Here is a 71832-nt window from a genome sequence, read left to right as displayed (position 1 = left end):
ACTGTGATTTTGTGATGGTGTTACTTTGATTCAATCCATCAAGGATTGAAAAACCTGTACATGACTTTTTTTTTTGAAATGTCTGCACAAGAGGGGGAAGGGGAATTCGAACTAGTGATCTCCACTTTATTAAGTGTGATCCTAGCCGATTGAGCTACCTCTTGGGGACCTGTACATGACATGTTAGCTATGTCATCCTGACCATTAAAACTGGAGATTGAATTAGGAAAACATATAAATAAATTATAATAATTTGTTTTTCAGCAAATATGTAATGATAAGCTTTGAATATGGAACCTGTGAGAGTGTGTTGGTTTTTTTTTTTTTTTTTGGTTGTATTTTTGTTGTTTTTGAATAAGGTGGTCTTTTCTCTAGAATTGCTTTCAGCAGCGATTTATGGGGTGAAGTTTAGGCATTTTCTTAGATTTTGTTTTCACGAATCCTTAAGAATAACGGAATTGGTTTTCGGTGGATCTTTTATTTTCTTCTGGTTCCGTTCTGAGAATAAACCATAGACCGATGACGGAGAAGTTATAAGGCATATATAAGAATTGTCACTGTGGTAGAGACAACGAAGGGGATTGCGTTTGGTAAAGCACTAGTAGCGGAGATGAAAAATGCAAGAAATCATTGACCTATCAGTGGATAGGGACGTGATTCGCTGAAATTTGCTATAAATCTGAAAATTGATTGAGACGGTGACATGTTATAGATATTGTCTTGTAACAGCCCGAAAGACTATTGTGTGTATCATAAACAGTATTTGAGCTATGAAAATTCCAATTTAAATCGTTGACATTATACGGAGCATTTCGCCCCCATCTAATTGTTATATCAACGAAGAGATAACCCGTTAAAAATAAAATAAAAACTGTTTTTTGTTTGTAATCATTGAAAAGAAGTGTGAGAATTATAATACCATTTTGAATGGTTTAGGGTGGCTAAACTTGTTAAAGAGGCCAAAACTTTCCAACAGTTTTATATATACATGGGTGCATATTATTTTTGACATGTCCACACAAGGGAAGAGGGAGAAGAAATTCGAACTAGTGACCTCCATTTCATGAAGCATGATTCACAGTTGACTAAGCTACCCATTGGGAACACTTGGGTGCATATATGTTCAGTAGTTGTGCAAAAAGTTTACTAACCATGGTTAATAAAAAGTAGGTTAAAAAATAACCAGAATTTAATATATAGAACGGTTTGTGGGTGGATAAATCTGTTACAAGTTGTATTTTATGACTGGTTTTTGTTGTTTAATGCATTAATCCACCCAATTCTCACCATATGACCGAAATTAACAGTTATTTAAATTTAATAAATTAAACTTAAAATTGAATTATAATTAAAAATATAAAGAAAAAAGAAATACCAGTAAAGCTTATATATAAAATCATGTGATATAATCTAGCTAGCTAGCTAGCTACAATATTATGTACAATTAAAAATGGTGAACTTGGCACAAGAGTTAAAAATATTGATGGACCGTAGTATGATAGGTTAACAAAAGCAGTCACTTGTAAAGTTTTCAAGGGACACGTCCCCAGAGCTCGAGTATAATTGAAAAAAATGTTCAATTGAGTGGCCAAATAGCCTTTAAGGCTATTGTAAATTTGGATGAAACCCTTTGTCTAGTTGCCCAAGTGGGAGATGTTGGACCCAGTGGCCAAATATATATCCCTCAACGTTTAAAATATTTTGCAAACTATTTCAACTTTATAATACATCAATCAATCACTTCGTATTTTCTCTTATGATCAAAACTCTTTTTCTCTTTTTTTTTTTTTTTTTTTTTTAAATGACGGGAATTATAACTGTCAATTTTTGATACGATCCGGGAACTTGACAGAAGTTCAACACAAAATTATAGTTTTTTTTTTTTTTGAGAAAACAAAATTATAGTATTATAATTGAGGAGTTTGGCCAATTTAATTAAATGGGTGAGGTTAGGATTTGACATATATAGTCCTATATGTATTTATGACTCGACACAACCCACCGAACCCAACATGTGACATAATGGGTAGCAATTTTTTAGGTAGGGTTATTTCGTGTACGTACTTACCCCTGTCAAACAAACTCATGGATTGAGTAGGATTGTGGCTTTGCTGGCTAGCGTAGCCCCAAAAAATTATTTGCACTCAAGAGAATTCAAACCTTAAATGTGACAGAATTGTTTTCATACCTTAAAATCAAGACCATTACCGCGTAAGCCAACTTAAACAAAACTCTTTGTCAATCACACGTACACAATTTTAGAGATATGGTCACATCATAACAACTTTTCAAAAAAAAAAAAAAAAAACATGTTCAAATTCATTAACAAACGATGCTAATATTCTTTCCAACGAATTAAAGACAAATCTCTCTTCTGCAAATTGGCGTAGCTAGATCGATGTTAATTGAAGATTAATCGCCAGCTTCGTAGCAATTCCGATCTAGAAGACGGTCATGGCACGTTTGGAGTCTTTCACTAGATTACAGAAAGTTGACTTGACTAAGAATTTGACAAACTATTACACAAGATAATTAACACGTACAGATTACGGTTTCTAGAGAAAATCCTCATTCACATTGTTAATTAATTGCATTGACGTACGGCGTATTCTGGTGAAAGAAATGTCTCCATGTCAAGAACAATGAACAATTAATTGGTCTATGCCGACACGGAAGTACATTTCATGTAAACCATTCTAAGTGCTCTTATGTCCTGTTGAGGTGACATGTTTTAATTTGACTGAGTTTTGGGATCTTAATTGTCCATTTGCCAAAGACTTTTCTTCTAAAATCTTATGCCTCTTTCCCTGGCTTTTCCCTTCTACGCGTTCACACGACTAAGATATTGGTCTTCCTAAGAGAGGTTTTTTAGTCAATAATAATGACCCCCCATCTCCATCTATTCAAGCCTTAATCACGGTGAGTTTTGTGAATTGACAAAAAGGTGCCTTGATTAACCTAATTAGCACTTGGGACGTGTCAACCACCTATTGCCGTTTTCATGACGTGTACAATAAAAAGAGCTCTCACACACGGATCCGATTGACCGCAATACCGACCATTAGACGCCGGGCCGACCTTTTAACTTGCATGCAATCTGAACAGACAATTGCACTGTGCTAACATCAATTACCATGATAACAAGAGTAGAGTGCTACTACTATTCAACATGTAAGACTTTAATTGTTGAAAAATGGTGTCTTAGGCAACAGTAACAATTATTGCATGTAGAATGAAGTTGTAGAGCCTCACTCGTCAGGCGAAAATAGAGTCAGAAAAGACAGCAGCCTACTAATTAATATGAATCATAGAACCCTCGAGGAGGAGCAAGTTTTGAAAAGGTGATAATTGAACAGGACCCACACGTGGGGGATAAGGAATATGAATCCCCCCTTGCACAATGCAACAACCTCCAAACTGTTTAACGTACGGCAGTTGGTTTTTTGTACTTTAAGAAATTCCACGTTACCGGAGTATTGAGGAGATGAGCCACAATCCCTCTCCGTTTTTTATCTTGTTTTTGAGCTTTCTTCCTTCTTCTTTGCATTCTTTTGTTACTATAAAAACATATAATAAAATAAATATAAAAGTGGAATAATAATAATGAAATGAAATAGAATAAACACAGAAATTAAGGTGGTTCAGCATATAGGCTACATCCATACATCAAAGCCTTAATTCTTAATAGGCTACATATTTCTTTGATTATATGATCTTAGTACACAATCTCTTAAATCAGGATTAAGAAATATTATCTAAATCTCTTGATTTAGGAAATACAAAATCAACATTTATTCTAAATGATTTATATCCTTAACATGCCCCCGCAAGATGAACAGTTCGTTAACGACTATTGATCTTGAACATATTGAGTGGTTGGAGTTGATAGTGCCTAATTTAAAATGTCGATTGCTCTTGAACTCGAACTTCTGTGACTATGGTCAGGATTTGGACATTGGCAACTTTTTGGCCAGCATCGGTTATTTTGACCAAAATTTTGAATTAGCAAGTAATTTTTACATCGGTTACTGTGGTCAGAATGAGCCAACTATGAGCTTGAAAAAATGGGTCACAAGGGTCAAAACATCTGCCTCTTTGTGCTTTTTTTGTTTTTTGTTTTTTTTTTTTCAACTCACGGATTTCTTTCTTCTTCTTTTTTCTTTTTTTTGATTTTTTCACTAAGAGAAGCTTCTTTCTTTCTTTTTCGCTTGCTAAACCAAACAAAGAATATGAGATGCCATTTTTATCTCTTCTCCATGAACCAAAACACATCCTTTTTTTTTTCTTTTTTTTTTTGTAGGCAAGCAATGGATCTCATAGATCGTTTTCTTCTCTGATACATGTTAAAATCATAAAGAAAATAATTAGAGGAAAAAAATGAAGTACAGAAAAAAATAAAATTGCAATCCAAGATCTAAAAATTGGCGTTAACCTGTTAGCTCTGATACTATATAAAAAGATATAATAAGATAAATATAAAAACGGAATAATAATAATGAAATAAAATAGAATAAACACAAAAATTAAGGTGATTCAGAATATAGCCCATATCCACCCATCAAAGCCTTAATACTTAATAGGCTACATATTTCCTTGATTATATGATCTAAGTACACAATCCCTTAAATTAGGATTAACAAATATTATATAAATCCCTTGATTTAGGGAATACAAAATCTACATTTATTCTAAAGGATTTATATCCTTAACAGTTACGAATTGCAAAGCTTGTCATACTATTAGAGCCTAGCCCAATTGGCTGTGGCCCACCGTCACTCATTATCGCACGTATAGGCTTAAATGTCCTCTCGAGTCTCGCCACACGAGAAGCGTATTGGAAGTCTCATATTGTCTGGGTATTAAGAAGATGGGTCATTTATAAATATGAAGAAAAAAAAAACCTCAACTCTAGAATTAACTTTTGAGTTAAGTTAAATTCAAAACCCATTTTTAACATGCATCTTGTTGATTGCATGTACTTAATCCTCATACTTATCTTTGAATTTTTTGGTGTTGGCATCCGCATGTTGTCTGATATTTGAGCACAAGACAGACAACGGTGCGGACAAAGAAGAGTCGTATCCGAAGGGCGAGCGGCCTGCGCGCGCGCGGCAAACTTTTACCACCGCCCAAGGTATATATATAGACAGTCTAGCTAGGCAAATAGGCTTTTTCTTTTTGGAGTTTCAAGCCGCAGAATCATGGAGCCATAGCTAGCCGACCAGCACCAAGACAAAATCTTTTGGGGTTAACCCTAGCCCCTCATATTGATAACATTTTAAATGTAATCCACTCGCCCATTACCTATTCATAGTCAATACAAAGTCGACCATGGATAGACCTTTGAGTGCTGTTCCTTTTTGTCCTTTGCTTCTTTAGTTAATGCCTTAAAAAAAATGTATTCGTTATCCCTCCCTTTTATCAGCAAAGTTACCTATGTTTATGAATGGGCGTTAGAAAAAAGCACGCGAGAGTCATATATTTTAAGGGCGTGTATTATTTGAGTGTGTTTTCAAATAGACTAATTTCCAGTCTGTTTAAGATTGTGTTTTCAAATAAATTAATATACAGTCTGTTTGAAATAGATTGTGTTTTCAAATAGACTACATACAGTCTGTTTTGAATTGTGTTTTCAAATAGACTAACATACAGTCTGTTTGCGATTGTGTTTTCAAATAGACTAGCATACAGTCTGTTTTTAATTGTGTTTTCAAATATACTAACATACAGTCTGTTTGAGATTGTGTTAATGAGCTTAAAAGTTACTTATAGTATATAAAAAAACTATCTCAAACAAAAAGGTTATCCGTTTGGTAAAAAATTTAAAAGTACTATTTCAATTTTTTTACTTTAAAAAATGTCAAAAACAAACTTTGAAAGAAGCTATATTTCTCAACGCAATCTTTTAAAACAGGCTTTAAGAGTTTGCAAGCTAAAAGTACGATTTTGAACAAAATCGCAGAAAATATATGGTATGACAATACAACTTTTAAAAAGTTAGGGTTTAAAAAGGGTGAAGAATCTGAGTCGTTTCAAAACCGCAAATATAATTGGGCTCTAAGTTAAACCCAATTTCAAAGAAAGAAAAGAAACTTTGTCCTTCATTAATTAGGTGTCAGAATTTTACAACATTGTGAAAATAATAAAAGATTGGAACCCCTTTCTCTCATGCCGACAACAAACATGACCTAAATGGCTACATGTTATTCACACATCTAATCAATTACCTTGCAAAAAGGACCCAAAAAAAAAATCAAAATAAAAAATCTCTTTCTCTTAACATTATCCTAATCCTATATTATATATGAACATCAAAATTGAACATTCTTTTGACTCATCAATGCAAAACTAGGGTAACCTAAAACAATTCAAATGGGATTTGAATTTATAAGTGGATTAATGAAAACCCCATAATTGAAACCGACAATGAATTAAATATTTTGTTGGTGCAGTAATAAACAGTAGACCTTAACAGCAACTCAAGCTTTCCTTTTCAAGATGGGTCCTCATAAAACCGTCCAACCCCTTTATTTTGCCTCCGTTGACAAAACACCAACCAAAAAAACGTTCTTCTTCATATATATATATATATACCTCCGAAAGTGCCTCAAATAGAAAATTTAAGGATAACACAGGCCATAAACTAATGACTATAATTTAATTAGGAAATTTAAATTAAGGTTATAAACTTACCATCTATATGAGCCCACCAACTCTTATTGAGATCTCATGATACCCATATGCTTATACGCTTTCAAATTGTCTGAACACCTATTTAGATTGAGAATACGTGTTCATACTGGTAAATCCTCATCAGAATTGAGTTACACAAATATCTGTTCTGGTAAGTTCTGGTTAAATACTTTTTATGATTACAATTAGTCAGACAAGCTGCAATCCACAAACCGGAATTACGACCAATCCCGATCCCTCTCTTGTGGCCAATTTATTGGTCAAGACAAGAATCAACACACTTTCCTTTTTGTCGCTGTCTCTCTCCGTGTAATTTGGCTTGCAGGCCCCCAACAGTAACACACGAACACGGTCGGTCATAAAAGGACGCTTGAAACTTGAAAGTGAATCTGCTTCCTACTTCATTTTCTCTGACCAAATCCCTCTCTCCCTCTCTCTCTCTCTCTCTCTCTTTTTCTCCTAAAGAGGCCGTCCCACCGACTTAAATTTCCATCCAAACATTCCTTTAGCCACACGGGTAATTTCCCCCCTCCCCGGCCACCTTATAAATATTCCCCACTGCAGACCATCACAAACCCCAAATCTCCCTCTCGCTTTTCTCTCTTAAAAAGTCCAAAAACAAAATGTGCAAGTTACCATCTTCCTCTCCAACATCCTGTGAATGCATTTCAGACCAACCAAACATTACCACAACAAAACTACAGGAGGAGGAGCCCGACATGTTCGCCCCTTTGATACCCAAAAACCCAACACATGAACATCAAAGCCAACAACAACCCCAGAAATCCCAGAAATCCCAGAAAAATACCCATCTCTCTCTTGCCTTGAAAGAAGCCTTATGCATAGCCAACATAGCTTTTCCAATGGTGCTAACGGGACTATTACTCTACCTTCGCTCCATGATCTCCATGCTCTTCCTCGGCCACCTGGACGAGCTCGCTTTGGCCGGCGGCTCGCTCGCAATCGGCTTCGCTAACATCACCGGCTACTCCGTTCTCTCCGGCCTCGCCATGGGAATGGAGCCGATCTGTGGCCAAGCCTTCGGAGCCAAAAGATTCAAACTTCTTGGCCTCACCATGCAAAGAACAGTGATTCTGCTTCTATTAACTTCAATTCCCATATCATTTCTGTGGCTCAACATGAAGAAAATTCTTCTCTTTTTCGGTCAGAAAGATGAAATTGCAACCGAAGCTCAATCCTACATTTTCTATTCTCTCCCGGACCTCGTTGCGCAATCTGTTCTTCACCCTCTACGAATTTATCTACGATCACAATCAATTACTCTGCCTCTGACATTGTGCGCAGCTTTTTCAATTATTCTCCACATTCCCATCAATTACTTTCTTGTTTATGTGCTCAAGCTCGGAATCAAAGGGGTTGCAATAAGCGGCGTCTGGACTAATTTCAATCTCGTGGGATCATTGATCGTGTATATTGTAATCTCCGGCGTGTATGAGAAAACATGGGGGGGGATTTTAAATTCCTTCGATTCGTTCTTCAATGGGTGGAAAGATCTCCTGAAATTGGCAATTCCAAGCTGCGTCTCAGTCTGTTTAGAATGGTGGTGGTACGAAATCATGATTTTGCTATGTGGGTTGTTGCTTAATCCACAAGCAACCGTCGCTTCAATGGGGATTTTGATTCAAACGACAGCGTTGATCTACATTTTCCCGTCTTCTCTGAGTTTCGGTGTATCGACAAGAGTTGGAAACGAACTAGGTGCGAATAAGCCGAAGGCGGCAAAACTTGCAGCGACGGTGGGAATCTCTTTCAGCTTTGTCCTAGGATTTTCAGCATTGCTTTTCGCTTTAATGGTGAGGAAGATATGGGCGACCATGTTCACCCAAGACGCCGAGATTATAGCCTTAACGGCGGCGGTTTTGCCCATTATCGGCCTCTGTGAGCTCGGAAACTGCCCGCAAACAACCGGCTGCGGTGTTTTGAGAGGAACGGCTCTTCCGAAATTGGGAGCCAACATCAACCTCAGTTGCTTTTACCTCGTAGGAATGCCGGTCGCCGTGTGGCTGAGCTTTTACGCAGGGTTCGATTTCAGAGGTCTTTGGCTCGGCCTTTTGGCCGCCCAAGGCTCATGCGTTGTGACCATGTTGCTCGTTTTGGCTCGAACCGACTGGGATCGACAAGCCCAGAGGGCTAAGGAGCTTACTGGAACTACTTCTACCGCCATTGATGACAATGAAGATGAGAGATTAGATCATAAAATTCAGGATTTTTCTACTTCATTAGATAATTCACTAGTTTGAGTTTTTCTTTAAAAATTTTAGAGTCATGACTTGTACAAATTTTGCTCCAAAATCACTAGGGATCTCAGATGGACCCACAATTTTTTCATATCTACATTCAACAGAGTACATTAATTTAATTCTATGTGAAATTTCATTTTCTCTGTAGTTTTTTTTCATTTCAATTTTCATTGTTCTAAATTCATTGAATAACATTTAAAAATCCCACATCATGATTTAAATTGTAATACAGAAGAATAGTGGCGGACAGATTAAGCTTGGGTGCTGTAAAAAAAAAATATACAGTAATTTTTTCACCTGTTAAATTTATTATTATTTTTTTTTTTGGGTGGCTTATATTATTTAATTTGTTTCTTCTTTTGGGGATATAGATGCTTTGTGGAAAAATTATACCCACAGACCATAAAGCAATGAAAAAGAATATAATATTGTCCACGTTATGATTCCAGCATGATTCCTAGCAAAAACAATAAATAATATTAATAAAAACAAAAAGATTAGAGCTTGACACCACCCGCTGCTGCTGACTCACGTTGCGTCAGGGAAATGGGCGTTTAGTCGGTTGATTAGACTCGGTCACCCAGCAAAAAACCGCCCACTCCCTTAACTGCTACGCGTTCAAAAACCTTTTTGGGGATAAGATATTTTAAAGTCAGGATTTTAATGTGGCATTTAAGAGTATAAACGGTGTTATATTATTTTAAATTATATTTGAATGACGGATAATTTATTTATTATGCGTCATTATTTATATCGTTAAATACAAAAATATTAAAGAGATACTTGGAATGAAAACGATCTCTTGAACCCATTTTGCATGCCAAAAGAGGCCTAAACTATGACCATAAAATTAGTCTTAAAATGGAAAAAATCATATTCCACAAGAGACCCGTTAACACTTTTGAGATTCATATAAAAAGACCAATCAAATTTGGTTTGAATATTAATTCGAGGGAGGGAGGATTTGTATTGGCCAATGGCCATGGCCCCCCTCCAATTCCTAACAATAAAAAAATTTTAAGGTAAAAAATAAAAATAAAATAAATTATAGCCAAACGGCCTCTAACAGTAAATTTTTGACCCTTGGTCCCTACCCATAATAGTTGATGGCTCCGTCCCTAGTTCAAACTCTAATTCTATAGTTTAGTCCCTCATTTTTGTTAAATATTTGAAGTGTTTAAACGTTTTGGATAAGTGATGATTTAGCAAGTAGGGAATTCAAATGTGGATCATTGTTTTGTATAGTTGTAAAATATAGTGTCAAGCAAGCCTATGATTTGGAATATTGAAAACCCTATCACTATTAAGGTTGAGCATGAGTCATGACCCTTTGGTTGATGTTGGTTGAATTCTAACCTTCAAACCAATGGGTTTGACAAATGAAAACCAAGTAATTAATAATCCCAAACTTATCATTTTTGAAGCAGAATGAAGCTGAATCCATATGGGTTTTGTTAAATTCGATTCGATTAGCTGGTTGGACCAACACAACCAAGCAATCAAACCACCGGGCCGTTTAAGATTACCTTAATTGCCTTGTTGTTTTTGCTAATAGGGATTGTTTGTTGATCATTAATTGATTGACGATGTTGCTTGAATTCTGACCTTTAAACCAATAGTTTTTACATATGAAATCCAATCAATAATCCCAAACTTGTCATGCGATTGAATCAACACACCAAGCAATCAAATGACTTGGCCGTTCAATATTAATTATGTCGTCTTGTTTTTGAGGGATTGTATGTGGATTTTTTTCTTTTTGTAAGTTTCTTGTCATAATTTAATTATTTAATCAATTATATTCTAATGTATATATACCACCCAATTGATCTCTACCAATACCAAAAACATGCCACTCTTGTCATGTATGACTTCTGAGCTAGCTTGTTGAAATTTAATCACTTAATTATAAGTGTAAAAATATTGGACGATCATAAAATCTATTTATATATCTCTCTCAAGGGTTTAACTTCGATAAAACCATTACTTCTTGATGGTGACCCATTAACTCTTTAAAATCAAATCTCACAATTCCATTAATTTGTCTTTCGCTTTGATTGATGCTGAAGTATTCGTATAACCAGATTCTTATCATGTTATCAGAAAAATATAATTAAATTAACCGAAAATGATAGCAAGTGAGATTGATATATATATATATATGAATTATGATGTGGTCTCATGATTCATGTATATTATTCTGTTAATATGAATGGAATCAAAGAGTGGGAAAGTTTATGTCGCTATATGAATGATTTTTTTCCTTCACATTTTCTTACCTTTTTAGGGTTTGAGCTGTAGCTAGCATTAATATTAGTGTATCTTGAAGACCTAGACAACTAACGGATGGGGGGAGTGGGATATATACTTAAATATCAAAGTAACTAAAAAGCATGGGGAGTGTATAGCTTGCATACCTGCATTTGGCGTCTCTGTGTGGGATCATCACTAGAATTATAACACGGGAGATGCTTCTAGAGCTAGCTTTTGTCACCCAATTCAACATCTAGCTCCACTTGCAAACCATATTCAATTATCAACCACCCATATGTATCTTGCATGATCATCTTTCTCTCTCTTTTCTGTATTTTTTTCTTCTTCTTCTTTTTTGTTTTTTTGTTAATTTTATGAAAAATTATGGCAAGTAGGGTCGACGACAGATCTAGCTAGCTAGGGACATATGGCGATCGAATAAAGTTTTCTAGCTTTCAAACTGAGTTGAAGAAATTTCTTCCAACCCAATTTAGTGAACTGAAATGTGTTCAAAATACACGTGATTCTCTACCATGCATTAATTTGAACACATGTTTATTTAATAAATTGGGTTGGAGGAACCTCCAACCAAGTTTGAAGAAAAGTCGTCCCGCCATGGCCTCCAATTCCCCCCCTTCCCAACAATAATTCAATAAAAAAACATTTTGGGGGTACGTTCGGTACATTAGAACGCTGATTCTTTAAGCATAAGAAAGAAAAATAGTTATTCCATTTTTGGGTCGATCATATATATTAATATATGTACGTATCAAACTTAAGTCCGTCCTTAATGGGAGGACCGTATCAAATAAATAAATATAAAATTCCAATTTGATAAATACTTTGTGTTTATTTATTACGTGGAATGTACATTAAGCCAGCTAGCTATAATATGATACATCGATCTATGCCCATAATGTTGAAATATTATTGAATGGCCATAACCCATCAGGTTCTGAATTTGACTTTTCTTTATTTATTTATTTACAGTAATGCCTAGAAGCCCCCCATTTTGATGGTTGACTATATTCTAACTTTGTGTGGAAAAATTTATAAATACTATTTGTGAAGCTTGCTGAAAAATGGCTGGGCACATGCACCTGGAGAAGGGGGGACGCCGGCTTTTGAATGCCGCCGGAAATTGTTTACTCCTTTGATTTTTTTCTCAGGACACCAGTCGTCGCTGCCGGCTTACCAAAATTCTACATTATCTTGTAATTGAAGATAATCATTCTATTTTCGAAAACCCTTTTCTTACTCAAAAAAAAAAAAGAAATGAGAAAGACGTGAATTGTGTGGAACAGGTTGACCGCAGTTATCTTTTATGATATCTATTTTTTTATTATTATTTTGTTAAAATATAATCTATATTCATATATACTAGAAATAGTTCAGAAAGTACTTACTGCAACCATAGTTGCTTAAAAGGTTTGTTTGGTACTGCAATTTTTGCTAGCAAAAAACATGAGATTTTGAACAAAAAAATTCGAGAAAATAGTCTTGTTTGAGAGTGTATATATCAGTGTTTTCAAATCACAAATAAGGAGATGCGTTTTTAAAAATGCATGATTTAAAAGGCTAAATTGTGATTTTAAAAGTTACTTGCGATTTATAATTATGTTTTAAAAAATCGTATTTTTAAATTGTATGTTTTAAAACCGCAAATCCAAACGAAACATGTGTCTTTAGATTGAAGAACCAAGATTTTGATGTTGAAAATGGCACAATCCTTGCCATTTAATTCTCTTTTGGAGTGTACTAAATAGGTTTTCAGTCTATTCAATTTATTTTTCCATAAAGGAATATGATTTGATTGAGAATCGCATGAGAATATGTATATAGATAGGCCAAAACTCTTATTCACAATTATTGTTTTAAGGTGAACTTCCTTCCATCAAGAATTTTGATAAATAGTTATATAACTCTTTAATTACATTTTTTTTTCACAATATTAACGCCATAATTCTAACCAACCTTTAGATCAGCATTTGTTAAAAAAAATAAAAAAATGTAATTTTTAACATGGTTTATAATTAAATTAGTCCCAATATAACATAATATATATTTAATAACAGATGTGGCATGTGGGTCATCTTAGGTCTCCTATAAAGAAACGTGTTCTAACATTATATGCATGCAAAAGCACTCTTCAAATTAGATACTTCTCTTTAAAAAGCCAGAAAAAAACAAAGAAAATGACAATTCGAATGCTCGCTCAAAACAATATGTGACAATTATATTGCTGAGAGGGTATGGAACATGATTAATGCTGTTCTCTAATCTGTTTTGGCTTGTTTGCCTTTTGCTATGAAATGACAAGCAATTTTCTATATAATTAATTCAGATGCTCATAATTTTCTGACAAGAAATTAACTAGGATCATATATGCTCATACTTATCCAGGTTTTATATAATGTGATAAAAATAAATAAATAAATATATATATGTTGGTGATATGATAGAAAGCGACGTGGTTTGTTCAGGCATCCATGTTGTCCTTTTGGGGTCGGACAAGAGGCCAGTTGATTGCCACCCACATCATCCCTTGGACAAGGATAATGGGCAAGAACTTCTGAAAAAAAATCAACCCAACTTCATTTGACCTAATTCCCTTTGTTAATAAAAGTTCAATTTCCATTTGTACTTTTATTTTATAGGCCAATATAAAAAACAAAGAACATACAAAGGCACAACGAAAAGAAAAGACAAGGGATAAAGTGTTCCTCAGGAAGGAAATTCTTTTAATAAAAATGTTTGGTTTTCATCTGTTGTCTATCTCTTATATATTCATCTCAGTATAAGAGATAGGCAAATTCGCTATGTAGATCTCACATATTCAATGGTGAATTTATATATAAAAAAATAAAATAAATAAAAAGACAAGATATGGGTAAGAGATTTTAATTAGTAAAAGAGTAATGCTAGAAAGATACCATGATATTAAGTCCCACATTGTTTACTTACAATATAAAACTGAGCTTTATTATAGCTCAGTTATAATATTCTTAGAGTAATAGCTCAGATTGAATAAATTTTCTCTCATTAGCCTAATTTATAGACTAAATTTGGAGCAATATTAGTCATATTAGAAACTTTAATTTGTGTTTTAAGCATGCCCTGAATTGGAACTTTGCTTAGTTTCAATGCACCATGGCCCATGTGGGTTCATATAAAGAAATTAAAGGGAGCAAATGTCATCCACAGTGGGAGACAGGACATAGTTAGCAAAAGATCCAACTCCCATCTCTTTGTCTTGCTCCACCAAAGTCGTCAATTTCTGTTCATCAACTGTCCCTCTTAGACTCGGCAACACACCCAGCAAGCCAGCCATCGTTCACGTGTCAAATTAAATAATTCGTCTAAAGTTTCAAGATAATTATCAGTTTTTCCCGTGAATATCTCTCAAATACCATTTTATTAATCCAGATGGTGTGTTCCTTGCACCGTGACAAAACTAAAGCACCTTCTAGTTCTTCCCTTTCTCTTTCAAATCAACACATATTATTCTACACACCTCACACGCAACTCTACTACAAATTAACCTTACTTACTGCATCATCATCATAATCATCATCATCATCATCAGTTATTAAACAATTAAATTTAACTATAGTCCCCAAGGGATAGCTCAATCGACTGTGAACCCTATCTTATGAAGTGAAAATCACTAGTTCGAATCCCCCCTCCCCCTTCCCTTGTGTGGACATGTCAAAAAAAAAAAAAAAAATTAACTGTAACTGATCTAACAGTGTCATACAAATTATCATGTAATCAGTTTGTAAGATCACGTGAGAGACCAAGGATGGAGGTCAACCTACTGACTGTTAATAACAAAATTTTTTGGCTCCTAAACCTTGTCCATAATAGTTTTTGGCTCTGCCCCTGCATAAGACTTATCATGTTAGTAATTAAGTTTTTAATTAATTATAGACGATGTGACAATTAAATTTGTAAAAAATTATAATAAAAATTGTATTTTTTTTTTTAATGGAGAGGCACATAGACATTTTGTTTTCAAGTTTGATTTTTTTTATTTTTTTCGTAAATAATAAAATTAGGTTCAAGTCATACAAAACGGAAGTACATATATATATTTGCTCAGAAAAAAAATATATATATATATATATCATGACACCATGATTTTCTTTATTTTTTTATTTTTTGAATAAATCATGAAACCATGATTGACGTTTGAAAATGTGTGACTCATCAATTATCTTAAGAGCCAATAGAAAGCTGGATTTCTTATTTTTTAAATTGGAATAGCCATATTTGGTCGGCTGAGTGCTATCCTCAATGCTTTTAATTTCTTTTTCTTTTTTTTTTCTTTTTCTTTGTTGTATTATTATAGCACATTTTCAAACAAAACACCCTGTTCCAACATAAGAAAAACTTGTCCGTCCATTAACGAATGGGTCAATTAACATAATTTTTTTTAGTTAAGAGTCGACTTGGGCTTGGACAAAAATTTCCTCCAAACTCAATTAGAAACTCAATTAGAGTAATTTCCTCCAATTCAATCTATAAATTTGTTATGTGTCCCTTAACATATGAAAAAAAACGAGATGTATTTAAATATTTGGGATAATACAAAGTATTTACTAAAGATGGAACAAGGAAGTTGTGGGACATGAATCCCGCTCTCCGGTTATTGAGATTTGTATATAGTTTGACACGAAATCAGAAAACCCCGAAAAGTATAACCTCGTGGCGCCATGGCCTCCCCCCTAAGGCCTACTAATTCCATCTTTACCTCTATCAATTCATGCAATTTTAGCAATCGGAGGAGATTATAAATCATTATGTTGTAAGATTGACCTTTATTTATTTATTTTTCTTATATGTCCACAAGAGGGGAGATTCGAACTAGTAACCTTTGTTTCATGAGGCTTGGTCTTCAAGGACCTCAACCGATTGAGCTATCATTTGAGGACAAGATTGACCATTGTGAGTGAGCCTTAAAAAGAAATGTATTAGAAGAGAGAGAGAGAGAGAGAAATTTCCAAGTTACTAAATATTAGAATGTTACGATGAATTCAATTGAGCACTGTTAACGGTCCAATTCTAGATGAGAAATCCTAAACAAATGATCACCAAGATACAATATAAACAAATTATCTAATATTGCTCATCGATTGGGCCAAGATTGAACCCAAAAGAATTTAAGAGAAAGTTGGGCTCTTTTGCAAAATCCATTAATAATCTCTTCCCAGCTTCGAGACGCAAGACCAACCCATTTGCCTTGACCTTGCGCCATAGAGTGGCCCAGTGATTAACCTTTTTACATTCATACTATCGGCCACCTTTTTTCTGCTCTTCAAAGGGTATTCTAAAGGCATATTATTAGCAAATCATTTCACTAATCCTCAATCACCTATCTCTTATTATTGATCCCAACATTTCTCCAATAATTTCAAACATCTTCGACACTATTCCCATCTTTTCCTAAATTCTTTTGAGTTCAACTTTTATGCCTACTCTGTAGCAAAATAGACCGCCTCTATACCTTTTTTGGGAAGCATTTTCAGCTCCCTCCAACTATATGATATATGATATATCAATCAAGCTAGAGAGGACTAGTACTCCCCCGGTTGATAAAATAAACAATATGTACAATGCTAGACATACTCTCATTTTACTTCCACATCTCTTACTCATTGCCGTGACACTGTCACATCAATCAAAAAAAAAAAATTACATTCCCTTGGTTGGGATCACCATGCGAGGGCGGTCAAAACCACTCGATCTAGATTCTCAATCGGACGTCGAAAGCAGTCGGTCGCCCATGAGAGAAGCAGGGCAAATTGTTTTGGGCTAACATGGCAGTGACACGTCAAAGAATAAAGGAGTGGGAGTAAAACAGGAGGATATCATTTTCCTAGGCTGAAAAATGGCAATAAAAGTCCTTTTTCTTCAAAAATCTGTCATCTAATTGTTTGGTGAGTAAACAATATTTTTTATACATGTAAAAGTGATGCTCAAGTCTTTTTTGCAGGAAAAAACGGGTGACAGAAGTTGTTTCTTCAAGCATGTCCTCTCTAGTAATTAGTTGATTCATTTCCGTGGGACATGCTCGGCTTAACCACTACCATGTGTTTTGAGGGTAAATAGATAAGTTTTCATGACAAATTCGTGATGGATAGCAAGTCAGTCCAATCCCTCCGTCTGTATTCATGCATTATTGTTATGTCTTTATCTTGCATAAGCCTGATAAAGGGCGTCTGCCTTTTTGGCTAATTGGTCCCAATGATGTGAGAGTTTATTGTAGCATTGCTGTATATGCCTGCTGCCTGTGAAGTCCATTTCATCTGCATGACTCTCTAATAAGAATTTATTTCCACCTTTTGTGCGCGCTGATTTTGTTGCGAATCTAGTGTCCCACATGGCTTAAGAACACCGTATATAAGCTCGCTCTTGGGCACCCTATATTGCGAGCCGGTTTTCAATGGTGAATTCTATATAGACCACGTGCAGTTGGAGATGTAAAGAATGTTACCTTATCTGGCGTGGATTGTCTATACAACATGATTAGTCTTTAAAGAATGATAGTGCAAATGTGGTTAACATTTTTTTTTTTTTTTTTGTCGTTACAATGCAATTAAGTACTAAAGGTTCCCTATAGAACTTAGAAGGACCTTTAAAGGATAAAATTATCACTAACAAGTTGCTAACTTCCTCAGTAATCCTGGGGAGTCAAACCTTCTTAAAGTGGGGTTTTTTTTTTTTTTTTTTTATAACTGCATCTTCTGCTAGTTGGCTTCTGGAAATTCCAAAAATTATCTCCAACGTTGGCTTCCCCTGATGATATAATAGATCATTGTTGGCAAATGTTCTTCTGCAGCACTGACCCCAGGCGTGTAAGGGAACTCTCATGGTACCATTCTTGTTTCTTTACTCCAAAGCTAATCTATGGGAAGCAACTGACATGCTTGAGAACCTTGTGGTTCTTTTAAGTCATCACATCATTTTGTACTTCTTGTAGCAACAGGAAAAGGTAGATTCTGATCAATATTTGTATATTATGGAAACCACATGGCAACAGGAACAATATCAGAAATCTTTGAGGGATTGGGATTTCTTGGACTCCCTCAAATTCCAAAGAATTCGGGCAGAAAATGAGAGAGGGAATGTGGGGTCCGGATTCTCTGGAATTCAGGCAAGAAATTCCAAAGAATCGGACTCCCTCTTTGAGACATATATCCTGCTCACTAAAGCCTAACAACCCAACTGACATGACTAGAATATTTTTCTCAGTGAGGAAAATTCGGAGTGTGATATTGCATGAATTCTCTCCTTTTCCAAAATCTCAATCAAAACTAAGATCCAAAAAAGCTCTCAGTGAATTTTGTTTGATTCTGCATTTTGTAGCAGTACCCCTAAAGCAGAATCTATATGCAAATAAATCCAGAATTTATTAAGAAGAAAGGAAAATGACATGAGTTAACCATTCTACATCATGCTAAGACTCAGCATCAGTCTTAGATTTCACAAAATTTTATGAGGACCATAGCAAATTTGCAGATAAATCTTTTTACTCTTTCCCAAAAGTGATAATTTGTTTGAAGAACAAGCCTGGACTGACAATTGTGAGATGGTTTCTTTTGGAACTTATGTGTCTGGGCAGGTCGTGGGCCTGCCTGAACGCATGTCCGGACATGAGAGCCCTACAAGAACTCTCTCACAATTGCATGCCCATATTGTTTACCTGCATTATGGGCAGGCAATTGTAATGAATTCTAAACATAATATTGAAGGCATTCTATTCTCACACCATCTTCCTTTGTAGCTTCTTTTCACGATTTCTCTTCATGGTATGAAGACTCTCCACTATTATCCTATTATCCCTTCTAAAGTCAGACCGATCTTTCTTTCTATAATTATGGTATGATTAATAAGAATATATGGTTTTATAATTATTTCTTACTATTGCAGCCTCAAAAGAATAAAAGAATTTGCTTCTGCATTAACCACTACTGCATGTACAACAGGACACAAGCTATAAATTATCAAAAAGGTGAATTGATTGGCCAAAATGCCAAATGGTCCCCAGCAAGAGGGATTATTTAAATTAACTTCCATTACTTCTAAATAAAATTAGGGTTATGATTGGCCTTATGGTCCCAACCCCACACACACATACAGAGTCAACACTAACAGCTGTAGCAACCAAATTATGGATTACAACTTGATAATTATAGGTAACCATTTCAAGTATACATAGTCTCCCCTTTCACTTTTTCCTATCCACCATATGCTATATACAGATTGTAAAGAAACGATTATGCCAAAAGGCAAAATAACTAAAATATGCACACTTGCATTATAATTCAGAGATAAAGAGATATTTAAATTCTGAGACAGAAAAGAGTGGAAAAAGAAATGCCTAAACAACCCAATCTGCGTTTGTTTGGCCATTTGAATTGAAGATGACCTCCTTGAAAGAACTCCAAATTATGCTTAGCCCCCAGTTTGTTGTTCTAAGCATATTAATCAAAGGTTTCCCATTGTGTTGTTACCACAACTGGCTCAGAATGCCTCAAAGGTTGCTGCAGCACTGGCATTTGTCCTCTAGACTCCCTCTGCCTCAGCTGCACCTGCTGCTTTTGAATTGGTATAGGCATTTGTTTGGATGAATGTGCTTGCTGCTGCCATGGGATTTTACCTCCATTGTTTCTGGGTTTGGAATTGAGCAACTTCAATGCATCAAGAGTTTCAATGTGCTTCTGAACTCTCCTTACCTTCAAGATGGCCATTCCAATTAAAAACTAATGACTTGATCGCTACAATGTCTTACTAAAGCTAAGGTGGTAATAATAACAGAACCAAAAATACCTGCACCCTTCTCTGCAATTTTAGGTCTCCCTCAACAAGAACTCCATCCAATTTCAGTAGCTTTGACATGAACATTTCAGTCAAATTATCCACATCCATCTCTGAAACTTCGCCGTCTCTAGAAGCTGTTGCTTCCAGAGCAGTAACCTAGAGAATTGCAATAAAAGACCAATTTGTCAAAATCTTAAACCAATTTCTCTATGAATCAATTCTATATATATTTTCTTATGTGAAACTTACCTGCCCTGCAAGTTTGTCGACTTCCAAACTGATTTCTGCCAAGGATTTTGTGGCCTTTTCAACCTTTGCATTTTTTAGCATCTCAAGGCACCTTCTTTCTCTGCTCTCAATGTCCTCAACAAGCACAATTTTAGAGCCGTCTTTCACTCTTGCTGCATCAAGATAGGCTTTGGAATCTCTCTCCTTGTTTTTGAATATCAACTTCTGATCCTGAGGGTACAAGCCAGTAGATTCCGCCAACATTTTCTTCAATTCCCCTGCAACCAAAAAATCAACTTCCATTAACAAATTCAAAAATCCTCCCTATTGAAAACTCAAACCAAAATAATTGTTCAAAAAAATAACAGAAGTACCAAGAATTCTTATTACCAAAGCTTGCTTGGGAACTTATACGAATTTCGCGGTATGAAGAGCCATACTTCACTCTAACTTTAATGGTAGGAATTGATTGAGAACCACCATTCATTTCCCTCTTCTGCACCAACATTCCTCCTGGCCTAACTTCCAAGTCTGCAACATTTGGGCTGCCTCCATCACCAACAGACTTATTATTTGACATTGAAAACATGCTGTTAATCTTTGAATTCATTGGCTTCATCTATATATTCTTGGTTCTGAATCCAAAAGACTCAAGATAATGAAAAAAGAAAAAGAAAAACTCTGCTTGAGCAAGAAATGCCACAAAAGTTCAGATTTCTCAAGTTCTTCCCTTGCACTGGAGGAAACCCAGAAGTGAAGAAAGAACCTTAGGCCTCTCAAAAGTTGTCTTCGATGTGATATGCTATGGAACCCAGTTGGGAGACACTAAGATAGAAGAACATGGTGTGGAAAATCCTTATAGAAAATATTAGTCTATATATCCCATGGCAAGCAAGTAAAGACTTTGTTTAAGTAATTGGTTTCAAAATCTATTAGTCATCATGAAAATGATGATGAGAGAGGGTTGAGATCTCAGAAAAGCATTTAGAAGAGAAAGGAAAATGAAAAAGAAAAGGAATGGCCAGCGAAGAAAGGGAGTGAAAGAGAAGAATATGTGCATACAAGAAAAGATAATATGGAAATATAGTTACGTGAAGAGGGGACAAAGAAGAAATATTCGGCATCTTAAAAACCACATCGGAAAATCAAGGTAAAGATGGAAATAATAGCAGGCAAACATTAAGCAATTTGTATATGTTTAACTGAAAAGGAAGGCATTGGAGCAAGACAAAAATAGTCACCATCAATCATGTATATATAAAGTGATACATGGATAATTATTTTGTTGATGATCATTCATATTAGTTTTATTTTGTTGATAATCATTGATATTAGTTTTAGAGAAATAAAATATATATATAGTTTCAAGGCTCATGGGTACTGCCATATTAGTCCAATAGAATGATGACGTAGTATGTAGCACTGTTCTAAGTTTTATCAATTACTTTTTAAAGTAATGCTAAAAACTATATTTTTATCCTACCGTTATCTTACCATATTGATGCGATAGTAACATTTAGCTCTGATTTTTTGATTGACACTACTACATCAGCGATTCAGAGGGGTGAGATAGTAATGAACTAAAGGGTCCGTTTGAGTTTGCGATTTCAAAAAATTAATGCGATTTAAAAATAACGATTTTAGAATGTGGGATTTAAAAATATGATTAAAAAAAAAAAAAAAAAAACAATTAAGCGTTTAGAAACATCGCAGTTTGGCCTTTAAAATCACAGTTTAGCCTTTAAAATTGTGCGTTTTCAAAAAAGCATCATATTACCAACGATTTAAAAACACAAATTTTCTACCTTTTCAAATCACAGTTTTTTTTTTTAAAAAAAAAAAAAACATAATTCCAAACAATCCATTTTCTGGGATTTGGTTTAAAATTGCACTTTTTGTTTACAAAATCGCAATGTCAAATGTATGGTTTCTAGGATCACTCTTATTTTTATATCTAATTACTATCATAATAGGTTAAACCATATGAAACTAATTACTACATAATTTGCTACATTTTTTTTTCCTAAAATTACTTATTTAATCTCTAGTGGGTTATAGGGTTATAACTTATTCTATGACCAAATCAATACTTTTTATATCTAGGAATCAGTTTGGTACAACTACAAACTCAATAGACAAAAGTCATTTTTCTTTTTTTGGGTAAGTAATTTGCTACATGTTTGCACTTTTGCATTACAAACATTATTAAATATTTTGTTTTTTATGGTGTTTGGATTGCATGAGATGAGAGTCCAAAAATGGAAAGGGAACCAAAAATAAATATAACACCCAAAAGAAAATAAATAATAATAATAAAAATAAAAAATAAAAATAAAAATAAAAAAGAAAGAAAAATCTAAAGGGCTATCATTTTCTCCAACTGGAAAGCTTAACATATGTTCAAAAGAGGAACACGTTCAGGCCAGCTCAGCTTGGAAAAATCTATGGCCAGCTGGCGACCTGCCTGGTTGGCCGGCCAATGCTTGGTTCAGAGCGACACTGCTGTCATTTTTGTTAAAAGAAAGTCATAAATTGAGCCGACAAAATAACAAACTATTCATCGCTGAAGCAATTTTTTTTTTTAATATTCTTTTCCTTCAAATAATAAATTACTCTTCCTTCTCATCTACAAATATTAGATACACCTATGCCCAAAAGCCAAGTGGCTCCGTTCGTTTGTTAATTATTTTAAGGTAAAGTCTACTTAACCTCTTTAAACTATCATTCCAATGATAATCTACCTTTCAAACTATCAATTACGATAATTTATTCTCTAAACTACCAAAACAATGACAATGTACCCCCTAATGCTAGCAAAATGACAAAATTATTCCTATAAAATTTTCAATAAGACAAAAATACCCTAAAAATTTTTAAAAATAATTTAAGTTTTAGTATTTTTGTTTTTATTTTAGTAAGGGTAATTTTGTCATTTTGTTAAAATTGGGGGTACATCGTTATTGTTTTGGTAGTTTGGAGGATAGATTATCACTGGGGTAGTAGTTTGAAAGAGTTAAGTGGATTTTACCCAACTTTTTTAATCTTCAAGGAGAATGCAGAAATAGAAGTGAGGATATCAAGCAATCTTCCCATCCATTATGGCTAATAATAAAAACCTTTGAATTTTGATGGTAATTCACCCCCAAATTATGGCAGGTTCAAATCCCATGGGATACATGAATTAATTATTAAAAGAAATACTAGACTAATCTCTGTATATTATAAGATACATACCAAGTTAAGCGGCATATAATGGAATATCCGATGATATGCCTCATTTTCCTAACCATCTCTTTTTTTTTTTTTTATCAAATGGATTCAAATTTACCATTGGATTTGTAGGTTTACGTGTGGGTCCTACATATTTAATAGTAGATTTAAAATAAAAAATAAAAAATAAAAAAATAAAAAAATGTATGAAGATAGTTAGGAAAATGAAGCATAGCATTTCTCTGGAATATCTCATTCATCATTTAGTGATACCATGACAAAATATGTACATATATATATTAGGAAAAAACTTGACCTTAATTAGCGCATAGTTTGCCAAAGCAATTGATCTCTCAATTGATTTAGAATGCGTTTAGCATTACAATTTCATAGATAAAAAGTACAATTTTAAACTAAATTTAGGTACTTTTTTAAAAATGCATAATTTTAAAGGATAAACGGGTCTTCTCTCTGCCTAGGTTTCCAATTCAATGAAATTTGAATTTTTCTTATTTTTTTTGGGTCAAAATATTATTTTCAACGTATATATATATATATATATATATATATATATAGACCAAAAAAAGAAAAATTCAAATTTCATTATATGTTTTATCATACTTTCAATACTGTTACAATCATTTATCTACTATTTTGTTATTGAAAAGATGGTAGAGATGAAAAAAATATATTTTTTATATCCATTAATTTACTCAATAGTGACATTGGCCTTAATTCTACTAATTCCTACTGTCCTACAACTACTGTTAAAAGGGCTTTTCTTGATAATAAGTTTTGTTAAAAATAAATTATGCAATCGAAGATTTGTAGATGAATTATTATTTGGTCACATACATTGAGAAATATATATTTAAAATATAGACTATAAAAAAAATTAAGTAATGCTAGAAATTATATTTTTTCTCCCACAATAATAATGTAGTAGCCTTAACTCATCATTGGATTCAATCTAATTGTTGATAAACTGTCTCATCAACATTGTAAAATTAAAATGTAGAATATAAATAACAATAGATTCAACAATTAAGCAAAATGACATCATGCAGAAAAAAATAAAATAAAATAAAAAATAAAAACTACAGCTTAGTTTCAGTATGACAATTAACTTTTTGCTTAATTGTTTATTTATTTTGTTTCTTATATAAATTATGTTTTATCACTTAATAAGGTGAAACTAACAGGACTGTCCCAGGCAAGGACTTTCTGCTGTTTAACTTTCTTTCCTTCAATAACAATTTTCTTTTAGGGTGAAACTATTGAATAGCCATTGTCCCCCACAAATCCCACACCCATTTACTGTTTTTCTGCTTTAATTTTTTCTTTATAAAAAATGCATTTACTTTTTTGTTTTAGATGATAATTTTTCTAACTTGTTAACTAGTTTAAAAGCAAAAACCCAAGTTTCTAATTTAAACAATTTAAAGCAAAATCTTAACATTGACTCAAATGTGAACAGGCTCAATTGTTCCACAGCTGAAAACAAATGTTCTCCATGGAAAGCAGAGCTCTTCCAGTCTCTTAATCTCATCTCCAGCACCACTCCAAAGAGAAGAAAATTGTGTTTCCTACCTCACTGTTCTTTCCGAGCTTTAGATCTCACAGGCTTTGCAGGTCTAATTATGTAACCAAGCAGGATCAATGCTATTGGAAGAATGGTTCCAATATAATATACGCTCCCATACGATGCAAGGGTTTCGTGCAGGCTTAATACCTGTCCAATACAAGTATATAAGCATAAGGACCTTGAAAGCAACAAGTTTTGGATGCCCAAGAAAATGATTAAGTGGGTGAGTCTGTGTGTTTGTGTTACAGTCCTCTGAAGCCTAGGACAAAAAGTCCATACTGCCTTGGGTCTCAAGTATTTCAATTCTAGTAGGAGTTGTATCTTTCAATAAGAGTACATATTTAAGATGTCTCAAACTGTCTCAGTGTTGGAGTCTTTGATGCAGTATGGATTTAGGAGACTTTAGTTTGTTTTGCAAGTAGGAGTAAATTGTTATGACTGAAGTATGTTTAAAGATTGTTGTTCTAGTGCTAATAAAATAGAGCAAAGTTTATTCCAAACATATGTTTGAAGGAGATCCAGGTTCCCTAACCTACCCAAATTATCCCGATACGGACTTGATATTCAGGTTCGTAATTGTCTGTGTGTGTGTGTGTATGAGAGAGAGAGAGAGAGAGGACTAACCATGAAACCAACACAGGAGTAGTTTAGAACCAGAAGTGTGTAAGCAAAGTTCAAAAACACCAGAATCTTCTTGACCAGACCCATAGTTGGAGGTAGAGCTTGCTGCCATCTGTAAATGACTGCTTGGACAGAAACAAAATAGTAAAGACGAAGAAAGAATTAGTTAATTACATTAACAAGCACAAGGGGAATAAGGGAGGATTGATCAATACCTCTTGAACCAGCAATCATCAATGCTGACTGAACAAAGAAGAAGATGTACCCAGGATATAATCCCTGTAATTTGCAGAGACAAGAAGGAAACGAAAGAGGTAAATTGGTGTAGAAGTTGAAATTAAAGATGAAAAAAGATTCACAATTTCATTAATAAACATGAGACGGTAACTTGATCAAAGAAAAGGGAAAACTACACAAGAAATACAAAAAACTAGTTCTTGATAGGGAACAGAAACCCATAAAACAGCAAGCATGTCACAATATTTACGAAAAATTCATTGTCCGATGAGGAGGATAAAAACCAGCTCTAAATTATAAGGACTCAAACAAGATTATGGCACTATTAATGACGGTTCATGTACACAATAGTTGCAGAATTATGTTAATTTGCAATCAATCATATGCTTATAGCAACATTTGCCATTGAAGGATGCCTCAATCAAAGAAAGAAGTTGGTAATATAAAACCAGAGTTGGTAGATGGCAGAAACAAAGCAACAACTGCTATATGATGCAAATACTATGATAGAAACAACTATCACTGAGACTTGAGAAGGTGAAAAGGCTTTGCAAACACCAAAAATAAAGAACATTAAATGTATCAATAGGGTAAGGACATCAAATTGTTTAAAAACCTCAAAAACAGCCAGATACATTGGCAAGGATATTGAATTGTCTGAGAAACATCAGAAACAATGGCACAAATAACGACAGGAGATAACAAAATATTCAGGAGAATCAGGATGGCACAAGGATGAAATATACTCACATGCCAAACAGCACTGACAGTCTGTGTAGCCAGCAACTGAAAGAAACCAGGCTTCTTTCCCTTCTGAATGAGTCTCTCATAAACATCTACAGAAGCACAAAACATTAGATACTCACTTTAAACAGTCATTTTTTCTTTGACTGCATACTCATATATCCATCAAGTACAAACGGCTGATTTTAGAAAATCAAAGTCGCCAGTTTAGCATTCAGTAACTTACTGTAAAAAGATTGGGTGGCACAAGACATCCAAACAGTTACACTTGTGAACAAATTTTGTTCTTTTTAGAAGAGATGTTTTGGCTTATTATTATCAATTAAAAACAAAATATCAATTTGCAAATGGGAATTATTAAATTTTTTTTTTTAGATGAATGCAAATGGAAAAAATATACTCCTTGATGGGTTAGATCAAGATCCTAATAGCACCATTGTAAAAGGTAACAATTTTTCAGCCACAGGGTCCAATTATTAGTTAAAAAAACAACATAATTATACGGATTAGAATCCATTATACTTTTACCAGGTCAATCAACTTATCAATTTCACTCTTTTCTTATTCATTCTGAGGGGGGAAAGGAAATGACCAGACCATATTCACGATTCATACAGCCTAACATGGATTTTCTCAGTTTGTCAATGCCAAATCAACTTTTCTGTGTGATGATAAGGTATATATTTCTACTTAGATAATCAAGCCTAGGGTATAAATGGATGGAACCTTCAGATATAAGAGAAACTCACAATGACGCAGCCAGGTGCTGACTTGTATATTCCACACAACTGGCAACTCAACTGCACTCTTTGCCAACTCAACACCCAGAATGTCAACATTTTTGGCACGATCCCAGCGTGGCTTTGGTGGAGAAGATTCTGTCCAGCCACTGAAACCCAGGCCTGAAATAATGATAGCAGCCTCTGAAATTGACCAGATGAAGTAATATTTCCAGCGTGCTGTAAAGCCAGACATGTACTGGTAACCCAATCGTCTCCAGAATCCCCACTCTTGGTATAGGGGATCAGTAAACCGGGACAAAGGAAAATGAGGCACCAGGTACAGATACAAGGCCATGCAAAAAGCAGCTTGAAGAAGGGCTCGGATTGTTGCCCCATATGGTGATGGTCCTTTCTTCGAACGGCTCCAAATCTGCAAAATGTTAGAAAAAGTTAAAGAAAAAAAAATAGAAAAGCTAAGAGTACTTATTTCCACATTAAACAAGGAATACAGAACAAATTATGAACATAATATAACCTACCCCCTTTCCTTCAGACCAGTCAAGATAATCTTTTATTTCATAAACTGGACCAGCAAAGTGACTACCACAGGACAGGCAGTAACCAAAGTACTCAATCAATGAGGGCAACCCAATCAATCGATTCTTCTTCTGTGCCTCACGTAAGCCTTCCTCTTTTAGTAGTCCGTCATTGTAATTTATTGCACATGAAATTACTTTCAGTGTTAAGACCATCAATGCTCCTAAATATTAGAAGGAAATCCTCGATTAATTGAAGTATTACAGATGAGTGCTTGTGCAGATGAAAAAAAACAAAAACAAAAAAATTAAATCATGGACATTTTCTACCATAGAAATTTTCACCTCTGTGGTAGAAAATGCAAGACAGGTAGAAGGCTGAAATCGTGCTTACCAGTGGCATCAATGCCCCCTTCCTTCCATGCATCACCACTCATGTAATACACATGGCTACACACAGATACAAACAGTCAAAATTCCGCGATAAAAAGCATATCTTCCTGAATTTTTTTATTATCAATAAATGTCTAGAAAAAAAATAATTTAAATATTCTTTTGCAAGTAGTTAAATTTGAAATCAATGAAAAATTAAAAGTGCAGCAGCACACTGTCTAACTAGGTGTCTACCTAGTCCATAGACCTGTGCACCTCGAATCAATAACCCCGTCGTCTAACATTAATCAAAGAAAATGAAATGTATGCATACATCTAAAAAAATTTGCAACAACAAACACACAACTTCTATTTGAAGGTCACATGCATGTGCCATATCAGATGTGCGGACAACCCTTCAGTTTGGGCTAGAAATTATTCCATGTAGATAGTTTTTTGCATGTTTGAAGTTATATGACATGCCTCTCATGGCTTCCATGATTGCAAGATGACCAAGAGATGCAGCAACTTAGGCAACAAGTATGAAATGCCTACAGTGAAATCTGTCTCGTTTCTACTGATCTATAGTGAGACGCCTTTCAGTTACACTCTACACAAAAGACATGTTGACTTTTAATAGGCCAAATATACGCTCTCCAGGTCAAGAAGTGAACATGGGAGCCTAGTGCTTGGGTCAGGATGGCACAGCTTACACCACAAGTCCCAACCAGGCCATAAAGACCAATGCAAGGAAACATAACAATCAATGGGCGATAGGACTCAACTAGAAGGGAAAACCCAGACTGCCTAACCAGTCGCATCAGCATAATTGTTGCTTAGAGGACGCCAGGATTGTAGCAAAGAGAATAACCCCTCCATGGCTTCAGTTCAATTGCTCCATGATTTCAAAAAAATAATCTGGCTAAAGTCATAACCCACCAATGAGTGTAGAATCCGGCACAGAACCTGGCTAAGGCCATAACCTGCCAGTGAGTGTAGAATTCGGCATGGCACCTGGCTAAGGCCATGACCTGCTAGTAAGCGCAGAACCCAGCACGGCACCTGGCTAAGGCCATGACCCGCTAGTAAATGCAGAACCTCGCACGACACCTAGCTAAGATTATACTCCATTAATGGACACTCCACATAAGGAGATGGGATACAACCATTTGAGGTACAACCTCACAACCATTCTCATACACAATCTTTCTATTAAAAAAAAAAAACTGAGCTCTCTCAATTAGAGTGATACACCATTTTTCCTTTGCAAACTTAAGCATCGAAGAGTTTCCCTGTCGTAACGGTCTCCCGGCAAGTTTTAAAACACACCTCTTTGCCTGCAATTTAAAAATACGGATTTTTCTATGTTTTTCAAACCACAATTTTTTAAATAACACACTCCCAAACAACACATTTTTTACAATTTTGTCTAAAATCGCACTTTCGACCAACAAAGTCGCAAGGCCAGACGGACTCCAAGTCCAGGAAAATTATTTGCCTTTTCTAACGCTTAAACATGACGAAGATGAAAGAAGCTATGCATAAAATTTAACATTTCTCTTTTGTTTTTATCAGGTTCCATTCAACAATCGAACTCACAGTTGAAGATTAAGAAAAAGCCAGAGAAAACAACAAAACCCAAATCATTATTTCTCGAATTCTATAATACACCACAAAACTAAGTCAAACCAATATGCTCAAACCCCTAACTTATCATTGAAAACCAGAAAGTAAGCATCACAGTATTTCAATCAAAAACTTAAATTTTGAATAAAACAACTCCAACCCAATTCATATTTCAATTGAATATCAATCAAATCAAGCACCCAATTCCTCAAATCAAATATCAATCACAACTTTGCATAAAAAAAATGTCAAAAAAATGCATGCTACACTAATCGATGCTTCAGACACTCAAATATACCAAACTTACCAACTTACAGTAAGAAACACCAAATTTCACTTTAAAGGCAAGAAATTTAATCAAAAAACAAGTACCAGCCAATGAGATAGCCGAATCCCAAGAAGAACGTGATGATCCCGCATCGGCGGCGAAACAGGACCATCGAAGCGTAACCCAACAACATGGGGACCAAGAAATGCAGATTGGAAGAGAACCCAAATGAGAGGTAGGAGAGCAGAGCGCCCGACCCTGCCGCGTACATGTGCTTGCCGAGTCGACCCGGGACGAGTCGCCATAGAAAGCTCACGGGTATGGTCGCCACGAAGCATAGCAGGAACCGCAGCACCGGTACAGACACCCCTATCGCCGCCGCCATGGAACCCATGTCCAGCTCCATGGCAAATCAAACCCAATCGGCTCGCTCTGACTCACTGAGCTAGCTGACTAGCTCTAACAAATCTCTGAGTAAATTTCAGAGCGACTGGATTTGGATTGGATTTAAAGTGTTTGGGCTTCGGATAGGGAAGTTGGTGGCGAGTTGGCATCTCGAGTATCTTACGCGCGCGCTATTCGCGCGTGGTGAATCCCGCTTTTGTCTTGAGACTTTGGAATTGTCGAAGGATTTGTCCCTCGCTTGATTGGAGAGTTTTCCCAAGGGGCTGCTAAACTGACCGCCTGTTGTCCACGCACCAAAAGTCAAGCCTGTTTTTTACTTTATTTTCTGATCACGAAGCAAAATACGCCATTTGTTGTCTAACACGTGCTATAATCGCAATAGAACCGAGTGATGATAAAGGGAACGCCCAGCGTGCCCTCACCCGGCTGATATAATATTTTAAAATAATAAAATATATTTTGATTATAAAAATAAAAAATTAACATGCAAGCCTCGCTTTCTCCGTATCACTCTAGTAGAACCTATCACATCCGGTTGATATAATATTTTAAAATAATAAAATATATTTTAAGTATAAAAATAAAAAAAATTAAGCCATTTGTGCATAACTATTCATGCACGCCTCACGTTCTCCGTATCATCACTCTAGTAGAACCTATCCGCTGAAAGCGGCACAGGAGGGACTTAGACAATGAGAATCTAAGATAGATAATATTAATTAGGAATATATAAGGATTCTTTATTGCGGAGATTCAAACTCACGCCATAATATATCTCTTGACCACTTAAAAATTTATGTGGGCCATTGAACCACCACCCTCGTAATAAAAGTCTTCAAATCTAGATGGTCAAAGGTGACATTAATTGCTGACCCATACTTCCTAAAGAACTTAAGGTAATCGACCTTTACTCTAATCATGATCAAAAGTCTTAACGGTCTGTTTGGTAATGGACTTTGTTTGTTTAGTTTAAATTGTTTGTAGCGACTTTTTTATTATTATTATTATTATTTTGTAATTAAATTTTTTTTATTTGAATACTAGTAAAATGTAACTGATGTAATATAAAAATTAAGAATGCTTTAAGTTGAATTTCAGATAAATAGTATGGAGCCTTTTTTTTTTTTTTTGTCCATTGACAAACAACCCCAATAAACTCTATTACTCTGCCTCATCAAAATACCTAGCTTATCCAAAATGCCGAAAATATTAAAGTTTTTTCTTTAAATATAGCATATGTTGAACATTATTCAAAGTATATTCCTTTCCTACATCTTTGCATTATAGTTACCGGTTTTTGTATTTATATACATCCGATTATAACCGGTAATATATATATATATAAGGCTAAAAATGGCTAAATTAAGTCCAAAAAATATGCCCAATACCCAAAACAGACCAAAAATATCCAATTTTTTAAAGGCTTGATTATCGGTGTGGATAACCTGCGAGTAATTCTTTTTGGCTTACCAGGGTCCAACTAGGGCTGATGTGGCATGGCTGAGACCACGCCACATCAACCCTATTTTTTTTAAAAAAAAATGAAAAGGAGTTGGATGCTAGTAGGATCCTAGTAGGCCGCCTAGCATCACTCATAACCGGCAGTTAACCAGGGTTCCAATTTTTAAAATTGACCAAGCAGTTACCTCAGTTTCGGTTAATGATTTTAGCCAATAACCGCTAACCGGAACTGGATTTACACCCCTACTTTTAGCATATATATGATTCAAGTCTCATGTAGAAGTATGGGTGTACAAGACTAATATAATATTATAATCATTCTTGTGTCACTCTAAAAATTAAGGGTGGGCAAAAACCTGCCCCGCCCCGCCCAAGTTTTATGTGTTTTTTTTTGCGGATTCGGGTAGGATTCTTCCAACCCGTGTCGGCCATGAGCGGGGGGGGTGTGCAGGTTGCCGGTTTTAGGTGTTTTTTTTCAGCAAGTACCCACCCTGTCTCAATCCGCCCCGCATAAGTATAAAAACTAAGAAACCCTATCCCTAATTTATTCAGCCCCTCTCTCTATTCTTTTGCCGCCGTTCCCATTTCTCTCCCTCATCTCTCTCTCTCTCCTATGTGTTCTCTCTCTTCGTCTCTCGTCTGCTTCTCTATTACAATGCTGTTATGGAAAACATTGTCATACAGGCTAAGTAAGAGAAGAATGAAATAATGGAAGAGAAGAAATGGAAAGATGAGAAGAAGTGAGAATCTTTATTGAACAAATAAGTATCTTCGAGGGTTACTCAACCTCCTAAGCATATTCGAGTATGCCAAACTCCAAGTTCACAATAAACAATTGTCTATCAAGATACTGATTACATTCTCATTCAGGCTATTTATACATCCTCCCCCAACTAACACTTTAACTAACTCTCAACCAACTAAACTGTATTATAACCTTCTCAATTAACTAAACTATATTATAGTAGTACCTATTACATTCTCTCTCTCGTCTACGCTGCCACTCCACCTCTTTAGACCATGGGTTGCTGCGCTGCTCCCATCTCCACAGACCATGATCTTATCGATCTAGGTTTTTTTATCTCTCTCTATACCTCTTTCACGAATCATTCTTTGGTTTTCTTTTCCATTGTTTACAGGTTTGATGTAGGGTTGTGTTTATTTGTTTGTTTCTAGGGGTTTTGAGAGGATCTGAGAAAAGACAAAAATGGAGGAGAAGAAAAAGTGGAAAAAGAAAGAAGAGAAGCTGGTGGAGAAAAGAAATGAGAGGATTTGGAAAAAAATCTGCACAACTCGCACCTATTCAACCTGCCCCGCAATACCTGAACCCGCGTGGATATTGTTCATTGTGCTCGGGTGGTGGGTTGGAATTTCCAAAACCCGCATGGTATGTGCAAGGTGGGTGGGGAAAAGGCCGATACCCGCCCCGCCTAACCCGAGCCCACCTTACTAAAAACGATGTGACTTATAATAAACATGAACTCATTTAATCCTCTTATGTTGAGTTTGTGTTGAATCATTGGGATTGAGATTTTATAGACAAAAATGGTCATTTTAAACCAAATTGCAGAAAATAAACTGTTTGAGATTGTGTTTTTAAAAAATTACGATTTAAAAATGTTGATAGAAAACGCATAATTTTAAAAGTTGAACTACAATTTTAAAAGTCAAAACCGTAATTTTGCCAAACGCTTAATTGTGTTTTTAAAAATCACATTTTTAAAATCGGTATTTGTAAATCTCGCTTTTTAAAATCACAAACCTAATTCCAAACCTACTCTAATTATTTAAAAAAAACATGGTAAAAATATAAAAAAGTCTCCCAAACTACCAACCGTTTTCGATTTAGCCTCCTAATGTTCTAAAAGTGATAAAGTAGCCCCCCAAACTACCAAATTATTGCATTTTGGCCACTCTGTTAGTCAAAACCGTCAATTTGGACGGAAACTGCAAAACGACGTTGTTTGTTACGGGTAAGTTACTACAATGCCCTTTTGAGAAAAATATAAAAAAGCCCCCCAAACTACCAGCCGTTTTCATTTTAGCCCCCTAATGTTTAGAAAGTGATAAAGTAGCCCCCTAACTACCAAACAGTTGCAATTTGGCTACTCCGTTAGTCATTACTATCAAATATGATGGAAAATTCAAAACTACGTCGTTTTAACAAGGGTAAGTTACTAAAATGCCCTTTTAGGAAAAAAAATCATATTAAAACAAGCGCGCTAAACGGCACCGTTTTTCTTGAAATTAGGGTTTCCTTACACTTACCAAAACGGCGCCGTTTTGATAAGTGTTAGGAATAAAAGAAAAAACCTTAAACCCCATGCAGAAAAAACCCCCAACCCCAGTTTATCTCTCTCCCCCAAACCGTCGGCCACCACGTCGTTCTATCTCCGGCAACCTTCTCCCTCAAGTGAAAAAAACGCAACACCCCTCTCTCTCTTTCTCTCAAAACCGACTGCCCCTGCCACCACCATCCATCACCACCGGCCACACCATCCACTAGCTACGAAGCGCCACCGAAAAATTCTTACCCATTGTAGAAATCAAACAAAACAACCATGTTCGTAGATAAACAATACCGATCCGACAGCTATACCATGAAATACAATAAAAAGATTGAGTTATGGGTAAGATTTACAGGTCGTCGGAGATAGACGACGTGGTGGCCGGCGGTTTTAGGGAGAGAGATAAACTAGGGTTTGGGGTTTTTTCGTGGGTCACCTGCGTGAGGTCTAGAGTTTTTTCTTTTAATTCCTAACACTTGCCAAAGTGGCGTCATTTTGGTAAGTGTAAGGAAACCCTAATTTCAAGCAAAATGGCGCCGTTTTGCTTGCTTGTTTTAATATGCTTTTTTTTTTTTTTTCAAAAAGGGCATTTTGGTAACTTACCATTGCCAAAACGACGTAGTTTTAAATTTCTCATCATATTTGATGGTAATGAATAACGAAGTGACCAAATTGCAATTGTTTGGTAGTTTGGGGGCTACTTTATCACTTTCTGAATATTAGGGGGCTAAAATGAAAACGGCTGGTAGTTTGGGGGGCTTTTTTATATTTTTTCCAAAAGGGTATTGTAGTAACTTACTCGTAACAAACGACATCGTTTTGCTGTTTCCATCCAAACTGACGGTTTTGACTAACGGAGTGGCCAAAATGCAATAGTTTGGTAGTTTAGGGGGCTACTTTATCACTTTTGAAATATTAGGAGGCTAAATCGAAAACGGCCGGTAGTTTGGGGGGCTTTTTTATATTTTTCTCAAAAAACATTCACCCTTAGCCTTCCCTTTCAAAAAAAAAAAAAAAAAAAGCGAAACCCTACTTTCCGCCGACCGGCCATTGTTTGTACACAACGCTGCTGTCTGCCATTCTCCGAGGAGAAGTAGAAGATGAGAGTCACCCTTGGGAGAAGCAGATTGAGAGGTAAGGTCGCTTGGTCGTATAGGAATTTTATTGCTTCGAGCTTCCACGACTGCTTTGTTCTATTTCGCCATTGGAATTTCGACGGGCCCTTCCGTCCCACCTTCTGTTTCTCATACGGACGTCCACACCACCCTAGCCCCATTCTCCCCGACCTTAAGCTCCTCGCCTGCATAGTGTTTTAGTTGCCTTCAACGAGCGATACCCTCAATGTCAATCACCTTTGGGGTACGTTTTTCTTGATTTTTTTTCCCTCCCTTTCACTCCAGCAATACCACAAACAGCGTTTAAGATTTTCTTTCACTCACTACCCTCAAAATTATATATTCTCTCAACTTGCATATATTTCTCGAATGAAATAGCAAACTTATGCATTCCTCAATCTAATTTTTCATTGCACAGCAATTTCAGTTTTCGGGCAAACGAACAAATTTGATTCAGAGGTTGAAAAATGAAGAAACATGACAACCCAATTGCCAGTTCAAGCAAAACCCAGTTCGAGGACAGTGATGTTGAACACGAATAGTCCTTTTTGGAATTGTGGGTATCCCTTTTTTTTTTTTCCAATTAAAACTGTTTAGGTTCAGTTATTGGAATTTTTCTGAACATTTGTCTGTTTGTAACGGTTAAAATTTGAAATTTTGATTGAATAGTAGGAGGAGGAGGAGGAGATAGAGCGCGAGCTCACAGATGTGACAACCGAAGAAATGCTAAAAGCGCGTTTAGACGGGTCACATTCAGTGTATAAAAAGCCAAATCAAGAAAAGAAATTTGGGCGGTTGAACAAGAATAGGTGATTATTGGCTTGTGGGTTTGGATAATTTTGTTTGTTTGGTTATGTTGGCTTAGTAGTTTTGGATAGTGTGTTGGAAGTGGCTGATTTTGTGGAATTGTGTGAAGGCCGTCAGAAGTGAGTAGCAAGAAGCCGGTGAGTAGGCTCAGAGAGGTGATACAAGCTCCCAAGAGGGTGAGTTTGATTGAGCTAATTTTGTTTTTCGTGAAATACTTTGTTGTTGGTTGTTTTCTAGAGGATATTGATAGGGTAGTGTTCAGTCTTTGTGTAATTGTTTTGCAGTTGAAACTGAATGAATGAGATTTGTTTTGTTTTGTAATTTATGAGTTTTGTGAATTGAGTATCTTTTTTCTTTAGTGTTTATGATATGTTTGGTTGCCAAGGGTTTACAGGAGAGTAACGGTGGAAAAGTTTATGAATTTATAGCAAGCAACTGCTGCTTTCTGTATAAGTTCTTTTATATTGATGTATGCCATTTTTTTTTTCAGGTCATACGTGACCCCCATTTTGAATCTTTATGTGGTACATTTGATGCGAAGCTGTGAGTCCGCTTATCTCTCTCTCTTTCTCTCTCTCTGTGCGTGTGACTTTTTTGGTTTTTGTTTAAGTATATGATTTTGGTTGTTTTCTACTTATAAAAGAAAAAGATTTTGGTTGTTTTCTTGGCATTTAATTCAATTCACCATATTTTGGATCACTATCTTCTTCTTCTTCTTCTTCATCTTTTGTGGGTCTGCTCAAAGTTTGTAAAACTATCTTGAAGCTACTTTACCTTATGTTTTACTAGAACAATAATCAGGTATCCCTCGAGTCTAAAGGAGTTAGTGAGAGCAAGTTTGCAGGACAGTGTAAACCTTGATATTTAGGTCGTGGCTTGTTCAAATGATAAAATATTGTTATCTCTTCTCTGGTTTGAATCTTGATTCACATTCTCACAAATGTTATATTTTATGCTTTTCCAAGTGTAGGACTAAGTGAGTGCTTCTAATCTAGTATCTATTGAGAAATATATATATATATATATATATATATATATATATATATATATATATGTTTCACATTGTCTCACATTCTCACAAATGTTATATTTTATGCTTTTCCAAGTGTAGGACTAAGTGAGTGCTTCTAATCTAGTATCTATTGAGAAATATATATATATATGTGTGTGTGTGTGTGTGTGTGTGTGTGTGTGTGTTTCACATTCTCACAAATGTTATATTTTAAACTTGGAATATATATATATATATATGTGTGTGTGTGTGTGTGTGTGTGTGTGGGTTCAAATCCTCTCATCGTTTTTTTGTTCCTTTTCCAACCAATCCATTCTTGAGGCTGTAGTTAAAATTAGTTTTTTTGTTCCTTTTCCAACCAATCCATTCTTGAGGCTGTAGTTAAAATTATCTGTTAGGAGGCTTTAAGTGATTGCCAACTATAAATATTGTAGATCATTTACATGTTAGTTGTTTTCTTCCCGCACTACTAAGTACAATTGTACATATTCCCATAGTTTCTTTAATTTTTTGTATACGCAATTTTTTTCATATGAATAATCTGCCGTCTATTGGATCTTACAGGTTTATGATCAAATATAATTTTCTATTTAAGAAATATGATCCTGAGATAATTGAGGTAATCTATTCAATTTATGAAGTATGTGAAATCGGCGTTGAATTTATTGTACTTGTTTGTTTATTTTGCCTTTGTGAATTTATTGTGGATATAACAGGAAGAACAGAAGAAATTAGACAAATCCAAGGATCCATATGCCGTCAGTAGATTTAAAAGCAGCATATCTTGGATGGTAGGTGTCTTCCCTTTCTTGGATGGTAGGTGTCTTCCCTTTCGGAAAGAAATGTAATATTGATTCTAGTTGTTTATTTAACCATTGTTTTTTGGTAAGTGGCTCATGTGCTCGACAGGACTTGAATCCACCCATTACCCCATTCTTTTGGGTGGTGAAGTGCCATTTGACCTAAATGTCATTGGCATGTTCTTTTATCTCACCATGCTATATGTTCCTCTAAATTTTTACTTCTTCCAGAAATATTGGTGCATTTACTTATTAACTTTCTTACTGTTGGTCACCTGCTGAAAGAGAGGCAATCTTCCTGCTGAAAAAGAGGTAAGCTTTTAAATTTATGATCTATTTAATTTTTTTTTTCTTCCAATTTATTCTCCTTCTGTGTTAACTTCTCTTCTGTACACTCTATTTTGGATATAACAGAAACTACGGAAGCAATTACAGAAATCGAATGATCCCGAAGTCAGTGGTGAATTAAAGAACCGCTTATCTTGGATTGTAAATGCTGGCCCTTTTGGAAAGAAATGTAACATTGATTCTGTTCATTTATCTTACTATGTTGTAAATTCCTCTCCATTTTGTTTTGTTTCTCTGGAAATACACAGTGTGTTTAAATATTAATTTTCTTCCCATGGCTCACCTTTTCAGGACAAGCAGTTAAAATCTGAGTCAAGTCGGCAAACTGAGGCAGCAATTCTGGCTGAGCACATGCAAGAAGAAAGAGAGAGAAGCAGCGAAGAAAGGGAAACAGCCATTTTATCTCTCCAAAAGTAATGTTATCCTCCTCCCTCTCTCTCTCTCTTTGTGACACCATTTGTCTATGCTTGTGGAGAGCATGTCCCATACGGAAGAAAAGCAAATTATCTATTGGTCGTAGCTTTGTTATAAGAGGACCTATATACCTGTGGAAATCTGGAATTAAAATAACAAGAAGCACTTAGCCTTGAATTACGTGGAGCTTTGTGCTACTTTTGTAGCCATTGCCTTATGTTGGTAATTCAAGCTTTTGAATCAAAGTTCTGACACTGAGTAATCTGAGCTTGTGTTCCTTATAACCAAGCAAAATAGTTCGTTGAGAATGCATATGAGTGGGATTTGGCAGTGTGGTGGTTTTGGTATAATGGCAGTGTGTGGCTTTGCACTAGTATTAATGGTGATGGTGAAGATGTGGTGCTTGGTTTATATGTTTGTTGTTGTAAACTTATGTTTCCCCTTTTTTGGTTGTGCTTAACTACTTTCAAGGTGCATTGCCGTTCACATTCATTTCTATTGTCACTGTTTTTCATATTTTACCACTTCTAAGATGACGAATGGACAAGCTCACCTCACCATTGACTCGGTTCTTTTATTTGCAGGTGCACTTCGGCAGCAAAGGCTTATTGAGAAATATGAAAATCTCAAGGTATGGTTGTTTGTATGTTTGTTAGTTTTGTTCAATTGATTGGAGATCTCAAGGCATATATATTCAACTTTTGTTGTGATACAAAAAATTATAATGCGTGACAACTATTACTGCTTTTAGTTCTCACTAATAACATTTTTTTAATCTCAAAAAATTTGCTCAGGCATCTGGCAAGCTTGATGCCTTTATTGAGAAAAGAAGAAAGAAGAATGCTGCGAAGGACCACAGATACATGCCATATCGCAGGTCCAACGACAGTGAGCAGTAAAATTTATTGGTTTCCCAAGTTTTGTTTGCTTCAGAGGTTTATTTATATCTTGGTGGTAACATCTACACTTTGTGGGGGCAGTTGGGGTGACCTTTTCTTGGTCATCGCATGCTCCTTTTGGGAGTAGTACGTACTACTATTTATGATGTCACAGAAGAACATGAAAAAGGAGAAAGGAACTTGTCACTGCTATTTAGGTTTCATTTTGCTTCATAGTTTGATTTCTATAATCTCATGGAGTCATTTGTTGTTTGCATGTTGCTTTCAACCCCAAGCCCTCGTTTGCTTAGGGTGTGTTTGGCCTCACGATTTTGTGGACCAACCACACGTTTTAAAAAAAATTGCTAAAAGTATTTTGTTTGGAAGTGGATTTGAAAAAAAATGATATTTTAAAGAAGAAAAAGAAAAAGAAAAAAAAAACATGTTTTCAAGCCACAAGTAAGGAAATTGAGTGATGATAGAGAGAACACTGGCGTGCCAGTGTTCTCTCTATCATCACTCAAGGAAGTTTAACATGATTTTAAAAGTCAAACCAATTTTATCATAAGTTTGTTAATTATGGTTTGAAATTACTTTTGGTTTTGAAAAACCCAGCGTTTTGAAATTGCTAAACCAAATAGAGAATTAGTCAAAGACAAATGAAAGTATTTTATTTGGCACGGCTGGGTCCTAGCAAGTCATGCGGGGGTCTTGACCGAGTTTTGGCAGGGTTTCGGCGGTGGCTCGGTGAAGTTCCGACGATGTCACGGTTGTGTCTGTCAATTTGTGAATGAGAAGCTCAAACTCAAAAAATGGTTTATGAAAATTAAATAAGTTTTCTCAGTCAAATTAAAAATATCTTTTGTCCAAACACCAAGGCAATACATAAAATATTTTTATTATTACAAATGGAGCAGAAATACTCGGTCATAATAAAAGACTTCGCTTAAACGTAAAGAGAGGATTAAAATAGAGAATTAAAATATTTAATCTTATTATCAAATTAATTAGATCATGAAGTTTCAATTGCATCAGGGTTTATTGTATAGTTTGCCGTAGATCTCAATCCTGCATAGTTTCCAAATCATTAAAAATCTCGTAGGCAGAATTTCTTAATAAAAAATAGTAGATACTCAAATTAAATTAAGACTTATTTTAGTTTGTAAAATATTATTCATATGAACAACAAACACCTACAAAATAACAATAATTTCATAGAACTATAATTATTTATTACGATTATATATAAGCCTCATTTTGTGAGTTTTTTTTTTTTGGGGGGTCAAAATCCAATCAATAATTCATGTCTAAATATTGTTTTTTTGGTGTCCAGGTAAATTGTAAATGCAACTAAATCGAATTTTCATAATTGCAATTATCAGAGACTTTCTAAGCATTTTTTTTTTTAATTAAAAAAAATGGTTTATCGATGTTGGTCACTGCCCCGGCCCACTTAAACTCTAACGTACAGGGCGTGGGGTGCATCTGGGCAGTAATAGAACATGCATCGACTCGAACCCACAACCTTGGACTCGCAAGGTAGTGGTTTGGTTCATATTATAGCAATTATGCACCGCCACATTTGGTTATAATTTGTTGACATGTGTAAGCATGCAATTGAAGTACACTCTCACATATTAAGTTATTAGCACAAGTCAACGTGTTGTAAAATAATCAAAAAATTTCACTTTAGACCCTTGAATTACCGCGTGTTTTGAGAATGTCCACAAAGTTAAAAAACTCTCAATTTGAACCTGTCAACTTTCAATTGCAGTCAATTTAAACCCATCTGTTAGTTTTTAAACATTAAAAGAATTTTTTATAAAATTTTAAATTTACCCTTAATTTCAAATTAATTTTTTTTTTAAAAAAAATGATAAAGGTAAAATTGAGAGTTTTTAAAATTTAAAGGGTGTTTTTAAAATACGAGATAATTTAGGGGTCCTTTGTGAAATTTTCCCAAAAAAAATTGTAAGCATATGATTACTTAAAACCGAAATGCCACATTTTCAGGATTAGGATTCCATATAATTTCATTAAAATTATATATTCTAAATTTTTTTTAAAAAAAACTTGAACTTTTAAGTTCCAAGATTTATGACGTAATTATTCAAAGGCAAGAGTGGAATAAAGGGTAAGAAAGAGAAAGAGAAAATCATATGCCACCCTGCAATCTTCACAGCAGTACGTGGCTAGTCGTAAAGCGACGCGTGCCCCAACAATCACCGGCCCACCCGGTTAAAGCAGACCCAGCACCGCTACAGCCAGTCACCACTGTCTCACACTCTCACTCACTTCCCGCTCACTATAAATAGAAACCCTTTTGTGAGCTCACGGCCATGGCGGTTCCGTACGAATATCGAGACCCATTTCATCAGCAGAAGCTTCAAGGTTTTTTTTTTTCTCTTACAAAGTTTGTTGCTTTTTCTTTTTCACTTTTGTTTTTTTTATCTAATTTTGTTGCAGATTTTGACCTCTTTTGTCCTTTTTTTTACACTGCTTTGAATGAATTTTCTTGGACAGTGGGAAACAGACCGACATTTTCTTTGCTTTATAATGGGTTTGACTGTTTTTGACGAGAAAGATGAGTGGTTGGTTGCTGAGAAAAGAAAAGGAGAAAAAAAAAAAAGCTTCGAGTTTATAACGTTTGGGACTCGGGAAAACCATCAACCCCGCTTAAACCGAGACGGATGTAAAACAAATAAGGCTTTGTTTGATTTTTGGAAAGAATGGGGAAAATCAAAGGGACCATCTAGGGAAGTGGGTTAGTTTCCAATTTCTTCAGCATTTATGAAATGGGGTTTGTTAAAATGATTTTTTTTTTTTTTTTTTTTTCACACCAACCAAGCGGAGTTTTTTAGGTAAATATAATGGCTTCCAGCCAAAAGAAGGTTAATATATAGTGCTGTGGAAAGTTTTGTTTTTGGAGATCATCATACTTTTGTGCACAGTATTGCATATGCTTTATGCTTATTTATATTGTCAATATATATAATTTTTTTTGTTCTCCTAATTTTGTGAGTAATTGTGCGTAATGATCTTGTTTAGAGATGGGAAGACCGAAGATGAGTTCATTTAATTGAAACCTGTGAATTTCGACGCATGTTTATATCATTTGGTACTTGGTAGTTATGCAATATGCACGTAGAGAAGAGCTGTGCCTTTTGTTGTCCAATGCGTATGGTTCTTTGTAAATCTGTTTTCGATGTTTTATGTTCATTGTATTTCGCTAATCCGTTGTTATTCTTGTTCTATTTTGGTGGGTAGTTCTTAGATTTGGGCTTTAGCTTTATCTTTATTTACTTTACTGTTTGTTTTCAACTCGTCTCCCTGTTCTCAACTTCTTGTTCCTGTTTCTGCTCCATCTATATTTCTGGGTATCCCACTCTATTTTTTTTTTTTCTTTATTGGCCAAAGTAGATATCCTACTATATTATTATTATTATTATTATTATTATTATTCCTTTTTCTGGTCAAATACACAACAAAACAAGAAGCAAAAACAAAAAGTGGCCAAAAGCCGAAACAGGGGGGATAGACTCAAGGGGATTTAGATTACTAATAGAAACAACAACTACGGAGTAGAGGTGGAAATGATTCCACAAGATAAGGTGGAGACAGCCCAGCTAGTAAGATTATGTGTAGGCCACTTTGCATTGCGACTAATTTTGAGGATTGAACAAAGGGGAACTTTTGTTTGAGGAGGAGGATATCTTTGATGATTGACTCTATGCGCCAAGCTCCAGGGAGATTTTTGTTTGATATCCGACACATTCCCTGTGGGTGGGGTGGGGTGGGGTGGGGTGGGGTTGAGACTTTTTTCCTTGGACTTTTAAGAACTATTTTCCCTAATACTATACTGGAGCCAAGAAACAAAGAAACTTAAAGAGATTCTTGTAATCTAAATTAGGTTGATTCCATTGTAGTTCTCTTGAATGATCCACGGATTCACACAAATGTACACACACACATTCTCTTTGGTGTGAGAGCTGACATAACTATCTATGTGCTTGTTGTGCATGTGTTTCCTGCTTGTAGGTATTCTTCTCTGAGGGTTCATCTGTAATTTCCATATAGCCTTTGATTCTCATCGGAAAGGCTATTAGGGAATAGGGATGGCTCTAGAGACCTTTGTGGATTCCAACTTTCAAATGGCAGCACAATCTCTGGCATCGACTTGGCCGACTGGGGGCTTTGTGGGGTCCTCAAGTTCTGATAACTTGCCACCAAAAGATGATCACTACCAGGCTGTGGTAGCTTCCCTCTTGAATGCATCTTCTGGAAACTTGCCAAATACTGCATCTATGATTGCACATATGAATTTAGATAGGGTCTCAGGGGAAATGAATCTGACTGCCTTAAATAATTCAACAAATGGCCTGAGTGGTAGGCCAAGTTCCTTAGTCACAAATTCCAAACCAGCACTTTCAAAGGGTCCTCATTTGCATAGAAATTCCGTTAGCAACACGGATTCTTACCTAGAGTTGCCCACATCTCCTGCATCATTCTCCTCCCGTAACCTAAGCTCAAGCTCTTCAGTTCTTGACGGTTCCTCCATTGCACAGCATACATCCTATTTAGACACAAACTGTGTACAAGTTCATAAAAGGAAACATCAGCAAAAGGTTGCGGAAATGCATAAAAATTCACTTCTAAATGGCACAAAGCAGGACAACCGCATGCCAACGCAGATGCATAAGAAACCTAGATTAGACATCCAGCAAGAGGCTATTATGCACCAACATATTCTTCAGCAGCTACTGCAGAATTCAGATTCAGCACAATTGCGAGGACATGTACCCCAACTACAAGCACTGTTTCAGCAGCATCAGTTTCAAAACCAGAAGTGGCAAAAGATTTTGCAGTCTATTGCACAGTATCAGGGAGTTGACATGCAGCAGCAGCAGCAACAACAGCAAATGAGGCAGCACCTGCAACAGCAAGCCCTGCATCAAGTACCTGCTATGCACCCATCTAATGAAGGCATCTGTTCACGCCGGTTAATGCAGCAAATATATCATCTGCGGCAACGACCAGCTGTGAGTTGCTGGTTCAATTGACAAATTAATGTTATTTGTTATTATTATATCATCCCTGCACTCAGTGATACAGCTTTAAGTTGGTCTAACCCTTCTTCTTTTTTTGGTCTCTGTAGGACAATGGTATTTCTTATTGGAGGAAATTTATCGCAGAGTATTATGCTCCTTGTGCTAGGAGAAGATGGTGTTTTTCTTTGTATGATAAAGTTGGACACCATGCCTTTAGTATGATTCCCCAGACAGCTATGGTCAGTACTCATCCTGCTGATCCTTTTTTTTATTTGACCATGATTCCAATTTCGTAAAATATTTCTTCTACAATTGAATTTTTGTAGAAGAAATACTTTGAGCATAACTCTTGAGCGACTGAATACCCCTTCTGCAATGAAAGAGAAATTATTTTTGTTGTATAAGTGAATTATTTTGTACTTGTGGCTTCAGATAGATGGGCATACACTGTTCAAATACTCATCTTTAATGCATTCCTTGACATGATTTCTTGTTTGTTTCTGGTTCTTAGTCTTCCCATGTTGCCTTCAATGTTTTGTTGATTGCTTAGTAAAATGGTAATTGTTTGTTGTTTCTTTTTAAAGGATGCATGGCAATGCAACATATGTGGTTGTGAATCAGGAAGGGGGTTTGGTAAGGAAAACAAAGTTCTTCTTCCCTGCTTTGATTATCTTAATCTGTTGATTGCATATAACTTCTTTCTACATTTTGTTGCTTGGCAGAGGTGACTTCTGAATTACTTCCTAGGCTCAATAAAATGACATTTGACAGTGTGATGGATGAACTATTGTTTCTCGATTTACCACATGAGCGTAGATTCCCTTCTGGATTAATGATGTTGGAATATGAAAAAGCAGTTCAAGAGAGTGTCTATGAGAAACTTCGTGTTGTTCGTGAGGGTCATCTACGCATTATTTACACCCATGATTTGAAGGTGAGAAGGCCCCTTCATATTAAGTTGTTGGGTTGATGCATATCTATTGTTCATGTTGATCATGTTCACTGCAAAATCTTATGCATTATGATGATATTTACATACTTTTTCTTTTCTTTTCTAGATATTGTCCTGGGAATTTTGTTCACGACATCATGAAGAACTTTTGCCTCGAACTTTCCTTGCATCTCAGGTAATGAGTCTTTATTGTGCTCTGTATTTTGTTTATGGTTGTTGAGTTATTCTTCTTGGTGTTTGAATCTTTCATATGATCCATTGCTTATTCTTCACATTCATACCTGAGGATTTTTATGATCTTGCTGTGTGTAACCATACTGTAAATCTTTGACTCATGCCTGGTTGCAGGTTAATCAGTTGGTTCATGCTGCACGGATGCATAAAAGCACTGATGGTGGAAGTGTGTCTGTTGTGGTGGCACCAGAGGATTTACAAGCAAATTGTGATACGTAAGAAATCATTGGCAGATATATTTTATGCAATAAATTGTCAACCTATTCAGTTTTGTATCTCATTCATTGTGCCCCTAGTTGAAGGACATATTGAGTATTCAACGTCATTCTAGTTGATCAAGAAATTTATGGATTAGGAACAAAAATTTGGTGTTTTGAAAATTGTCCATGACTGTATTTTCCTGCCTTAAATTCAAATAAAGGGATATCATGTGTCAAAAGAAAAAGAAAAAGAAAAAGAAAAAACGTATTTTCTTTATTTAGGTACATATATTTATGTTTCTCGGAACTGCCATGGGCAAGGTTTACTCTTTATTGTAATAAAAAAAGAGTAGAACACGGTATTGGATTTGTTACCCAATAATAAAAGAAAATAGTGTCACTTCCTGAAATTTTAATAATGACTATGCTTTAACTCATTAAAGCCTTAATTTAAACAAATTAAGCCATCATTTGCAGGTGATATCTCAAAGGCCCCTTAGATATATGTGAATGAAAATCTTCTTGTGAGCTGCTATATTTCATGCCTCTTTTCGAGTCCCCAGCCTTTTGTGGTAATCCAGAGCTCGTTGAATGAGAGAATGTCATACTTGGAAGGTGTTATTAGTGCATTGACTAAAAGTTCTCTGTATTCAGTTTGATCTGCTTATAATTGAACCTGGTAACGAATATGGCCCGCATAACCTTTTGAAATTTATGGTTTTAACAGAACAGCAGGACCAAATATGTTTGCTTTGTATTATTGTAAGCTCAAAGATATATGTGCTGCTCTAGGTATACTAGAAAAGTTGAGCTTTGGGAAGACAAGACCATATGAAGCAGTTATTATTTATTCCCTCTTCCACTTTAAAAGGTAGAAGGTAAATTCAGTATAATTCATGAGTTGATCTTGTCTTGATCATTTATCTTACTGTAGGTTCCTCGTGGCTGGAAGTCAACTTGCAAGAACTTTGGACCTACAGCTGGTTGATGACTTTGGCTTTGCCAAAAGATATACCCGGTGCTTGCAGGTACATCTTAACAATTTACTTTGTTTGAGTTTGAAACTAATATCGAATATTTTGATTAAATACCCATTACAATTGTTTAACAGATTGCTGAGATTGTCAACATTATGAAAGATTTAATGACTTTCTCCCGGAATAATAACATGGGACCAATAGGTAAGTAGCGTCTTAGATGTGTGCAGTTAATGGCGTGCAATACTATCTCCACTCTTGCTTATTTTGGGTTTGGGTTTTCAATATGGTTTACCAATGTCTTTGGTTTTTTATCTTCAATGGTGCTTGCTTGTCACTAGTAACAATTGATGATATTAATGCTTACGGGCAATACTTTCTCCACTCTTGCTTATTTTGGGTTTGGGTTTTCAATATGGTTTACCAATGTCTTAGGTTTTTTCTCTTCAATGGTGCTTGCTTGTCACTAGTAATAATTGATGATATTAATGCTTACCTTTTGGATTCACTTAGATATTTGATGTGTAGAGCATAATAGATAAATTGGTATTTAAGAGCTTCAGAATTGGTCTTGCCTGCGGTTTGTTTTTAATACATTCTCATAGCTTCTAGCCATAAACCTTCACTTCTATTATAGTGGTTGCTTCATTTTATTTTATTTTATTTTTTAACATATAAGGGTTAATTGTAGCTATCCACCTTAAGCTATGGGGTGATCCAGAATGTCCTTGCTAATCTACAAATTTCTGCAATTAATATCTTAGTTTGAGATTAATTTGCAATGTTCAATTCGGCATCCATATCAGTGTCAAAATTAACATATTAGGGGCCAAATGGGTGGTGGGTGCACTAATCTATCAAGATTAATAGATTAGTGTATATTAATTTGCAATGTTATTCATCAAAAAAAATATGCAATGTCTGTTCCACCTCCTCCCATTATTCTATATATGTGGACACTGATTTGGATGGAGGATGGAGATTGCAAATTAATCTCAAAATTAGGATGTTGATTGGAAACATTTGTAGTTTAGGGGCAGATATGAGCCCATAATTTAGAGTGGATAGCTTTAGTTAATCCTAGTTATAATATCTGATACCATTGCTCATTTGTAGAGAGCTTGAAGAATTATTCCCAAGAAATCACCACAATGAAGCTTCGGAAAGAGGGGTTAGAAGAAAAGGAGGGTGTTGGGAGTGCTCAAGGTCTGCCAACTGACAAGGATAAGGTGATTGCTGCATCCACTGCTCCTGGGAGCAACGTAAATGAAAGTCTAGTTATGACCAATGGTGTACATTTGACTAGCTCAGAACAGGGGGCATTGGTGCTTCCAGATTATTATCACAAATTGCTTAGACAGAACTCATTGACCTATGATGTGGGTGAAGTGAAGCAGCAGAGTTATTCTCCTTATGTGTCCAACCAGGGTGCACCTTTTAAACCATATAAAGGTCCTAAAACCTCAAGTTCAGGGCTAATCCAAAACTCACGAATGGACGGTTTGTCAAGTTCTCATTCCTTGGAAGGCAGCCAGAATAAACCGGACCAGGCAATCCAAAAGATACTGCAGGAGATGGTCAACAACAGCAGAAAAGTGAATGGGACAGCTGGGGACAGAGTTATCCGTGAGGTTGGCAAGAGTACTGTTGTTGACTTGCCTACAAGAGGCAAGGAAATAGATATTGTTCGAAATGTGTTAAGTTCTGGGAACGTCGCAGCGGTTGGGGTTGGGGCTGTCCCAAGAAATGCATTGGGTGGTACTGCCGGGAGGATCAGCAGCTCAGGAACTGTCTTTAATAGAGAGTCCTCTGAGTTTTGTGTCAACAACAGCTACATGAAGAAGAGAGAACCTGATGTCCTGGAGAAGCTGCATCTGCCCGAGGGGCTTCTAAATATGATTCATGGTTGTCATCAAAATGGAGACTATAGTGGTAACAGTGATGATATGTGCTATGGATGGAAGGCCTGACAATTTTGGGTTACTTGTTTTAGTGGATTTGACACGATGTTGGGAGGTAGTTAGCATCGAGTTTGTACAGTTCTGCAGCATTTTTTTGTTCTGCCCTTTTACTAATATCACATGAAGTGAAGAACATACATTATTAATTGCTTTTTGAGTACAATGCTACAAGAAGTTGTTAGCTTGTAGCTTGTTCAGTGTCATACAAGTGTAAACTGATATCCTTACAATCTTGAATAGCATTGACAGCCAGGTGATATTGTACTAAATAGCTTGAATTTATACTGGATCTTCTGTTGTGTAATGTAGTGATGGATTTGATTAGATAATTACTCAAATCCTACATCATATAGGCTCTGTAAAAAAGGGGACAGCCTAATTTAGATTACATCCTTTAATAGCATCTCCAACAATAAGAGTTATTTTAACTACTCAAAAACTCATCTCTTTTTTTTTACTTGCTCATATTTTAATATAAATTCTCTGGTAGTTGACAAGTTATTCTCTTTAATTAAACATTTTTAATAATGAGAAAGGAGAGAAAGAGGAAAAATAAAGATGAGAAAATAATAAAAAAATCTTAAAAGTTGCTGTAGTAGATTTTCTATTTGAAAATTCACAATAACAAATTCTTAAAAAAATTTCATTTTAGAAGGTCTGCTGGAGGATGAAAACAACACATAATTAACTTAAAACAAACACATGTTTGAAGGCCATCTCATACATTGGCATTGCATTAAAGACCTCTTCACTGAATTATAGTCTCTGAGCCAAAAGTTCTATGTTCAAAAGGCAAAAGCAAGTTCCATTTAGGCATTTCACAAGTACAATCCCAAAAGTGCAAAAAGTGGAAACCGAAAATGAACAAATAAACAGCAGGTCAAGGAGAAAAGCAGTTACAATTTAATTGCTTTTACAGCACTCGAATGTCAACTACTGATTACCCAAAATTCTAATACAGAACACCTTTCGAGACATTTCAGAGCACATCTTCACACTTTCGACCAAACCAATAGAAAACATAAAAAAAAAAAATACACATGGCCTGGCTTACATACAAACTCTAGGATTAGAAAAACCATCTAATATTTGTAGAACTCTCTCTACCTCTTATAATACACAGCTTCCTATCTACAGAGGCTTAACTGCAACTCAAAAACGCTTTAGCCTCTCTTTAAATTCACTTGGGTATATAACTACAGAGTCTAAACAGAGACCACCTTTGGTATGTGTGCAATCAATCTGGGTCATAGAGAATTTAATTTTGGTTGTTAAATTGGGGTTATCCACAACAAAATCCCCAACGTGGTAGTAGTTCCATTTTCCAGTCTCACTAACAAAGCACTTTGATGCAGCATGCTGACCATCTGAAGTCCATAGCTGAAACTGCACTGGCTTTATATCCCATCCATGAACGTGCTCGGTAGTACAGATTCGACGACCAAACCTCTTGGATGCCCGTCCCAGCTGCAGCCTGAAGAATAGGCTGTATGTGCCCATTGGAAATGGGAACTCTACCTCCCCATCAACTTCAAACCACCAAATTTGCTGGAGGTATGCAACAGTGCAGAATCTACATGCAAGGAACAGGAACTTCAAATCAATTCCAGTACTTTATTACACTATGTATGTATAGAAATAAAGCAGTCCGGTTATACAACCGCAATGAGAGCACCAACAGATGAATGCTTTCCAGTTCTTCAATCTAAACAAACCCAAGCATCCCTTGAGCATCAGAAGATATGCAAGTTACTCTAAGATTGAAAGTTAGGGGAAAATGTTCAGAAATCGAGGCCATGTCATTCACCATCATAAGCGTGGCAAATTATACTGCAAACAAGTGAAAGAAATTCAACCCTTTCCACTTCAAGAAACAACAAAAGCCTTTTAACTTCTCAAAGCTTTTCTAATCAATATAAAGAATCACAGTCAAAAAAATAATATCAATTTTAATTTTAAGATAAAACTAGTTGTTGCTGATATTTTCTCCTTGGATTCCTTTTTCTCCTTCAACCATTTCCAATTCAAGAAACAACAAAAGCTTTTTAACTTCTCAAAGCTTTTCTAATCACTATAAAGAATCACAGTCAAGCCAATATATATGTATATATATAAACCAGTTGTTGCTAATACTTTCTTCTAGATTCCTTTTTCTCCTATAATCTGAGCTCGGAGAAGAAAGAGATAAGAGGGCTCTACAGAAAATGTGGGTCAGAAAAAGCACTATCTTTCCTTTTTTTTATTAGTTTCCTTGCATATGTACAAGATTGAATCCATTCAATTTCTAAAAAAGGATTACTAATCCTCAACTTTTCGATGAATCTTTTATCAGTGGATGTCAATGACCTAGTTTTCTCATCTTTTCAACCTCGGTTACGCCCTTGCACTTTTATTAGTAGTTGAAAGGCTACAAATCTCTACTTTCAGGTCAACCCAGCAACATGCAAGAAAAGTAAAAAGGGAAAGAGGGGAAAAATAATATTCCATTTGAGTCTCTAATAAGGCTTTGAAACTCTGATTGGCGAAGTCTAATTTCATATACGAGAAATCAATTTGTTTCCCTGAATCCTTAACAGTATGTTGTTCTTATTTATTTTTCCTTATAGCTCGTTTGTAATCCTCTTCAATACTAATCATATAAGCAGTCCCCGCTATGTATTCTGATTCTCACACAAGTGTGTTTCTCTGATCGGTCTGTGAAATTTAAGTCATGCCCTTTGTATGATACAAAGGGCATACAAAGGGCACAAATGATACAAAAAAAAGTGCCCCAAAATGGTTTGAAGGCTCATCTCTACGAGTTTCATTAGTAAGATACGCGTGTTTCTAGTACTTCTACTCTTTTGGTTTTAGTTACGGAGTCGGCTCCTATTTGCAATTACTTAGATCTGTTAGTGGTGAGTGAAATTACTTCTTAACTTTAGCCCAGTTTGGGAGCTGATGCTTGCTCCCCACTTCATCATTTTCTCCTAGATCTTGGCTTAGAACTAAATTGACATAAGAACTTGTTTCTTTTTTAAGTTCTAATCAGATTGGGCAATAAATTGGATAAGTTTCTTGTCCCGGTTCCTTTTTGACTTGATTCCATGAGTTCAATCCACAAGGTACTTGTTTAATTTGAAACACTTGTTTACACTTATATAGCCTTGAGGTTAATTATGAAACCGTTGGGTCACTGAATTAAATCTTATAAAATCAGTTATTGGGGGAGACTAATATTGAGTTCAAGGATATGATTATCATGTTAATACCAATTAGAGCTGCCTTAAACATTAAGATCTTCCCAATAAACTGAATGGAATAGGACTTCCTTCAAATGACCTGTATTTAACAAAAACTTGCTATTGTACACAACATAGCTTTTCTCTCTAAAAATCCAATCCAATTTTTTTTCCCTTGAAAATAAACTGAGAGGTAAGATGGTAAATAACAAAGTGCAGCGCATAAACTTGCTCCCGAGCAAATCAAGTCATTATGAAACCAAATACATATATCACAGTAAGTTCAGAAATTTCAATTGTAATAGATTAAAAAAATAACAAAAAACCTACTTTGACAAATTCCAGCAAGGGAATTCCCCGAACCGTTGGAGTTTCCATCATCGATCTAAAAGATACATAACAAGTAACATACAATCTTTCCCATTTCCATTGAAAATCGACACAAAAGTTAAAAAAATGAGCCTGAATCTCACCTAGATTCATCAGTTGGGATGTGATTCCAATATCTTCGATCATCGATCCCTGTGATCGCTAACCCCTTTGAGGCAATCGACATACAGACACCACCCGTACTTTTATGCAGCCAAACTTTCTGCAAAAAGCCCAATTTCATATAAGTCAGGAACAGATCCAAATCAAGAAAATCAAATAACATGAACGACCAGACTCCTGTTTGGCCACAGAAAAAGCAGAAGAGAAGAAAAGAAAGACCTTTTTCCGTTTTATTACAACAACAATCATTTCCAATCAAGTCAGATAGAAAAATTTCTGGTCAGAAATAATGAAAAACCAGTATCTGAAAAAAAAAAAAAATTAAAAAAATTGATTTCTCTTTCCTATTCACAAATTTTTTCAGAATCCAAACAGGAAATGAATCCAAAAAATTTATGTTCGTTCCCACGTTTAAAAGAGTACAAGTCTCTTAAATGAATCCCGATACATACAACCCGATCAAATTCGAAACAAATTTTCAATCTTACGACTTAAAGCCGTACTAATTTCCCAACAAACGAAAACCCACCCCAACAAATCAAAAACAATTGCTTAAAATTGGACTTTTATCTTTTAATTTTTCCAAATTTTCTCAGCACACAAACAGAAACAACAAGAAAGAACAATACCTTAGTACCCCCATCCAAACTATTAGCCCGACAAAGCCTCGCATAAATCTCTCGCTTACCCAAATTTCCCGGCAACTCACCCAACACTTCCCGCACAAGAGCTTCATAATTCGACGGCAACTTCGATTCCCACACGAAATCTGCCAAGGAAGCCCCGCGAAAGGCCCGATTCAGCCTCGCCAATTTGCAAATCTCCAGGGGGTCCAAGTTGACCAGAAGCAGGGCCACACAGCTCTCTGGTAAGTCCCCTAAACTGGGTTTTGCTTGCAAAGCCAGAGACCCATTAGACCCATTAGACCCATTAGAGCCAAGAGACCCTATTGGCCCTAAGAACAAAACAGAGAAACTGGCACCCATGAAACAGAGCAGAGAGCAGAGAGCAGAGAGAGAGAGAGAGAGAGAAACAGGGAGAAAAGGATGATTCGCTAAAAATATCGAGTTTTTGATAAAAGGGATTCAGAGAAGCCAAGAGAGAAAGGGGTGGTGGTGTGGCGTGGCGACATGGAGTATTTTAGGAAGGACGCGTAACAGTTACGGGGGTTTTGTTTGTTTTGGTGGTTTTGTTTGTTTCCCGAGAAACAGAGGGTAGACAGCCGATAATGATTTGGACGGAAAGCAGAGGATGAGGTGGTTGTAGGTAATGGAGCTTTGGATTAAAATATAACCAATAAATGTAAGGATTCTGCCTTTAGATTGTTGGATTGGACTTTTGAAAGAATTTGGAAGATGAATGATATATATCTCAAATTTTTTTTAAAAAAAATAATGTGTTATTAGTTTATAAGTTTTATTATTTTAGAAAATGTCTCATCAAATCCAATGTTGGTTGACAATCATTTGGAAACCAAGAAAATTTTGAAAGTGTAAAATGTAAATCTAATCTGTGGATGCTGACTTGTAAGAAGATCTGAAAAAGTGGCCCATTTAGTTAATGGTTTTAGACTTTTTTTTCTTTTTAAGGAAATTTACAAAATTAGTTTCTTGAGTTTAAGATTGTCACAAATACTTTATAGATTTTAAAAGGATAAATGTTATGGATACTAACATAAATCTTTTACTAAAAAATCGGTATTTATTGATTCTCGAATAATTTTTCGATTATCTGTAATGACTAAGCTTTGCATCATCTTAATAAAAAAATTATTATCCTTAACATTTATCTTTTAAAAGTCATAACTATGCATAACATGTCGGTGTAAGAAATAACTTATTTGGTATAAATTTCGGTTATTTTTTTTTCGTAAGGGTCATTATAAAAGTACATATTTACCCTAAAAAAATTTATATAAAAAAAGAGTGCTAGGTGGCGGACCACCCCCTTCTATTCGAATCTAGAGGTGGTTCAGACACTCAATGCCCGTTTTTATTTTTATATTTTTCTAGTGTAAATATGTAATTTCGTAATAACCCTGACAAAAAAAAAAAAAAAAATTCCGAAATTTGTAAGGAATGAGTTATTGTTAGTGTTACACAAGTATACCAAAAATAGCTATTTGTCACTTTTGAAAAACTCAAACGTAAGAACTAATTGAAACATTCACTTTTTGTTTTTGATCCTTTTTTTTAGGTCAAAATTAAGCCCAACAAAAGAATATGAAAATGTTTTTTTTATTTTTTATATTGTTATAATATTAATTAAATAATTCAACTTATTATTTTGTATTGGTTTAAAGTTTTAAGATAAAGGTTGATTTAACAGGGTATCAAAACATATCTACCTGCTAAAAATAAAAGCATATATATAACAAAAATATGAGGCTGAAACAAACAATTACAATCAAAAGCACAAAAATAAAACCACGTATTTATATAAATTTTGGTACTTGGGACATTCAAATAAGTGTTAATTAGATCAATTGTCTAAAGTGTTTTATATATCTTTTATTATATATGGTTGATTTTCATGAAAAAAAAAAAATCACAATTTTTTTTTTTTTTTTTAAAAAAAGAAGATAAATAGCTTCCCTGGTGGTATCAGAGCAAAGAGGTTCAGTTGATTGGGAGACATTAGTTACTTGAGGATATTAAGTATGGATTAATGACCTATTAGGTGGTGATCACTGCTGAAGCGTTAGGTTTTAATCAAAAGAAAAAGTAGAAGAATAGATTTTGGGGAATTAGGATTTACATGAGTATGCACTCAATAATAAGTTGATTGGCGCAACACTAAAGTGGAGGTTTTATAATAGTACTAATTTGTTTAATGCTTTGCAGGCATTGATTAAAGAGGAGAATACGATTCAGGTTGTCTTAATGACTAGAATGATGATGGGTGAAGATTGCTAGGTTACCACCTCAATAATCAAATTTTTCATATGTAGATAGCTTATTTAATATTAATGGTTCTCAATATGTTATCAGAGTGGCGCAACAAGGAGTAAAGTAAGTAACGACCTCTAGAAAGGAGTGCATTTAAGTTGGATCTAGAGTGAAGTATTTGCTTAAGATTAGTGTCACTGTTAGATAGTGATTAATTGCAAGTTTTTTAGGGAGTAACCAAGATTCAGAGGTCTAGTAGAGGAAGGGTTATAATGAATTTTGATGAAATGAATTTAGTATATTCTATAACTTGAGGACTAAATTGTTAAAAATGTGGATCTTGTTAACACTACAATAAATCTTGTGATAAGTGGGATTTATGATTCTTACAAGGAGATATACATTTTGTACTGCTATGGCTTAAATTGTTGAGAAATTCGTGGTAATGATATATTGAGGACTTTGAAGAGAATGCCAAGATTGGTTAAGATTAAAATTATTAGAATTATATCAATAATGGTCATAGGAGTGACCGGATGATTATTTGACCATCATGTGTGTTGAGATACACGAACCCTGATATCTAGACTATGTACATCTGATATTTTTGTGGTTAGTGTTTAATGAAAGGATTTGAGGTTTTGAATGAGACTAGGAATTTCTTGTATAAATTGGGTTCATAAATTTGCATGATTCTATAATCTTCACTATAAGGGTAATATGGATTTATGATGTATATGTTTGGTAAAGTTGGATAAGTAATTCATCTAGATATATGGGAGTCATAATTTTTGAAACATTGTGGTATTTTGACATCAGAATTGAAGACGTATTTTGAGATATCTTATTGAGTCTTAGGGATGTGATTTGTTAAAGGATTCAACATTGACATGATTTCCATGGACTAGTATGGGTTGCTAATTCTCATTTTTGGAGTCGGTTGACCTTAAGATATAAGTGGCTATCCTTAATTTTGATTATGGAGTAAAGGTACTAAAGTTAATTGATGGTTCATCTTTAAACGGCGTTTTGAGGAATATATTACTTTGGGTAAAGTTGGATTCATTAGGATTATAGGATTATTGTTATGGTGCGAATTAGTGGATTTAAGGATGATTTTCTCGAAGGAAATTACATCATAATTGTATTGCAGTGCTTCGTTTGGAAGCTGTTTTCGCATAGGTATGATCCATGTTATGGTTTGAGGTAAATAGTAAGAAAGATTACTATTGGTCAGCAATGGAAATTTCAATTTAAGTGACAAATCAGTAGATGTTAAATCAATCATTTATCAAAGGTCAATTTAAGTTTTAGAGAAGAGGATGGCCAAAGATAAACTCATATTATGATATGGAGACTGTCTTTCTTAAAGTTACAGGGAATATTTGGTAAGTGTGAGTCGAGGCATGATCATAGTTTAATAGTTTGATTAACACCCTGGCAATATGGTAGGAAGCTCATTATTGTATCTGATAATCAAATTTCTTAGGTAGTTCTGTGACAATTGAAATTGGAAGAGGTAATCTAGTGGTTGATCGACTTTTGATAATTTTGTTATGGATGATTCTTTTTATGGTTGAGGAATATATGGGGCCGAATGGTTGAAGGTTAGGTTTTTGATTTTCATGTATGGGAATATTGGTATAAGCACTGCAATTGCAAGGTATAAATGTTAGAGGCATCTTATTGAATTCAATTTCAGATTTATAAGGATGAGGAGTTGTTAACGATTGTACTTGTGTTTAAGAGTAATAAGATTTGATAAGATTATGGGTTATTGATTCTTGTTGAGCCTCAGATGAAAGTATAGATACATGATGACATCTTAAAAATTAGGTAATATATGTGGCAAAACTTTGGGTTGAAATTTTCCTCATTCAAAGATGCACAACATATCCAAAAATCATAGTAACCCATAACTGTTTGGTACCTCAAAAGTCCCACGAAATTCGGTGCCTCTGTTTGACTGAAATTCCTGTTTTGACACTTGCATCTTCTAAAAATCATAACTCCTTCTACAAGCATCCAAAATCATGAAACCACTTTTAAAATCTTCCTTTCTCATCATTCTATAATGTCTTAAAACAGTTTTATTTAAGGTCACTCATAGAATTTTTGGTATCCAAAACAATGTGACTTTTCTTTCAATAACCACTAAAATTATAACTAGCAATTTTCCATCATCTTTCACATTAAGTCTATTTACCTAACTCCATATAAATCTTAATAAAATTACAAATCCTCCTTATCCTTGATATTAAGATCACCCTTATTCTAGGTATAAATTTCGGGGTATTACATCTTACCACCTGTAACGCCCCAAGTTCTAGAGGTAGAGCGATTGGGAACAATTGTAACATATTCATATATAAACAAAATAAAAATAAAAATTCTCCTCTTTAATCAATGCCTGCAAAGCATTAAACAAATTAGTACTATTATAAAACCTCCACTTTAGTGTTGCGCCAATCAACTTATTATTGAGTGCATACTCATGTAAATCCTAATTCCCCAAAATCTATTCTTCTACTTTTTCTTTTGATTAAAACCTAACGCTTCAGCAGTGATCACCACCTAATAGGTCATTAATCCATACTTAATATCCTCAAGTAACTAATGTCTCCCAATCAACTGAACCTCTTTGCTCTGATACCACCTGTAACGCCCCAAGTTCTAGAGGTAGAGCGATTGGGAACAATTGTAACATATTCATATATAAACAAAATAAAAATAAAAATTCTCCTAATATAAGATCATAACGTCACCAGAGTACTATAATTTTTCGTTTATAAAATCACAAACACATAATGTGTTAGTATTCAATAATCTCATAAACAATAAAATTACACCGTCTATGCTTAGCCCAAGCCGTCTAGTCTATAGAATGGAGTCCCAGACACTTCTACTGCTACTGCTCCTGCTAGTCCATAAAGTAGCGATAGGATCTTTAACAACTAAGAGGCCCACTGGTACCCATGTCTTCAATTATTACGATATACATATAGAGCAATCTGAAAAAGATGTATAGGGAGAAGGGGTGAGTTCGACAACTCAGTAAGTAGCCACAAAACCAAGATGCTATAAAATATTCAATGCAGATGTTATGTTATAATATCAATTATGCACAATTAATAAAATAAATGACAATTAATTCAAGAATATTAGGTGACTTATGAGATGTACAAGCACTTCCTTTTTCTTTCTTTCAAAACTGCTGTTTTACCCTTTTGACCCGACGCCACAATTTTTACCGTGAGTAGCGCATGTTGGCTTGTCCCGAAGGACCTATATGCTTAGTCTGTCGTCACAGGGGAGAGCTACCAGGTTGGGAATTTCGCTAGGTGAAGGCCACTTGGCTGGTAGCACACACCTTCTCGTAACCGTCCTTCGGTGTGCTTGCCCTGCTACCCTATGCGGTACCGATCGTCACTATAATCGTGTCTCGGGTTAAACATTTAAAACCATGAATGCACATATAACATTTCATATGATCTGTAAGCTCATCTGTAACTGTATGCTATGCCATGAAAGTACATATAACATTTCATATGATCTGTAAACTCATCTGTAACTGTATACTGTGCTATAAATGCACATACAACATTTCATATAATCTGTAAACTCATTTGTGCCACGAACTTTGAGAACTCTTTTCATTCATAATTGCAGTCATGTATAAATCATGAAATATGGTAACTGTATCAAACTTCTTAAACAATGACATATGAATAAATAAACTTGTCATTAAAATATGGAAGAAAGTGCAATTGAAAATCATATAAGTGGATTCTTTATAAAATCCCCAACATTTTTCAAAAGATTTATAATAAAAATTTGTTGGGGTTTTTGGTGTTGTGTCCCCTTACCTGGCATTGCATGCCCTTATTTTGAATCCGCATCCAACTCACAATTCCTTGAAGAGTTCTCAAATTTTTTATTTCTTCATCCTCTTCTCTTTTTTTTTTTTTTTTTTTCTTCTCTCTTCTCTCTTTTCTTTCTTTTCTTCTCTTCTCCCTTCTCTCTTTCTTTTCTCCTCTCTTTCCTTTCTTTTCCTTCTTCCGGATCTCACGCTCACTTGAGCTGTGAGCAATTGAGAGGATTTGCTCTCCTTAAATACCTACGTGGGACATTTTCCCTTGAGAGCTTTCTACATGCTTGTTCCACATGCAGCGAATTCCTTCTAAACCACAAAACAAGTGTCCACCAAGTGTCCCACATACATTCAATTTCCTCTAACCACAAGACAAGTGTCCAGGAATGTATTAAGAAGATGACACCTTAGAACCCCAGGTGTTCACCGAGAAGGCAAGGGCAACATGCTATATAACACCTGTACCTTTAGGTGTCAACCAAGCAACTTCTCATGCAAAGCCACGTGTAATTTTGACCTTGGTAACTTGTCAAGCTTTAAAATCCTCATGCATTTACATTAAAAAGTGATCATAAAAATATACAATTAATCCTTAATGAACCTAAACCTTTTGACTAACACATACCAAAAAATCGTGGCTTACAGGCATCATTAACCCATCCAATTAATTTCCCAAATCGCAGGTACTTCAACTACTCCGCAGCTTGACCTATTAAACTTGGAAAAATCATAACTCTTTCAATTTAACTCCAAATGACACAAACTTTGGGTTGAAATTTTCCTCATTCAAAGATGCACAACATATCCAAAAATCATAGTAACCCATAACTGTTTGGTACCTCAAAAGTCCCACGAAATTCGGTGCCTCTGTTCGACTGAAATTCCTGTTTTGACACTTGCATCTTCTAAAAATCATAACTCCTTCTACAAGCATCCAAAAATCATGAAACCACTTTTAAAATCTTCCTTTCTCATCATTCTATAATATCTTAAAACAGTTTTATTTAAGGTCACTCATAAAATTTTTGGTGTCCAAAACAATGTGACTTTTCTTTCAATAACCACTAAAATTATAACTAGCAATTTTCCATCATCTTTCACATTAAGTCTATTTACCTAACTCCATATAAATCTTAATAAAATTACAAATCCTCCATATCCTTGATATTAAGATTACCTTTATTCTAGGTATAAATTTCGGGGTATTACATCCTTCCCCCCTTAAAAAAATTCCGTCCTCGGAATTTGCTACTAGCAAAACTTACTTAGAATTTCCTTCCTTGAAGTACAATGTTATCAGCATTGAGCTTTCAGGATATAGTTCTAGTATTCGTTTGGCACATTTTACCATCTACATCCACCATTTAACTAAGGTCAAGTGTTGTGAGTAAAGCATAGCTCCTATACAAAAGAATGTTCAAACTTGATACCCATTCCAAAATCAAATAACGTTATACGTAAAAAGACATGCACATATCGCCTTAATTCTATATCATCAATTCCACTAATTTACTCTTACAACAACCTACCTTATTAACTTTCAGTATGTACTTTGACCTAACTAATTGTACTTCTGAAGCTCTTCCTATTGCAATGTAGTTATTCCTTAAAATCCAACCAGCCATGAGTCATTCAAAATTGTTAACCTTATTCCAAATTACCTCATACTTATCTTTATAACAAAATGTTTGTTATAGCCCAGAAAGCAACTCACTCACCCTTAAGAGCATTAGCTACCTTAATTATGACAAACATCAAACTCTAACTGACGACTTAGATGTGGTAGACAGTAAAGAACCATATAATAAAACCAAAATCAATGACCTAAATGAAGCAACCTTTCCACAAAAATTCAAGGTGGCTAAATACCATGTGACCATCTTTCCTTCCAAAATTCACTGTTGATTTTGCAAGTAAACATAGTCTCAACAATTCTAATTACAATGGTTAGTCTAGTCGACGAGTACACACAGTAAAATCCACAAGGCTTTCAACATGCAGTCCATAATCATTGACACACCTTATTTCCTTAATCATGCACGGGATGATTTGTACAAAAATCCCATCATTCCATAAACTATCTAGAAATACAGAAGTAGAACGAAATCACTAAAATTATATGAGTGACCTTAAATAAAACTGTTTTAAGATATTATAGAATGATGAGAAAGGAAGATTTTAAAAGTGGTTTCATGATTTTTGGATGCTTGTAGAAGGAGTTATGATTTTTAGAAGATGCAAGTGTCAAAACAGGAATTTCAGTCAAACAGAGGCACCGAATTTCGTGGGACTTTTGAGGTACCAAACAGTTATGGGTTACTATGATTTTTGGATATGTTGTGCATCTTTGAATGAGGAAAATTTCAAGCCAAATTTTGTGTCATTTGGAGTTAAATTGAAAGAGTTATGATTTTCCCAAGTTTAATAGGTCAAGCTGTGGAGTAGTTGAAGTACCTGCGATTTGGGAAATTAATTGGATGGGTTAATGATGTCTGTAAGCCACGATTTTTTGGTATGTGTTAGTCGAAAGGTTTAGGTTCATTAAGAATTAATTGTAGATTTTTATGATCACTTTTTAATGTAAATGCATGAGGATTTTAAAGCTTGACAAGTTACCAAGGTCAAAATTACACGTGGCTTTGCATGAGAAGTTGCTTGGTTGACACCTAAAGGTACAGGTGTTATATAGCATGTTGCCCTTGCCTTCTCGGTGAACACCTGGGGTTTTAAGGTGTCATCTTCTTAATACATTCCTGGACACTTGTCTTGTGGTTAGAGGAAATTGAATGTATGTGGGACACTTGGTGGACACTTGTTTTGTGGTTTAGAAGGAATTCGCTGCATGTGGAACAAGCATGTAGAAAGCTCTCAAGGGAAAATGTCCCACGTAGGTATTTAAGGAGAGCAAATCCTCTCAATTGCTCACAGCTCAAGTGAGCGTGAGATCCGGAAGAAGGAAAAGAAAGGAAAGAGAGGAGAAAAGAAAGAGAGAAGGGAAAAGAGAAGAAAAGAAAGAAAAGAGAGAAGAGAGAAGAAAAAAAAAAAAAAAAGAGAAGAGGATGAAGAAATAAAAAATTTGAGAACTCTTCAAGGAATTGTGAGTTGGATGCGGATTCAAAATAAGGGCATGCAATGCCAGGTAAGGGGACACAACACCAAAAACCCCAACAAATTTTTATTATAAATCTTTTGAAAAATGTTGGGGATTTTATAAAGAATCCACTTATATGATTTTCAATTGCACTTCCTTCCATATTTTAATGACAAGTTTTATTTATTCATATGTCATTGTTTAAGAAGTTTGATACAGTTACCATATTTCATGATTTATACATGACTGCAATTATGAATGAAAAGAGTTCTCAAAGTTCGTGGCACAAATGAGTTTACAGATTATATGAAATGTTATATGTGCATTCATGGTTTTAAATGTTTAACCCGAGACACGATTATAGTGACGATCGGTACCGCATAGGGTAGCAGGGCAAGCACACCGAAGGACGGTTACGAGAAGGTGTGTGCTACCGGCCAGGTGGCCTTCACCTAGGGAAGTTCCCAACCTGGTAGCTCTCCCCTGTGACGACAGGCTGAGCATATAGGTCCTTCAAGACAAGCCAACGTGCGCTACTCACGGTAAAAATTGTGGCGTCGGGTCAAAAGGGTAAAACAGCAGTTTTGAAAGAAAGAAAAAGGAAGTGCTTGTACATCTCATAAGTCACCTAATATTCTTGAATTAATTGTCATTTATTTTATTAATTGTGCATAATTGATATTATAACATAACATCTGCATTGAATATTTTATAGCATCTTGGTTTTGTGGCTACTTACTGAGTTGTCGAACTCACCCTTTCTCCCTATACCTCTTTTTCAGATTGCTCTATATGTATATCGTAATAATTGAAGACATGGGTACCAGTGGGCCTCTTAGTTGTTAAAGATCCTATCGCTGCTTTATGGACTAGCAGGAGCAGTAGCAGTAGAAGTGTCTGGGACTCCATTCTATAGACTAGACGGCTTGGGCTAAGCATAGACGGTGTAATTTTATTGTTTATGAGATTATTGAATACTAACACATTATGTGTTTGTGATTTTATAAACGAAAAATTATAGTACTCTGGTGACGTTATGATCTTATATTAGGAGAATTTTTATTTTTATTTTGTTTATATATGAATATGTTACAATTGTTCCCAATCGCTCTACCTCTAGAACTTGGGGCGTTACATCCCTTCTTTCGTTTTTTAAGAATTTCTATAAAATTTAAGATATTCTAACATATATAATTCTTTAAAGTTTAAATATCCCATATTCTATACCAATAAATCCAACGAGTATCAAATGGTTTGAAAAAATAAAATGAGAAATGTTATTTAGTTTTTTTTTTTTTTTCCCATATTTAACTGAGTTGACATGTTCTATTCGCCAATTCAGCTAAAAATATTGAGAAAATACTACATAGCATTTATCCAAAAGAATAATTGAATGCTTTACACGTGCCAAATGGGAGATGCGCAGCAGCGAAACTAAGTTTCCCTTAATTTTTAAAATTTTCTATTAGATTATTAAGAATGTTTTGATATAATATAAAGGTAAAAATAGTTTAAAGTATTTTAAGCATGTTTTATATTTTTGGTTGTTTGTTAATGTTTTTATTCTGAAAAAATAAAATAAAAAGAAGAAAGAAAGAAAAAAATTATCCGACAAAGTTTTAAAATCATTCTAATTTTAGTTTATATGGTTGTTTTAAGGAACTTCTCAGTATCCGTAAGCCTTAAAAAATGGGGAATGAAGATGTTATTAGTTGAGACATAAAGGTACGAGAAAGAAGGAAGAAATGGAAAGATGGGTGCAGATGTGACATGTTCAATCTATTTTTCAAAAAATAAAAAATTAATTAAAGAGTAGTTTTTTTTTTTTTTTTTTTAACGAATTATCTCTTCATTAATATAACAATCAAATTAGGCAAAATGCTCCAGTTCCTTGATTTTTTTTTATTTTTTATTTTTATTTTTTTTTTATCTCCGCTATTAGTGTTTTATCAATCGCAATTTCCTTTACTGCTTTTACCATAATGATAATTTTTCTTTATACTTGATAACTCTTCCATCATCGGTTTATGGTTTACTTACAGAAAAAGAATCATAAGAAAATAAAAGACCGACCGAAAATCAATTTCATTATTCTTAAGGATTCGTAGAAACAAAACCTAAAAAAACGAATAAAACTTCATCTCATAGATCGCTACTAAAAGTAGATCTAGAGATAATACATTTTTATTTAAAAACAACGAAAATACAATAACAAAACCTAAAAATATCCTCATGCGTTTCACGCGCCACTGCCGGCTAACCGCGCGTCGCTAAAAAGCACCCTGATAACTATTGACACACGTGCCCTGATCGATCTATAGTGGAGGTGAGAAAAGGGAGGAGGAAGTGAGAAAAAGAAAGGTGGCGGAGAGGATGGAGTTGTAACTCACTCCCCATTCTCCTATGCTCTCTATGTAATTAAAGAGTGCAAAATAATAATAATAATAAGATAATACTAAATAAAGTATTTTTTATTTATTTAGTATTTCAACAATCTTATGGTTAAAATAATCAAAACATTGTTTTTTTCTTGAGTTATTATTTTATTCCCCTCCACGCCATGTTCTTTGACACTATAAGGGCCTATATCAATATTAATTAATAGAGGCAATGTAACTTAAATGGTTCACCTATTCTTACTTAGAAAAATCTAAAATATATATTATCTTTGAATGGAAAGAAAATCTAAATAAATATAAAGCTTTTATTCCATTCAATATCATATGAACAAGTGGTTGGGGTCTTCCCTTTTTTAATTCAGATCGAGTAATAAAAATAATAATGTGGACCAATCAATATGTGTATATATAATCAGCAAAAAATACAGCCACCTCCACGTGGGTCTGACTCAGCACGATGACATGGCAACCACATGTTGTGGTAATGGCCATCTTAGAACACGTGCCATAAAGTCAGCATGGGACCTTCCAAATGGATAAGGGAATAATAATTAGCAAGAGAAGAGGGCCAAATGTGTTTGAGTTCAATAATTGGTTGATTATGTGTTGCTTAGTAGCAAATGATAACAAAATTAGTTTAAATTGTAGGGTTTATTTTAGGTCCATGTGGATGCCACTTTAGGGCATCATTATGCGTTTGTAAGATCGAGCCCCTTAAAACGCTCACAAAATATTCAAAACCGTTTTCACATTTATGCTACGTCCGAATATTTTTGTTTTCAAACGAAAAACAAAAATCACCATACAAACAGAGTTTTTTTATTTATTTTATTATTATTATTATTATTATTTTTCAAAATGTGTTTTGAAGAAATTTTTTCTAGCCCAGTCAATTAAATTGAAATATGTCTTTTAGCACATGATTTCCGCATGCATTTCCATGTTTGTGAGAATCATTTACTCTAATGACAAATGTCAATTTAATAGAATGAGTTGAAGGGAGTTTTTTTAACCTACTTTGGAGAAATAATATGTCCCTTAGTTCCTTAAAATTTTTTTTTTAAAAAATATAGATTTTTTTTTTTTTTTTTGTTATTTTATAATTTTCTTTTGGCACTTTATTAATGTGCCTCTCCCTGCCCCAAAACTATTTAATTATAGTCCAACCCCTAGACTAAATTCCTATCTTCATCCCTATTTTGGATGTGACCTAAACCTATCCATTTTGTTCTATATAACAAAAATGAATACTTCCAACATACCAGACTTGACCAAATCTTATTTCAACATAAAATCTCATAAATAAAGATTATAAAAATGTCTTTTAGCTCGTGATATGGTATGTGCTATATATATAATTTAAGCAATAATAAAATAGAAGTAATTAGAAGAGGTTGGTGACAATTAGATGAACCTCTCCTTGTAACTTTCCATTAGATAAAAAGATCAAAGTGACTTATGGGTGGGTCAAGGTACTCATAATATTCATAAATTATCCCAAAAATTTAAGTTAAAAGAGAAATTATAAATTTAATTATTGGGGTAAAGTCCATTTAACCCCCTCAAACTACCACTACAATTGGGGTAAAATCCATTTAACCCCCTCAAACTACCACCACAATGACAATCAACCCCCCAAACTATCAATTGCAATAATTTACCCTCTAAACTACCAAAACAATGACAATATAGCCCCAATTTTTAAAAAAATGATGAAATTACCCTTACTAAATTTTTTTAAAAAAAATAAAAATACTAAATTTTAATTTTTAATTTTTTTTTTCAAATTTTTAAAGGTATTTTTGTCTTATTGAAAATTCGATAGAGGTAATTTCGTCATTTTGCTAGCATTGTTATTGTTTTGGTAGTTTTGGGGTAAATTATCGCAATTGATAATTTAAAAAGTAAATTATCATTAAAATGATAATTTAAAAGAGTTAGATAAACTTTACCCTTAATTATTTAAATTAATGTTCTAACACTTTTCATTGCGAGTAACTACAAAATTCAAACTCTTTTAAAATTTTAAGATAAATAATAGTTTAAGGATGTTTCCATCCGTCAAACACTCCAACCTTGGCTTGGTCTCTCAATTATTGTTTCACTAACATTGACACGACCAATTAACAAACATAGTAAGATTGACAAGACAAGGCATTAACTTATAAAAGAGTAAAATTAGGGGAAGGGCTGGAAAATTTGGTTCCACGTAGACATAGATATGCAAATTCTAGGGGCAGGTGGCATTTTGGACTTGGACATTTTGTCCAGCTGGAGCCACGAGAATAGTGAATAACAATTTTCAGTTTAAGGCTATTTTTAGTTTATAGAAGTTGATCAATTGATCCCATTGATGTTCTAGAAAAAGCTTTTTTCATTATAAGGTTGGTTTGTTTTGATGTAAATTTTTCATATTTTGTGGTGTTTGGTGCGATAAAAGATGTAATAAAAAAGTTTCTTTAATTTCGGAAAATAGTTTCTATTTTTAAATTTCATAAACTATTTTTCAAGTTTAAGTTTATCCTTCTCAAACTGTCGAACCTCCTCGAAAGATAGCGAAAGTTGTCGACTGTTTTATGCCGTCGCTCATTTTCTGTATGAGCAAAACGCTAAAAAATAATTTTAGAGAAATTTCCATAAAAATATTTTTTGACATATGTCGAGATAAATAGAGCCTGCGTTTTATGATTATATTTGAACCAATGACCTCATTCTTTTGGCATTGATGAATGAGAAATGCTAAAAACTATTCTTTAATGATCGTGACATTGTCCGTCCATCCTAAAATATCAATAACTATTAACTAATTAGTAATTATTATACATGCCTTGATGTCATATGAGAGTAACACCACATTAATATTAGGTTTCTATTTGTCTTTCTCAGTAGTTAGGCTCTTATGTGATGGTATTTATTTTAATAAATAAAAGTGCAATTAGTATTGATAGGAAAAAATGAAAAAAGGTAGGCACTGATTTTTTTATATTTTATAAGTTTTATTCATATTTAATCTAGTGGTGTCGTATTAGACAAAGTGTCATTAGCATGATGGCAGCCTCACCTCACAACGATAATGGTAAGGAAAACAATGCAGATGAAAATGAAATTCATAGCTCCCACCCATAGTGGTTTTTGGTCTTTCTGATATTATATATATATATATATATATATATATATATATATATATATATATATATTTGCACCACCCATTTGCAATAAGCTTGTTGGAGTTTAAAATTAACTTAAAACTTTTTGTGGTATGCATAATTAATAAATAGGAGAATTTTTCCCTTGAAGTTTTAGGAGTTTTTCAATTCGAACCTCAATGTTTAAAAAATGGCAATGTACCCCCCTAATATTTCAAAAATCTTCAATTCAGACCCTCTGTTACTAATTTTCATCTAATTGAACGGAAATCATCTCACGTGGGATTTTGATGCCATCTATTCCAATTTTGTCCTCATTAAAACTTATGAAATTGAGGGTAATTATGTAATTTCATAGGAATACCAAAATTGGAATAAAACAAAACAATCATACACAGGAATACCAAAATTTACATGATTCTCTCAATGTGAGGTACGTCCACAGGCATACATGATAACAAAGAAATTTACTATCAAAGATGAAATACAAAAATAGTGAAGAAATAAAATTGCTAAGAACTCAAAACTCCAATACATCAAAATCTCATTATCATACATAAAAGATTATTATCTATTACGATATTAGTATCCCATATGAGTTAAGTATAATATTAGCTATGTATATATAAGCTTTTGGATACCTTTAATTATAAGCGGATTTTTAAGAGTTAGTTTGGACTCAAGTTCATACTATTCTAAAATAAAAAAATAAAAAAGCAAAAGAAAACACAAAAATATTGAAATTTCTTTTGTAGGGACAAATCAAAGAGGAGTATTCTTTTATGGTGCATAAAGGTTGAGGCTGAAGAGGGACCAATTCCCATTGGCCATTAGTCAATATCAAGAATGCCCCACCCACAAAGACTTGAAAAATTCAAGTTACACATCACGTCAACACTTGACATCCTTTGATTTTGGCTCAAATGATGTGATAAAGGAAAATGCTATAAAGCATTTTGCTGTACATTTTTCGTACAACTTTTTTTTTTCAGATTAATCCTATGGCTCTCAAAAATTTAATGATTGGTTTTTAAAAAAATGATAAAAATAAGAGAATGATATGTAAGATATGTATATGATAAAGGGTGAGATTGCTTTTACATGTGTTTCAAGTTCAAAGGCAAAAATAAAATAAATTAATTCCTATTGACTGATGCAAGACCAGCAAAGCAATTAAATCTTCAATCTAATTTACTAAATTAATAATTAAAAATTTATGTAATTTGTATATATATTTTTAATAGAGTATAAATTTTGAACATATATTAATCTATTAATAGATTAGGTTAGTAAAATTTTCTCCAGTCAAATTTGGTTGGTGGTCATATCTTTGCATAAAGTTGATGAAAAAACTAAAAAAAAAAACAAATAAATAATTAAAACAAGACGTGAAAGCAATGAAAAGAATCAGTCCACTACTCTTCATTTTTGAAGTGATGAAATATACTTAGGTTTTTTTTTTAGATTGCATTTTAGAGGCTTAAAAGTGCTTTTAACACTCAAAAATTTCGTTTGAAGAAAAAAGTATTCGTTTTATAAAAAAATTAAAAGTGTTTTTAAAAGTCAAAAAAACCTAAAAATGGCTAAAACGCATTTTTGGCAAAAGCTTAAAAATTAAGCTTTTGTCCAAAAACTCTTTTTGACTTAAAAACTCTATTTCTCAAACGTAATCTCAAACATATTCTTAGTGTTGATTACAGATTAGATTGTTGATCAAGTTATTTGCTCACATACGAAAATCCAATCTCCCTCAATTAGTAAACCTCAGTATTTTTATTCTCATTATTATCGATTATGTCTTTCAAACTGAATTAAAAGAAAATTTTTAAATTCAGTTCTATTAAACTGATATATGCATGTCCTTAGAAAATGCATATAAAAATTGCATTATTTATTAAAATGCAAGTAAGAATGCTATGTTCTAAAGACATTTGTCAACCTCCAACCCAAATTGAAAGAAATTTTGGCACGAAAAACCACATAATGAGAATATTATCCTTGGTCGAAATTCATGAGATAGTCTTTCCTTTCATTGAACTTATAAGGTTCATTTGGTGTAAAAGTTTTTAAGTGTTGAGTAAAATCGCAATTTCGCATTTAAAATCGTGATTCACCCATTAAAATTATACGTTTTTAAAAACACGTCACATTGCTTGCCGTTCGTCATTCTTTTCAAACACACTCACAAACGAGATATTTTCTACAATTTTGTTTAAAGCTGTACTTTTGAAAATCTGTACGAACGATATCAAAGGTACTACCAATAAGGTTATGTGCATTACTTTCCTTTTGATAATTGATGAGAAGAGAACAAAATTTGAAAGAGATATGAGAAGAACCTCTCCTATTGATTGTCATTTTTAGGGTTTGAAAATGATAGAATGTCTTATTTTGATTAAACAATTTATAAAGACGAGATTTTTTCATCTTAAAAATCGAAGATCAGCATCATGTTTGGAAACTAACAAAAACCTCCAAAATGAAAAAGAAAAATCTTTTTTTTTTCTGAGCAAAAAATCTTTGTTAGATATTTTCCCGGCCACCTCCCTCCACGCTTGAAGATGACAACTATATGAAGGTGATGCGAAAGAAGGCAATTAGATACCAAGGTTTGTGCAACTTTTAAGTAAGGTTTTGAGAGGGATATTAGCAGCAAATAAGGGGTAGTGTTTAGATGTGACATAACAGCGAAAATACTATAAATCATTTGTAAATGATTTATAATAAAAGATGTAATGCCCCCACATTTTTCTTCATAAAATGGTGGTAATATGGGTCTGAGACTTTGATTTGGCCCTTGTCTGTTACCGTGCAAACTACATTGCACATAGTTTACGGACTCCATATAATTATTGATGTCAACAACCAACCGTGGCCTCAGGCCACCTTTCAGTAAAGAGCTCTACTTGTAAAATAATGAATGGTTCGTCAGAAGGCCGTCAATCTAGAGACCGAAGACACTATGATGCCTAAGGCCCTAAACCAGTAAAACCCTAGCTTCTAGAGAGTAAAGCTAGACAAATAACGTGTAAGAGAGTTTCTGGCTTTTAGGGGATAGGTATATTTGGGAGTGCTTATGGCATTGTGATAGCCTTGGTGCTCAGCTTGGGCCTTCCACTAGGCTGGCATCTACTTCATTTAGTTCTTATTAGGCTTTCTTAGTAGTTGGGCCTTAGAAGCTCGTTGGTATGTATATGGTCCTCTAATAGCCCCTCGATTTCTTGGCTGATTAGTGTGCTAATCAAACCATGAGAATTTGAATTTGTCTTCTTGCCTTTGGTTTTTGATATCAACAATAATCAATATCAGGTAACTTGACAATGTATTTCTTATCTTTCTTGAATGTCGGCTGGGTTACTCAACTAGCTGTACCACTTTATTCACATTGGCAAAGTGTTACGGGTCTATGACCCGGTGGTAAGATGATTTAGTCCATTAGAATTAGGGTTTTTGCTCATAAAGTATCACTCTTTTAGCTAAGGGAAGTGACTATTGTCTCTTAGGAGAATAATAGATTTATTAGCCTTAATAGGAAAATAAGGAGACTTGCTCATAAAGAAATATCTCTAGTAGGAAATATGGATTTGTCCCCCATTAGAATTATATTTTATATTTATGTGTATTTCTATTTCTGCCATGTAGTAA

At 34.6% G+C, this 71832-nt stretch overlaps 5 protein-coding genes and 1 pseudogene across 7 annotated transcripts; 3 read left to right on the top strand and 3 right to left on the bottom strand.

The window, feature by feature from the left end:
- The first annotated feature begins 7288 nt into the window (after positions 1–7288).
- LOC132175709 (protein DETOXIFICATION 49-like) lies at positions 7289–9151 on the top strand. The gene has a single exon (XM_059587730.1). It carries the CDS (start codon positions 7317–7319, stop codon positions 8952–8954), a length of 1638 nt encoding a protein of 545 aa, XP_059443713.1. The 5' UTR covers positions 7289–7316; the 3' UTR covers positions 8955–9151.
- Positions 9152–19380: 10229 nt separating this feature from the next.
- On the bottom strand, positions 19381–21294 carry LOC132175765 (BAG family molecular chaperone regulator 1-like). Its single transcript, XM_059587812.1, has 4 exons — positions 20649–21294; positions 20280–20536; positions 20040–20186; positions 19381–19945 (listed from the first exon to the last, which is right to left on the bottom strand). The coding sequence occupies exons 1-4, from the start codon at positions 20875–20877 to the stop codon at positions 19694–19696; spliced, it is 885 nt and encodes a 294-aa protein (XP_059443795.1). The 5' UTR covers positions 20878–21294; the 3' UTR covers positions 19381–19693.
- Positions 21295–24876: 3582 nt separating this feature from the next.
- LOC132175086 (lysophospholipid acyltransferase 1-like) lies at positions 24877–30700 on the bottom strand. Its single transcript, XM_059586904.1, has 8 exons — positions 30284–30700; positions 28308–28363; positions 27917–28137; positions 27405–27807; positions 26662–26747; positions 25890–25953; positions 25678–25796; positions 24877–25200 (listed from the first exon to the last, which is right to left on the bottom strand). The coding sequence occupies exons 1-8, from the start codon at positions 30583–30585 to the stop codon at positions 25060–25062; spliced, it is 1392 nt and encodes a 463-aa protein (XP_059442887.1). The 5' UTR covers positions 30586–30700; the 3' UTR covers positions 24877–25059.
- Positions 30701–35915: 5215 nt separating this feature from the next.
- LOC132174358 (uncharacterized) lies at positions 35916–39943 on the top strand (annotated as a pseudogene).
- A 2083-nt stretch (positions 39944–42026) lies between these two features.
- On the top strand, positions 42027–49365 carry LOC132175363 (probable transcriptional regulator SLK3). Of its 3 annotated transcripts, none has more exons than XM_059587293.1 (10): positions 42027–42098; positions 43746–44746; positions 44863–44994; positions 45340–45388; positions 45478–45689; positions 45814–45882; positions 46056–46156; positions 47076–47169; positions 47253–47322; positions 48235–49365. In XM_059587293.1, the coding sequence occupies exons 2-10, from the start codon at positions 43823–43825 to the stop codon at positions 49086–49088; spliced, it is 2505 nt and encodes an 834-aa protein (XP_059443276.1). In that variant the 5' UTR covers positions 42027–42098; positions 43746–43822; the 3' UTR covers positions 49089–49365. The 3 variants fall into 3 exon arrangements, with proteins under 3 accessions (XP_059443276.1, XP_059443275.1, XP_059443277.1); XM_059587292.1 differs by lacking the exon at positions 42027–42098 and adding an exon at positions 42387–42471; XM_059587294.1 differs by lacking the exon at positions 42027–42098 and adding an exon at positions 42691–42885.
- Positions 49366–49957: 592 nt separating this feature from the next.
- Positions 49958–54080, bottom strand: LOC132175299 (F-box protein PP2-A12-like). The gene is made up of 3 exons (XM_059587188.1): positions 53422–54080; positions 52774–52892; positions 49958–50652 (listed from the first exon to the last, which is right to left on the bottom strand). The coding sequence occupies exons 1-3, from the start codon at positions 53776–53778 to the stop codon at positions 50232–50234; spliced, it is 897 nt and encodes a 298-aa protein (XP_059443171.1). The 5' UTR covers positions 53779–54080; the 3' UTR covers positions 49958–50231.
- Between the last annotated feature and the right edge of the window lie 17752 nt (positions 54081–71832).

This window comes from Corylus avellana, chromosome ca3 (genome assembly GCF_901000735.1).
Source record: "Corylus avellana chromosome ca3, CavTom2PMs-1.0".
Taxonomy (NCBI): Eukaryota; Viridiplantae; Streptophyta; class Magnoliopsida; order Fagales; family Betulaceae; genus Corylus; species Corylus avellana.
The sequence above is the reverse complement of the archived record's forward strand: the minus strand, read 5'-3'. Positions and strand labels throughout refer to the sequence as shown.

Bases quoted from the DNA above. Each gene is read 5' to 3' on its own strand.
- LOC132175765 (XM_059587812.1), bottom strand. From the start codon at position 20,877: ATGAAGCCAATGAATTCAAAGATTAACAGCATGTTTTCAATGTCAAAT. The intron at 20,537-20,648 runs GTAATAAGAATT...TTTTGGTTGCAG, and splicing joins AAGTTCCCAAGCAAGCTTTG to GGGAATTGAAGAAAATGTTG. The intron at 20,187-20,279 runs GTAAGTTTCACA...GCAATTCTCTAG, and splicing joins TCGACAAACTTGCAGGGCAG to GTTACTGCTCTGGAAGCAAC.
- LOC132175299 (XM_059587188.1), bottom strand. From the start codon at position 53,778: ATGGGTGCCAGTTTCTCTGTTTTGTTCTTAGGGCCAATAGGGTCTCTT. The intron at 52,893-53,421 runs GTATTGTTCTTT...GGCTTTTTGCAG, and splicing joins GTTTGGATGGGGGTACTAAG to AAAGTTTGGCTGCATAAAAG. The intron at 50,653-52,773 runs GTGAGATTCAGG...CCTTGCATGTAG, and splicing joins ATCCCAACTGATGAATCTAG to ATTCTGCACTGTTGCATACC.
- LOC132175709 (XM_059587730.1), top strand. From the start codon at position 7,317: ATGTGCAAGTTACCATCTTCCTCTCCAACATCCTGTGAATGCATTTCA.
- LOC132175363 (XM_059587293.1), top strand. From the start codon at position 43,823: ATGGCTCTAGAGACCTTTGTGGATTCCAACTTTCAAATGGCAGCACAA. The intron at 45,690-45,813 runs GTGAGAAGGCCC...TTTCTTTTCTAG, and splicing joins TTTACACCCATGATTTGAAG to ATATTGTCCTGGGAATTTTG. The intron at 46,157-47,075 runs GTAAGAAATCAT...ATCTTACTGTAG, and splicing joins TTACAAGCAAATTGTGATAC to GTTCCTCGTGGCTGGAAGTC.
- LOC132175086 (XM_059586904.1), bottom strand. From the start codon at position 30,585: ATGGAGCTGGACATGGGTTCCATGGCGGCGGCGATAGGGGTGTCTGTA. The intron at 27,808-27,916 runs GTAGGTTATATT...AACATTTTGCAG, and splicing joins ACTGGTCTGAAGGAAAGGGG to ATTTGGAGCCGTTCGAAGAA. The intron at 25,797-25,889 runs GTATTGATCAAT...CTGTCCAAGCAG, and splicing joins GATGATTGCTGGTTCAAGAG to TCATTTACAGATGGCAGCAA.